Source organism: Lolium rigidum, chromosome 5 (assembly GCF_022539505.1).
Source record: "Lolium rigidum isolate FL_2022 chromosome 5, APGP_CSIRO_Lrig_0.1, whole genome shotgun sequence".
NCBI classification, from domain to species: Eukaryota; Viridiplantae; Streptophyta; class Magnoliopsida; order Poales; family Poaceae; genus Lolium; species Lolium rigidum.
Genome location: NC_061512.1, coordinates 130,289,138 through 130,351,671, shown reverse-complemented (window position 1 = coordinate 130,351,671; position 62,534 = coordinate 130,289,138). Strand labels below are relative to the sequence as shown.

General features: G+C 44.4%; 2 protein-coding genes and 2 long non-coding RNA genes across 7 annotated transcripts; 2 read left to right on the top strand and 2 right to left on the bottom strand.

Annotated features, from left to right (window-relative positions):
* Window positions 1-3,750: 3,750 nt before the first annotated feature.
* LOC124652332 (vacuolar-sorting receptor 1-like) lies at window positions 3,751-8,398 on the top strand. Its single transcript, XM_047191356.1, has 12 exons — window positions 3,751-4,285; window positions 4,800-5,489; window positions 5,571-5,659; window positions 5,739-5,808; window positions 5,893-5,976; window positions 6,099-6,175; window positions 6,276-6,357; window positions 6,596-6,678; window positions 6,778-6,835; window positions 7,131-7,259; window positions 7,776-7,882; window positions 7,975-8,398. The coding sequence occupies exons 1-12, from the start codon at window positions 3,961-3,963 to the stop codon at window positions 8,071-8,073; spliced, it is 1,893 nt and encodes a 630-aa protein (XP_047047312.1). The 5' UTR covers window positions 3,751-3,960; the 3' UTR covers window positions 8,074-8,398.
* A 3,069-nt stretch (window positions 8,399-11,467) lies between these two features.
* On the top strand, window positions 11,468-12,493 carry LOC124652333 (chalcone isomerase-like protein 2). Its single transcript, XM_047191357.1, has 4 exons — window positions 11,468-11,545; window positions 11,670-11,765; window positions 11,847-11,999; window positions 12,083-12,493. Coding segments are annotated over exons 1-4 (648 nt in total). The 5' UTR covers window positions 11,468-11,544; the 3' UTR covers window positions 12,481-12,493.
* Window positions 12,494-17,486: 4,993 nt separating this feature from the next.
* Window positions 17,487-22,551, bottom strand: LOC124653791. Of its 4 annotated transcripts, none has more exons than XR_006988024.1 (9): window positions 21,595-22,551; window positions 21,424-21,479; window positions 21,209-21,265; window positions 20,911-21,097; window positions 20,735-20,785; window positions 20,561-20,610; window positions 19,265-20,379; window positions 19,072-19,148; window positions 17,487-17,724 (listed from the first exon to the last, which is right to left on the bottom strand). It is a non-coding gene; the product is annotated as an uncharacterized LOC124653791 (long non-coding RNA). The 4 variants fall into 4 exon arrangements; XR_006988023.1 differs by having other exon boundaries at window positions 17,487-19,148; window positions 19,265-19,382; window positions 20,246-20,379; XR_006988022.1 differs by having other exon boundaries at window positions 17,487-19,148.
* A 10,187-nt stretch (window positions 22,552-32,738) lies between these two features.
* On the bottom strand, window positions 32,739-34,677 carry LOC124658210. Its single transcript, XR_006989070.1, has 3 exons — window positions 34,514-34,677; window positions 32,924-33,047; window positions 32,739-32,836 (listed from the first exon to the last, which is right to left on the bottom strand). It is a non-coding gene; the product is annotated as an uncharacterized LOC124658210 (long non-coding RNA).
* Between the last annotated feature and the right edge of the window lie 27,857 nt (window positions 34,678-62,534).

Below are 62,534 nucleotides of genomic sequence, written 5' to 3'. Positions count from 1 at the left end.
GTGTGTCTTCCTTGGCTACGATCTTGAGCACAAGGGATATAAGTGTTGGGATCCTATTGGTCGTCGGATACGCATATCTCGGGACGTCACTTTTGATGAGTCCCATCCTTTCTACCCGCGTCCCTCCACCTCTTCCTTTTTGATGGATGATATCTCTTTTATCATGTTTCCGGACTCACCTCCTCCCGTGCTTCAGGTTCCTGCTCTGCCGATTCTCTCCCCACCTTCTACTCCTTTTTCACTCACCATACCCTCTCTCCTCCCTCACCGCCTTCCCCACCCTCCACACCTTCCTCCCCCATATCACCTCCCTCGCCTACAGTGGTTCCTCCCTACCCTTTTCACTACTCACGTCGCCCCCATGAGGATGATGATGCTCCTCCTGACATGCCCTCCACCTCTGGTGTAATGCCCTCTTCGTCCGAGCCGACTCATCATCTTCGTGCTCGTCCTCGTTCTCCTCCTGATCGCTATTCTCCCACTCACTACGGTCTCTCTGTTGTCCTTGAGCCGACCTCTTATCGGGATGCTCTTGCTCATCCCGAATGGCAGCTAGCGATGGCTGAGGAGATTGCTGCTCTAGAGCGTACTGGCACCTGGGATGTTGTCACTCCTACTTCCTTTGTTCGTCCCATCACCTGCAAGTGGGTCTACAAGATCAGGACTCGCTCCGATGGTTCTCTTGAGCGCTACAAGGCTCGTCTTGCCGCTCGCGGTTTTCAGCAGGAGCATGGCCATGACTATGACGAGACCTTTGCTCTAGTGGCTCTTGCCGCTCGCGGCTTTTGTTGCTTCTGTTTGTCACTGGTCTTTCTCTTAGGTTGATGTGCAGAATGCTTTTCTTAATGGTGAGCTACGTGAGGAGGTATACATGCAGCCACCTCCTGGCTACTCTATTCCCGACGGCATGGTCTGTCATCTCTGGCGCTCTCTCTATGGCCTTAATTAAGCAAGCCCCTCGCGCCTGGTTTTAGTGTTTCGCCTCTGTGGTGACCTCTGCCGGTTTTGTCCCTAGCGCACATGATCCTAGGCTCTTTGTCCACACATCTTCTCGTGGTCGGACTCTCCTTCTTCTTTATGTCGATGACAAGATCATCAAAGGTGACGACCCTGAGTACATTGCCTTTGTCAAGGCCCGTCTTCGTGATCAGTTTCTCATGACTGATCTTGGTTCTCTTCGCTACTTTCTTGGGCTTGAGGTTTCCTCTACCTCCGATGATTTCTATATCTCCCAGGAGCAGTATATTCAGGACCTTCTCACTCGTGCCTCTCTTGGTGATGAGCACACTGTCGAGACTCCTATGGAGCTCAATGTCTGTTTCCGTGCCACTGATGGTGATCATGTTCCGGACACGACTCGCTATCATCACTTGGTTGGGAGCCTTGTCTACCTTGTTGTCACCCGTCCTGACATCTCCTACCCGGTCCACATTTCGAGTCAGTTCATGTCTGCTCCCACTAGTGTCCACTATAGTCATCTCCTTCGAGTCCTCCGCTATCTTCGTGGCACTATCTCCCATCATCTTTTCTTTCCTCTCTCCAGCTCCTTACAACTCCAGACCTACTCAGATGCTACCTGGGCTAGTGATCCATCGGATCGCAAATCTCTTTCTACCTACTGTGTCTTTCTTGGTGGTTCTCTCATTGCTTGGAAGACCAAGAAGCAGGTTGCAGTCTCTCGTTCGAGTGTCGAGGCTGAGTTGCGAGCGATGGCTCTCTTGACGGCAGAGGTGACTTGGTTACGCTGGTTACTTGAGGATTTTGGTGTTTCTGTTGACGCACCGACTCCTCTTTTATCGGACAGTATTGGTGCCATCAGCATTGCGCGTGATCCGGTGATGCACGAGCTCACCAAACACATTGGTGTTGATGCCTTCTATGTGCGTAATGCTCTGCAGGATCAGGTTATGGCTCTTCACTATGTGTCTTCCGAGCTACAGCTTGTTGACTTCTTCACGCAGGCCCAGACTAGAGCACAACATGGGTTTTTTTCTCTCCAAACTCAGTGTTGTTGATTCACCATGAGTTTGAGGGGGGAGGGGGTGTTAGTGATGTATAGAACCCTTTACTGTATATTCCCACTGTATGAGATGCTTTCCTGCATATTGTATTACTTGTACATGTACTGGCCTTTGACCCACAGTAAATACTAGTTTCTCATTCACAAAACTAAGCAGCACATAAATGTCAATCGGTCGTTGTCTAATACATGTACCGAAGTAAGTGTGAACAGCAGAAGACACATGTCATGAATTTAAATAACTGTAAAAGCTTCAGTAAAAGAATTACAGTTTCCTCTTATTGAGAATTGTTTCTCAGGGCAGCAAAGTCATTACATTGTACTGAACTAAACTTGGTGGTTAGTGTACATTGGTAACTTGTAAGTTGCTATGTGTAAACGGCTACTGCCCAGTATTTTCATGTAAAACAATACATGTGCTACAATATAGTCTCGAAGTGGTTTATATTAACAAAAAATCTTCCATTTCGTTCACCATGGATTGATAATAATTTCTTAATCTGATAACTCACAAATTACAAATTAACCAAACATTCGTAGGATGCTTTAATGAGTCATGGCCTTTTTTCCTAGTTGTTCCTTATTTATGTACCATCTTCCGGTATGGCCTTCAGATAAAATATGATTATCCTATATTTATGATTTGTCAGTTGCATATTATAGATCTGCGGATGCATGTTCTACCGGTCTGCTTCGAGCTGTAATTTGATTTCAGATCCGCTTCGGGTTTCTATGAGTAATTTTGTAACTCAAGATTCAGACAGCTTCAGAGTTTGTTAGAGGGTGTGGCTTGTCAATTTTAATGTATGCTGAACATCAAGTATGTTGCCATGTTCAGAGTTCAAGTCCAGAATGGTCTATCATTTATTTAAAAACTGTTTATGACTTGATCTAGCTCATGTACTCCTTCATTCCGTACTAGTGTTAATTTTAAGGTATACTGAAACTCAAATATTGTGAGTTTACAGTTGCCATGTGGCCCATGACATAAAAACCGAATTTTTGCCCATGTCTGTTTATTTGATTGCCATTGCCGTTTGCACCAATCCCTATTAACCAAATTCAAATGGCAGTTTTTATGAGTGGGGATTAGGGATGAGGTTTTGTGGGGATTAGTGGGGATTGGGTGAAGGTAGCGGTTTCATCCAATACTTTAGAGTATTATCCCCACCAATTTCCGTAAACACTTTAGTACCAAACAAGCTTTTATTGGGTACTTGGAGTAAACGATGACAAGAGGAAAAGTAGCGGAGGATTTTTCCTATCGTGTTTGGTGCAGTAGTAGTCGTGGGTGCATGGTACAACCGTCCGCGGGGGATTTTTCATACTGGGTTGCTGGTTTGTAACTGTTTCTGTATCGTGCGCATAGGGCAAAACCTCCGACTCGCTGATTCTCGTTCCATGTGTGCGGTGGTAGCTAGGACGGCGTACCATCAGATATCACCTCTGCCATTTAATATACTGCCTCTGTCCCAGAAAAATTATCCAGAATTTGTTAAAATTTAGATGTATTTAGATACTATCTAGTAGATACATCTAGATTTTATCAAACTGAGACAAATTTTATGGGATGAAACAAGTACTACTCCTACACGTTATTTTATTTGCGAGTATTAGTGTCCTACACGTTACATGCCCTAAGAGGCAAAAAGAAACCGTGGCACGCTGCTCATGTGCCGCTATGGGCTAAAAAAGGGTAAACAAAACAAAACGCTTTTCTTTCACAACCTGCGTCTGCGTCTCCGTATGCTTCTTCCCCGCAACCGTCTCCTCCCACAAAATCTCTCCAACTCCTAATCCAAACTCCGACTCCAACTCCTCCGCCAACCCAAAAACCATAAATAAACCACACTCCAATCCAACAACCTCCTACGCTGCCGAAAAACCCGATCTCTCCGCTACATCGCGCCGTCTCCCCGGTTTAATCGCCGGATTGGAGCATGGAGCTCCGATCCACGCCGCCGGCGACGCGGCGGCTGCTGCTGCTTGCGTGGGCGGTTCTCCTGTGCACCTTCTGCTGCTCCTGCGAGGGGAGGTTCGTCGTCGAGAAGAACAGCCTCAAGGTCTCGGCGCCGGACGCGCTCAAGGGCACCTACGAGTGCGCCATTGGCAACTTCGGCGTGCCCCAGTACGGCGGCACCATGGTCGGCGTCGTCGCCTACCCCAAGGCCAACCGGAAGGCCTGCAAGAGCTTCGACGACTTCGACATCTCCTACAAGGCCAAGCCCGGGTCTTTCCCCACCTTCTTGCTCGTCGACAGGGGAGGTCAGCACAATTGATTCCTATTTCTTTGCCTGCACTTTGGTCGATCTCGTCCTTTAGCCTTATACATATGTTTAAATTGGTTTAGTTTTTGATAGATTGCAACTAAAACACCGACTAGAAGTGAACTAGCTTTTATTTAACTGCGTGGTCTTTCATGCACATTGAAAATTAGATCTTGTCATGTGATGATAGTGATTGAGCTGACTGTTAGTTGACCCAATTTCGTACACCGACCGTATCTGCGACTTGATGCGTGGAGCAATCTTAATCTGAAAAGGCTTTACCGTGAAGAGCCCCCTTGCTCAAAGGCACATAGGTCACTGTCTTGTCTTTTGGCCTCTCTATGATGTTCTACTGATTTTGTTTTCAGCCGATTATTTAACTTCTTATTTGCCAGCTCGTCCATGTTGAATTCCACTTGGTTAATTAAAATATCCCCAGTCCTGTTACATTCTACTTGGTTAGTTCATATACGCCGTGCATGGCATAACATGGTTTTTCTTGTTCTATGTAGATTGCTTCTTCGCAAAGAAGGCATGGAACGCGCAGAACGCAGGAGTGGCGGCTATCCTTGTCGCCGATGACAAGGATGAGCCGCTAATTACAATGGACACGCCTGAAGAGAGTGGGAGGCAGGATTATTTAGAGAACATCACCATTGCGTCAGCACTGATCACAAAAAGCTTTGGGGACAGGCTCAGGAAAGCAGTCGAGAAGGGCGACATGGTTAGTGTGAATTTGGATTGGAGGGAATCCCTGCCTCACCCTGATGAGCGTGTCGAGTACGAATTTTGGACTAACAGTAACGACGAGTGTGGTCCAAAATGCGACAGGCAGATTGATTTTGTCAAGAGCTTCAAAGGACCGGCACAGATACTTGAGAAGAAAGGTTACACACAGTTCACTCCTCATTACATTACCTGGTATTGCCCGGAGTCCTTCACGTCAAGCAAGCAGTGCAAGTCCCAGTGTATCAACCACGGGAGGTACTGTGCGCCTGACCCTGAACAGGATTTCAGCAAAGGGTATGATGGGAAAGATGTGGTGGTTCAGAATTTACGACAAGTTTGTGTTTATCAAGTTGCTAAGGACAGTCAGAAACCCTGGTTGTGGTGGGACTATGTGACTGATTTTGCAATTCGCTGCCCAATGAAGGAAAATAAGTACACTAAGGAATGTGCTGATGAAGTGATCAAGTCACTTGGTATGATCATTTTTCCATACGCCTCTTTATCCTTAAAGTGAGGTATAAGTAAGTTGTATTGAACATGTTTGTGATTTGCAGGACTTGATCACAAAGCAATAGATAAGTGCATTGGTGATCCAGATGCTGATAAAGAAAATCCTGTGCTGAAAGCTGAACAGGATGCTCAGGTTAGTACTTAGTACTCCAGTGCGATCTTTTCTCTTTTATTCATCCTCATACTGTAATATTTTGGACGAATTTACGTAGATTGGCAAAGGCGCTCGTGGTGATGTCACTATCTTACCGACACTAGTCATCAATAATAGACAATACAGAGGTGTGTGCTCTATCAAACCATTATAGTTAACATTTGTATTTGTAAGGTTTCGGTTGTGCTTATCCTAGCATTTGTATTTCTCAGGGAAACTTGACAAAGGAGCAGTTCTTAAAGCACTTTGTGCAGGCTTTAAAGAAACTACTGAGCCTGCTGTTTGCTTGACTGAAGGTTAGAGCATTGATTGTCTTAAGCCCTTAACCTTTCCCCCAGTGTTGCTTTGTGATGAATACTCAACAACCTGTTTGGTGCCTTTCTCTTGAGCCTCTTTGATTTCTTTTATCAAACTGTAGATATACAAACAAATGAGTGTTTGGAGAACAATGGTGGCTGTTGGCATGATAAGGCTGCTAACATATCTGCATGCAAGGTACTTTTGGTGGTCACCGCTTTTCTCCTAATTCTAGTTCATGGGACAACACTTTTCTCTGTTTAGCAGATGCATATGATGATATTTGTTTGTTATGCAGGATACTTTCCGTGGAAGAGTTTGCGAATGTCCGGTTGTGAAAGGTGTAAAATTTGTTGGTGATGGCTACACTCATTGTGAAGGTACCTATCCTGTAGCATCTTAGGATAATATTTTTCTTTGTGTCTTCATTTGTTTTTCAGTATTGAAATAATATCATGGACTGTACCTTGCCTTGGATGTCTGATTACTTTTTAGCACTCTAAACCTTATTACTGAAGATAGTAGTTAGAGACTTTTCTGCACAATAATCGGTTTTTTCTGGGACATACAAGTTTTTCCTTATTGCATTTTTTGCTAAACTTGTCCTTGTTATTCTAGCATTAGGATCTGGACGCTGTGAGATTGACAATGGAGGATGCTGGAAAGAGACCAGGAATGGTCTAACACACTCTGCCTGCACTGTATGTTATTAGCTCACTTTTTTGCTAACCTTGATGCTGCCACATATTATATTATTATATGAAATCTAAAGGAAGATTTGCATTGTTTATAACCTGCAGGATGGTGGCTGCAAATGCCCAGATGGATTCAAAGGTGACGGTGTCCACAAGTGTGAAGGTAAGAGTTAGTTCCCAAACTCCATTGTGTTTTCAGAAGTGCCTTGTCTTGCAGAATATGTAGCTTTCAATGGGATAATGTTCATATCCACCAAATAATTTGCTTCCACATTTGAAACTTATTATTTGACTAACTGTTAGGTTGTAGTTTGTTTCAATGAAAAGTTTGTATGTTTCATTGCATAAATGTGAATATTGACCTAGATTTTGCTCCCCAGTCAAAGTACACTGTCCATTATTGGTCAGATTACTGGTACTCCTTTGTTGTCGTGCTGATGTGAAATATTTTATTTTAGATGTTGATGAGTGCAAGGAAAAGACTGCATGCCAGTGCAAAGAATGCAAATGCAAGAACACATGGGGAAGCTATGAGTGCGGCTGCGGTGGTGGCCTGCTGTACATGAAGGAGCATGATACGTGCATAAGTATGTGCATATTTTCTTTAATAGCTTACTATTACTATTGCCTCTGTAGTTTCCCCTATATGCTTGAGCTAATGTGTAATATTTGGATACCGTAAGGTCCCACGATTTGCAGGCTAGTTATAATCTACTACGTCCATCCCAAAGCTTAAGGCTTATATTTTTTTTTGAAAAGTCAAACCAGTAAAGTTTGACCAAACTTTTAGAACAATTTATCAACAAATATAATATTTTGTAGATACCACACGAAAATATATATCATTATCTATTTAATGATATTAGTTTTGTATTTTGCATGTTAATGATTTTTGGTAAAAACTTAGTCAAACTTGACATAGTTTGACCTTCTAAAAATAATATAATCCTAAAGCTTTGGGATGGAGGTAGTATATGACAGATCCCTCATCGTCTTTGCGATTTTTTTTCATTAAATTAGCTGTTGAAAGCTTACCCTAGTAGCATTTAGGTTAGTCTAGTTTTCTGAATTTGGGGATACTGAATCTGACACATTTTATTCAGGCAAAAATGCAGCAGGACAGGTAGGCTGGAATTTCCTATGGGTTATCTTCTTCGGCCTAGCGGCAGCAGGAATTGCAGGATACGCGGTGTACAAGTACAGGATCCGGGTAAGACATACTAGCACAGAATAACTATTATTCATGAATAAGTCTAGGCTGGCGTCTAATACTGTTTTGCGCTGTTTCTTTTTTCTCTACAGAGCTACATGGATTCGGAGATCCGGGCCATCATGGCGCAGTACATGCCCCTGGACAACCAGGGAGATATCTCCAGTCATTCTCACCATATCGAGATGTGAAGAGCAGCAGTAGAGGCAGGTTCTTCCAGGATTACGGAAAAGATGATGAGAGGAACAGATAACCACTTGTGATGCATATGCGTGATGAAACGATCTTCTGTGTAGCGTCTCTGTTGGGCCCTCGTGTAAATTCATAGATCAAGTTAGAATTTTTTTTCTTAAGTTTGAATGATGTAATGATCTCTTTCTTTAATTTTTTCTTATATGGGGAAAGAGATGTCAAACTCATGTCATTTGTGTTTCTTTTTTTCCTCTGTTTTTGTCTGTTTTCCTCCTTTGATCCTACTCTTAGTAAGTCAGAGAATAGCTAAAATGATTGAGAACACGTCTTAGTGTGGTTTGTGTTAAAAGAGAATGCAGATATGGTAGCTTAGCACCTATCAGGAAGGCTGAGAAATTGCAGGCCACTAGTAAAGTAATTGTAGCTGCAGGCCATTTATTGAGAATGGAAAGGAGTGATGTATCTTGTTAGGTAGAGGTAGAGGCCACGTCCGGGTTTGATTGCAGGAAGAGGCGACGTTCTAGCAAATTTGAGAATGCATTACAATAACCTGTCTCTGTACTCACTAACCCTCTCTACCTCACTCTGTCTTCTCATTGTGTGTCCCTTAATTTGTACAAAAAACCAGACAAACAGGTTCAGGTTGGATATCTACAGAATGGAGGGAATAAGTATCTGAACATTATTCTACTTCAGCTGAAAAAGAAGGAAGAAATATCTATTTCACATTTTTCTGAGATTAACAGGAGCATTCGAGTGCTAGGCACCACCTCCAGTTCCAATCTCCGTCCCCCCTGTAGGGGAAGACATCAGTGGCAGTGGAATTGACCATATCTGTTTCCTACTAACAACTTGAGGCTTTGACCTTATCATCGATCTCCAGCCACCACTCTGACCACTCTGGTGCCCTGGGACGGATGGAAGATGATTTATCTGTCATCTGGTGTAGGACTTTTTTTTTGGTTTGGTTTTGGTGTTGCTGCTGCGTCACACAAACAGTGTTGGTTGTGTTGTTTCGACAATACTATCGCGGTGCGCTTGGTTTGGCGTTGCCAAAGAGCTTGGAAGTTTTTGTGGACAAAAGAGCTGATTCTTGTTATAGTCTGTTAGGGCATCTCCGACGGGGCGACCCATCCCGCGCCCGCGCGTCCGGATGGGTCCAGCCGGACAAAAACCCGGCCCAACGCGGGGACGCACCGCAAAAGCGGACGGCCGCGGCGTCCGGAACGACGCAAACCCGGCCCAAATCTGGGCCGGGTTTGCGTGGCCGCGGATGGCACGCGGCGTCCTCGCGTGTCCGTCTAATCCGCGTGGCTGGCCCACCTGTCGGTGCCCCAGTCCTATTAAATGTGGACTGGGGAAGGGGACGCCAGTCCCCACTTTCCACTCCGGCCGCACGCGCGAGCTCGAAGCTTCCGCGCCGCCATGGCCCCGAAGCGCGAGTTCGAGCCTTCCGCCAACGACCACGAGGCCGGCAGCAGCCGGCAAGTCGCGCCGCCGGCGTTCGCAATGGGGCCGCCGGCGCCTCCCGGACGCGAGCGGATCTACGTCACCGTAGCGGTGGCGCGGATGTTCCGGGACGCCGGCGTCCCAATGCCGTGGGGGACGTGCACCTCCCCACGGCCGGCACCCGAGCCCGGATCGGGTTCCGGTGCCGCCCATCCCGGCGTCGGGCCGCGCCCGCTACGCCGAGATCCGGAGGCGCCGCGCTCAGCCTGCCGGCGGACCTCCGGCAGGACCCCGCGTACGGCGACGCAAGTCCCAACCGGGACTTGTGGTTCGAGGTGGAGCACGATGCGCGGCGGCGCACGTGCTTCACATCCGCGACGGCGCGGCCTCGCGCGCAGCCGTGGCACGCCTGCTAGGCGGGCTGGCCGCCGCCCCGGCGGCCTCTACATCAACGAGCCCGCGCCCCGGCCCCGGCCGCAGCCGCAGCCCCGGGAGGAGGAGAACGACCCGGAGGCTGCAGGGCGGCGCTCGCGGCGTCCCGCGAGCGGCAGGACCTCGACGAGCTGGCCAAATGGCCGCTCCTCGCCGAGACGCCGCGCACCTCCGCGCCGGAGGAGGCGGCCAGGAAGGCCCGGGAGGACGCCCGGGCGGACGCGTGGGCCTTCCTCGAGCCGGCGCGCCGTCGGGGAGGAGGCTACGCGTCGGGCGGCGCTCCGGGAGGAGGAGCGCCGGGCCGCGCGCCCGGCGGAGGAGGAGCGCCCGGCCACGCAGGGCGGAGGAGCAGCTCCGACAAGAGTCCGCGCGGAGGGCACGGCTGCGCAGGCCGGCGAGCCCGCCGAACGCGCACTCCGCCCGGGAAAGGGCGCAGCTGGGACCCCGGCCGGAGTCCCCGGTGCCCTCCGGCGTGTCGAGCCGGAACAGCGCGTCGCCGCCGGGCGGCGTCGTCGTCATCGACGCCGACGATGACGAGTACTACCGGGGGTAGTACTGCCGGCGGCCACCGCGTGCTCGCAAACCCTGGCTAGGGTTTGCTTTTTTTTTTTTAGTTTAAAGCCATATATGGCTTTCTTTTGTGTAAAATTTGCCCAAAATAGGGCTAAGTTTAATGACCAACTAGTTTAAATTTATGTTTTGTTCTTTTCCTTTTTTATTTTCATTTATGTTTTATTTTATTACCAATGCGTTGCGTCCGCGCGTTGGGCGCAGCGTGCGACCCAAACGGACACGCGGACGCGGGCCGCTGTCCGGGTGTCCGTTCGGCCACGCAAACGGCCCAAAACGGCCCAGCGCGTCCGTTTGGGTCGCGCGGTTGGAGATGCCCTTAGCGCCCTTCATGGGCATAGTCTGCCACATTGCAATCTTCTACAACCCCTCTTTCGAGCCTTTGTGAGCAACATCGTCAGCCTAGCTGGACAATGCTAGCCCGGCTGAATGGATAGATCAGGTTGGTGCCCGTTGATATGCATGGTGCAATGGTCGACATGCTTGCGGCGATTTAAGGAGATTTGATCCGCTCCTCTACATATCTTTGAAGGTTTTTCAGTGTGTCAGTTTTTTGATATTGTCCATTGCCAGCAACATCTACGAGTTCGGCGGTGGCTTTGACGAGAATTCCCCGCTGTATTTTCAGGTGTTTATTTATAGTTTCTTATGTCTTCGTGGGTTCAAAACTGTATGATCTGGTAATGGATCTACCATAATTTAATTGAAAATTTTGGAAATGAAGAGAATTCTGCTGCACACTTGTTGACCACAAGATGCACCTACCTCTCCCCCTCTCTAAACCCATGTAGTACGTTTGTTTGCACGCTTACTTCAGAGTGGTAGTTGCGTCTAGCAGTCTCAGAACAGCCACATGTCCACTCCCACTGCTCCCACCTAACCTCCTTGTTCCATCGCGTCGCACGGCAGCACGATAAAACACCCACGCTCTTTTGCTCTCCTTCCAATCAAAAGCTGCTGCTTCAGTTCATCCTCCAATCAAAAGGTGCCTCTGCTGACCACTGCCTCTGCAAAGAACAAGTATGTTGCTTAATTATAATCTTCTTGTTTCAAAGAAAATCTTAGTGCTAAACAGTTGTGGCAAACAATTACAAAATGTGGGAAATAAACTCAGTTTTTGATCAAGCTTTGCTTGCGAGTGCAGTGGGATCGGAGCACGAGAAGACCGTGGACGTGGATGGCATACCCTTCCCGCAGGAGATCATCGCCGGCACCAAGACGCTTTCGCTCGTCGGCCATGGCAAGTCTCTCGAGCAGTTTGACATGAGGAAACAAAATCATCTCTGTTTTTTTTTCTGACACAGCTGAGCTCGATGTGCAGGCGTCACGGACATTGAGATCCATTTCCTCCAGATCAAGTTCAACGCCATCGGGGTCTACATCGACACGGACGGCGTCATGGAGCATCTGCAGGGCTGGAAGGGGAAGAACCAGCTGCTGGAAGACGACGCTTTCTTCAACGCCCTCGTCTCCGGTGAGATTACTAGTTCTGATGATGATCGATCGAGGTGGACAGTTGATCACATGTTTCTGATACATCGCCGTGCGTGCATGCAGCTCCGGTGGAGAAGGTGCTGAGGCTGGTGGTGATCAAGGAGATCAAGGGCTCGCAGTACGGCGTGCAGCTGGAGAGCTCCGTCAGGGACCGGCTCGTGGCGACCGACAGCTACGACGACGACGAGGAGGAGGCGCTCGAGAAGGTCGCCGACTTCTTCCAGTCCAAGTACTTCAGGCCAGGGTCCGTAGTCACCTTCCACTTCCCGGCCACCGCCACGGGCGCCGCGGCCGAGATATCGTTCGCGACGGAGGGCAAGGAGGAGACCAAGGTGGCCGTGGAGAATGCCGGCGTTGCGGAGATGATCCAGAGGTGGTACCTCGGCGGCGAGTCGGCGGTGTCGCAGAGCACCGTCAAGAGCCTCGCCGAGCATTTCGCCGCGGTCCTCTCCTCTCCATGATTCGTTCCAAGTCGTCATTAATTGCTTGTGTAATAAAAACACACGTACAGTACTATTCTTCAGATATGTGAAACGCAAGAATGCTACTCTATTTTTTTTTTTGAAGTAAACGATATATATATTAAGCAAGCAAGCCGCCTCATTAAAAACCTTTCAATCCCCTTAGGTACCCTGGTAAGGAAAAGTGTGCGTCAAAAACTTGCTGCCATCTGGTTACATTTGCTACTCTATTATTTTTTAATTATATATGAATTTATTTACTCCATATGAAATAACCTTCCGATTGCTCTCATAAGAATCTAGGTCGTGATTATTTTTTATACAACTTTTACTATGATTGGGGAATTTAGGAGCCGTTCAGGCTAGTTAATCCAACGGTGGAAAAATCAGTAGTACCGAAAAGTAGTGAAAATTAAGTACTGGTAAGTACTGGAATTATCTATTTATTTTAATTTAATAGGAGGGTAGTTACGTAATTTCGCGTTTAGATGTCATCCCACCTCTGACTTCACCATCCCTTCGTCGCGCCATGAAGGCGGCCGCCGTCCTGTCGCCTCCCCTCGTCGCCGCCCTGACGCCGACGCATTCTTACGCCCCCCCCAACACCACCTCTTCTTCGCCGGCATACTGCCTCGCCGCCCGTCTGCGCTCGCTCACCACCGCCATCCCCTAGCCCCTGCAAAAATTCACCTTTCCGGCCGCCACTCCGGCACCGTGTTGGTGGGCATCCGCGACTCATGCCGGGCCGTGCAGATACATACGGGATTCGCCGCCCAGGAAGACGTGCTCTACCCGCGAGACGTGGAGCTCTCCAGCGACCTCCAGTCTCCTCCGGTGGACCGCCGGGGCGAGGCAGAGGAGTTGGAGCCAGCTGTTGCCGTAGATCGCGGCGTAGAAGCTGCAGGTGTACAGGCCCGCCGCAGGACTAGACGCCGGCGCTACACGTCGGAGGCAAAGCGCTCTCAGATGGTGTCCCGGTGCGGCGCCGGCCCAAGGCAAAGGAGCCAGCGGTAGCCTCCAAGCGCGGCGTTGAAGCTGCGGGTGACCGGCACGCCGCGTGACCAGATGCCGGTGCGACGTTTCGGAGGCACTGGTGGCGTTGAACATGACGAACATGCGCAGTAAGAGTGGTTGCTTGGCCAAGGTGAATGGATCCACATCCATTTTTGATTTCTCATGTATCTTGAATTATAAATTCAGTAGGATTTTTGCTGCTTGGGTTAGCCGGCTACATGAACTTACTTGGCAGCCTATTGAATAGCTGTGCGCAGAACTAAAGATAGTAACAAGATTCAACTTGTGCAATTAAATATTTCCATAGTAACTCAGTGTTGAAAATTCAATTTGATTGTCCAGCAGAAGTTGCTGATGCTAGCTCCTGCAGCCACATGCCCCTTCTCAGTTTGAATTATAGAGCTTCGTCACATAGAAGGAAATAGTTAATCAATTTGTTGACCTTAATCATATCTTTGTTGCATGCATCACTTCAAAATATTGCTCACTTATTGCTGCATGACTAAAGCCGTAAGAGCATTCTAGCTGCAATACAGATGTTGTTTCGTCATCTACAGACCCAAGCAAGTTTTTCATGTGCCTGGTGCTAAATTCCTTCTTTTCATGTGTCCTGGATCATTGATTCTTAATATTGAAATTCAGATGATGCTATGATGCTATTTCCAGGTTTTTCATGTGAAAGAAACTATTCTCAAGTTATTAAACTCTTCATGAGTTATTTTGGTGATCACACCCTGTTTGATTTGTCGTCAAATTTGTTAACACTGTGTTTGGATGCACAGAATTAGAACAGAAATTGGGGAATTGGAATTTAGGCCACCAATTCGCTCGTTTGGTTGCGCATGGAATTTATGTTTGGAAACCTGGGGCAAATTCCAGCCGCACCCGGGTGAGGCCTTTTCCTTCGATGGTTAATTCGGAGGGTCACACCTCCGTATTCGCGTGGAATTGACCAGCGAAGCTCCCGAAACGTTACCTCCGATCTTCCCGAGCGAAACAAATGTCCTCGGCAAAGGCGACTCCGCGACTGACCCGAGCTCGACGCCGGCGCCCTCCTCCACTCTCCGCCCTCTGCCCTCCTCCGCGCTCTTCCTTGCGCTGTTCCCCGCCCGCAGCAACGGCGTCCGCTCCGCCCCGCCCTAACCCTGTCCAAACCCTAGGTCGAGCAGGGGATTGGGGGCCGGCGGGATGCGATTAAGCGGCGGTGGATAGCGGTGGTGCTTGCCCAGCCCTCCTTCTTGAACTGCTATGTACTTATTTGTATATTCTATCCAGTATTCCGCTCGCCGCCGCCACTCAGTAGAGCCTGACGCGGCGCCTCCATGGCCGCTCCCAATTCTGCCGGTTGCCGCTTGTGATGAAGTTCGGCTGCAAGGGTCCTCGGCCGCCGCTCGATACTGCCACCAACGCCGGCCGCGTCGCTGGATTCTGCGACCACCTGCCACCGACGCTGGCCGCCGCGCGACCAGCTGCCTTCAAGCCTTCACGACGAGCTGTTCTGCATCTCCTACATGGCCTGATTAATGCGTATTCGATTTTGCTTTTGCTTGCGGTTGGTAGCATGTTTGCAAATTATATTCTATAGTCTGGCCTGATGCTTGCGGCTACATGCCTGAAACAGCTTGATGCTACATGGCTTGATGTTTATTGTTGTTGAATGTTGAATCTAAATTTGTAAGTGTGGAGTCTGTTGGCACAACGAATTGGTGAACCAGTTAAAATAAATTATATTTTATACACATGCTATTTTTTTTTACATATGCACGAGCTTATTTTGTTTATACTCAACAAAATATCAAATTCTATTGTTTATACATCCAAACAGCAATTAGAATTGGATAGATTCTTTGATTCCAACAATAAATTCCAAGTACAACCAAACAATAGAATTTAAATGGAAAGCCAATTCATTTCCATTTTAGATTTGGAATTTCCAGTCCAATTCAATTCTAGATTCAATTCACTGCATCCAAACACAGCCTAAAGGTTTTTCACGTTTCAGATTTCCTTCACTGGCAAGGGAGAAACAAAGTCCATGATACAGTTGTCCGGAGGACAGAAGACAGTGGTGGCATTAAACTGTTATTTTTTCAACGAATAGCTCCATTCTACCTGTTCCAGAAGATAGATATCACTCTGCAGTCTGGATCCTCAGTAGCTATACTTCTTTGTAAGCAATTCTCAGTAGCTAGTTCACTTGGTTCAGTGTTTGGAAGTCAACACCAATGTAAGCAACCTAGGCCTGATGGGGTGCAACGTTCATCATCTGCTCAGCTGTTCTGTAGCTTTTCACATATTGGAATTGCTGATAAAAAACGTGTGTAACTTTTACAAGATACTTGTAGCCTGTTTGTTTAGAGTGTTGAGGGTCAGAAATGTTCAACTCGAAATTATTGAACCTGTGTAGCCTGTCCTATTTGTTCCAAGTGCTCACTTGTGCTTCAGAAGGTTATATTACATCTTTTCACATACAAGTATGCTTCATAATGGTTATGTGTTGTTTTTGAACTAACTGAATGTTGAAAAAGCTAATTAATTATGGGAGATCTGGTGATCACTATGTAGCAGAAAGGGCCCGTTTGATCATGACATACGAGTTGATCTTGAGCTTCATGACTCTTTGAAATTTGAAGATGCATCTGAGGATACTTGAAAGCTCTCAGCCGATGATTTTAAAAAGGGAAGCTGATAGGATGTTGATTTCTCGCAGAACTGTGACATACAATAGTTGATGCTGAATTTTCCATTTGAAAAAGATTCAAATATTATCAATACAATAAAGAATAATCTATGATATTAATTTATTTGAATACTTCATATACTTATTAATACACTCATACATTGTATCTGTTGATTTGCCTTGTCATTGTTGGGTTCATGGCAGTGAACTGCAAGTTAAAGTTGAATGACCAATCAGGATGTGTATCTGCTGCCAATATAAAACTGGTGTTCTTATTCAATGACAATTGGAAGCTAGAAAACATTAATCCTTGCTCACTACAATACTATTACTTCATGAAAAGTTTTTTCAACACACTCATATATACTACGTACATAAGGGATATTTCATTTTCTTTCTTAACTCAAGTCTCATATTTTAAGCTATCAGTTTCAGAACATTGGTGGTTGCAACAGTAAAATGATTGGAAATTGTTTCTTATCATCCAAAGAAAATCTCACACATCCTAAAGTAGATGCTAGGATAAACTTCTTATATGGATGATACTGATGTGCCAATACAAAATCTTTGATATATATTCTATTTACACAGGAGACAAATATTAGATCAAACTGAATTAATTAGCTCATTTAATGAAATCCATATATCCTACACAAATATGTGAAAGCATTGCATCCAAGGCTTGCAGCTATAGTAGGATTACTACCTTTTCCAAGTAGAGAAAACAATCGAAAGTAAAATGACAGATGCAAACTTTGATTAAATGAAGATCAAACATAATAAGTTTGTTCATGGCATAATTTTCTGATGCCACAAGGACGATTTCTCTATGAATGTAATTAGGGAAACTGACAATCAATTATAGAACGATCAATAGAATTTTAAAATCATGGGATGTCTTATCTTATCAGAGAAACAAAAAAAATTACGACAGGAACTGTGTAATACATAGTTGTCTAGGGAGGTATGTATGCACCGGCTCATATAATCAGGTAGGTGTCTATGCACCGGCTAATATAATCTGGAAAACAGGGTAATTTATCCGCATACTTTGAACAGTATCAACACTTTACACACATCATATTTTCATGCTCCAGGTAATAGATAGACGGTAGGAACATCACTCAATCAAAAAAATCGCCTTGAATTTAAAATCACATTGTTATGTTGGCAAGCTGATAAAGAGCCAATAAGTCGGCTTCTTCTCTCACGTTACTAAGTTTCATTTCAGGAAGCTAACGGAGAAATATAATCCTTTCTCAATTCTCGATAATATTTGTAGAATCATACCATATCATTTCAAACGAAAAGTATCTACCTTTATAAATATGTGCATGCTGCAAACACAAAAGGATAGCAACATTAAAAGTTGCTAAGCTGAAGTATTTGTAGAAAAAATGGGAAAGAGGCAAAGGATGCTTGTCATTTAAGTGAGACTATCGACAGAGCCGAGCTTAGGGTGTCGGGTAATGCTGTAGCATATGGCTCAGAAGGCATTGCTCTAGGACACGGGCGACCATGTGGCTAGTCAAAGGGAGAGATGGAGAGACCTACAGACAATCAATAGGAGAAACATACTTCAGATTTTCGCTTAATGTTCCATACACATAGTATCAAGGGGGCAAACAGGAAGGGCATAAAATAATGTATAACTGGTCACGGTGAACATGTGTATGATATGTAGTGTGTCTATTTACTTCAGCCGGTAGCCTAGTAATTTCTTAAATATTTTTAGCTAATAGCCTGAATCAAACCTGAACCTCTGTAGCCACAATTATAGACTCCAGGTTTGTAAGAACTAATTAGATTTTCCAAAGCTCATTATCAGCCTTAGAAAAGAGCAGCTACCTTAACAAATCATGATCTTTGAAAAGGGAGCATCCACTATGACATTATTATTTGTGTGTCATGCTAGTTATGTATCAAATCATATTCAGCTGATATTTGTTGAGATTACATGCTTGGAAAGCAGGTATTAGAATTTGAAAAAAAAACATTATCCATCTATATTGGGAATTTATGAGTATAAACAGATGTTTAATATAGAGATGTATAATATGGAACCAGCAAACAATTAGTTATGTTCTACAAACTGAGAACTATAAGCCAATATTAAGAATTATGGATATATCGATATCATCTGTAATCATTCAAAGAGTGAATACTGCAGACTCGAGAATAGACAGAGACCCAGACAACATGAGGAGAACCACTTCATATCCATGGTATCCTCGAAATAGGCTTTCGCCCCGCTTTATAAATAAAGCAACATATCCATGGTATCTAATTAAAGGAATGCCAAAGAATGGCGAATAAGTTAACCAGCATGTATATATGGATTTCCAGATTTAGATCCCCTCTTTTCTTAGAATACAGTGTAGTTCAGCAATGCCAATCAGAAAAAAAAATAGAGTTGGAGAGAATAAAATATACACCGAGTCTGAAACCTGGAGAGACATGGAGCAAAACTAACACTGTACTAAATATTTCGAACTGCGAACAGTATAGCATGACCACATTTAACATATGCACTTGCCAAACAAAAAGTATTCACATCATATCAATGTATATGACCCATTTACCATCCACAAACTATTTACTAATATCACTATGGATAAACTAAATACAGAGGAAGACCGGCAGATAGTTTTGTACGATAGCTATGAGAATCTAGTTAAACCTTAAATGATCATAACAATACTCATACACACACTGTAATGCTGATATGTAAAAGGCCTCCCATTTATAGTCTTCAAATCTTAAACTTTTAAGGACTAAAGGTGAGTGGATCTACTCAGTTACTACTTCTACTTTTTAGATCGTAACATCAGAATAAAATGGTTTGACTTGTATGCATGATAGATCAGTATTCTGCGATTGTAAAAGCAGGGTCTCACCTTTGAGCTGAACATATTTCAGTCTTTATCAAAATGCCAGGCGCAATGTTGGCCAACCATATCATCTCATTTATTACCTGTAAAGCACGTACGAGGTAGAGATTAGTAGCGATGGATCTGAGTGTGATTATGTAGCAGAAACACATTTTCTATTCACGTCTCCAAAGAACATTGATGACATGCTATCGGCTACCTGGGATGTGAACGACATGGATTTGTACACTTTCCAAGTAACTGTATGTCTGTATCACCATCACCATCAGAGTCATTGCCTACTTGACGCTGGTTCAGAATTGTTTGATGCTCTCCACCTACAACTAAGCCAAAACACACATTATTTAGAACACGCTGCTCAGCTCTGCTCAAGCCAAGGTCTGGCACGCATGCTCACTGTGAGCTGATCCAGCAAACTGAACTCCAAAAACGTTTTATATTTAGGAATGGAGGGAGTGTGTGCTAAAAGGATAGAAGGATCAGTAGCTATGCTGAGACAAAACACGGCCACTTGAAGTCATTCATGCAAAGGAAAAAAAGGTCGACCTCTCGCTAAAGTAGCATGTCCCCAGTCACAACTGGCATCAACTATGGTGGCCAGGTAACAGATATAAATTTGGCGGTGTACTCCATTAGATTAATGATACCGTCCAACAGTCAATATAACAAGTTTTATAGAGCAATGTGGGTTTAAATCACATAGCAATTGGCATTTGGCACTACCAAATAAACCCCTGCATTCAAAACCATGAAATAAGTAAATTAAGAGAGAGAATGGATGCATAAAAAAGATTGCATCAGAAATTGTGTAAACTGACTTCGGAATAAAGCAAAGCTTATTTAAATGTCCTCCAAAATATGGCTATACCCCAATTGCTTATGGCAACCAATATTGTAGACTAAAACCTGGTGGTAACTGAAACAGTCGTCTTATTAGCTACAATAATCATTGCCCATATTTAGCAAACCCTCAAGGCCAACCATGTAGGATTGTATGTATGAACACAAGAAGTTGGTATGCAGAAGTTAATTTCTCCATGGAACACTTGGTAGTCCATGAGCTTAATTCTTGACTAACTTCTGAATTAAATAATTAGGAGACAACACAAACTCATTCAAATAATAAATTTAGATACTTAATAAGTAAGAAAAAATGAAGAAAAAAAACATCTCTACTGACGTTTAAAAGGAGAAGATGTTCATGTAGGTTGGGAAATTTCGATCTTGCTCAACATCCTATCATCTGACTCCTCGCCGCCACCCTGGAGAGCTGCCGCTGTAGCATCGTACCCCTGGTCTCTTACCCATGAACCACTACAGAAAGGAAGGAGGTAGTAAAAAACAACACACAAGAGTATAGCTTGGAGCAGCAACCACAACCATAATAAATCTAGAATAAGTTTTAACAATTCGTAACACATAAGACAGAAGGGAGAAGATGCAAACCCAAGTACAAAGAATCAATTGATCTAACCATGGTCTCAAAATATTTTACCAATTATGTTCTATATCGGATGTAAGCCTCACGTGTTCTTTGCAATTGACCTGTCCAAACACAGTTTTCCAATATATAGTGAGAAACATTGCTGCTATGAAAAAAATGGTGCGACATGGTTCATAATTTAGATTACCAAATAGTAAAATATTGAATTGTTCATCTTGATTGTACCTTACAACCAAATGGCTATAAACAGATATAGTGTACATCTCAGCCCCTACTCTGCATTTTCAATTGTACAAGAAATATGCCTATGGGTTATATCAATTCCAAATACTAATCCACCTATATATGAAATGCACAAAACAAATATTAGAGTTAGAAAGACATGCTAAGAGAGTTGGCACCTCCTTGTTAGATCCAACCCAGACAAGTGTGTCTAACATCCGCTGGTCGCTTTGAGGTGAGACCACAACCAGGGAGATGGCTCTCCCGGTGATCATGGACATAACGACCCCTATAGCAATAAGATGGCATGTCAAATATCAACAGATTCAAGGCATACGGTGCGACCTTGATGGAATGTGATGGCTCCTGCAGAAAAAACACAGCATGGTCAAACATCAAACATATGCATGGAGTACGATGCGCCCTTGATGCGACGCAAAACATGACAAAATTGGCTGGTGAAACCGAGAAGCCAACCGATTAGAAACTCATCGCAACCATGATCGAAACTTGCAGCGTTCAGGTTGCGGTCATCTGCAAGATCCGCCCGAGCTTGTACATCAGACAGAGGAAGGAATGCGGCCGCACAGCAGCATCCCGCGCTCCTCGGGTTGAGCACCGAGGAGAGGAGATGTGAGATGGAGTGCAGAAGCAAAACAACAATGGGTGAGGTGGCCTACGAAGGGACATACCAAATAAAGATACGACGCCAAGCTCGGACAAACACATGATTCTTCCACCCAAAATTCTGCACAAACAAAAATAAGAAGATATTGAGATTAAATTTGGCAAACCACAATAGACGATGTCCAGAGAGTTGCTGAAAAAGTAATAAATGAAAGTTCAGGTTGTATCAAGTATACCTAGGACAGTGTGGAGCTGGCAAGGTCGCCGCCGTCGATGCTTTGTTCCCAGGTGCTGGAAGGACCTGGCCGACTACCATGAACTTCGGCAGTAATTTACCCGGAGATAATTTTCTAGCATCCTAAATGCCCCGCTGGCTGTACTCTTGATCAGCAGAACAACCCTACTCTTGATAGGTAAGAACGATACTGAAATCATCTAATACTTCTCAAATAACCAAGAGATCTGTATATGAGCTTCCAATCTGAGAAATACTATGTGATGGGTGTCTCAAGCAATCTAACACATGTTACTTTCCTAGACATGTACTAAAATATCTCGTTAGTGATTGCTTTCAAATGAAAGTCACAAAATTGAGAAATGCAAATATTATATGTGCAAGTCATCTTAGATTGCAGGCAATTTTCGGTGGATTATTGAGTTGACAACATACATAATACGGAATTAAGTTGTACATGTACACAGCTTGGATTTTCCTCAAACACCCTATATGCATAGATACAGGAACTTCTACACAAACAAAAAACGAAAAATTATGGGGAGGAGAAGAGGGAAGGGAGATCCAAATCAAGACCAGATAAATTATTGAGGAGGCCCCTGGTGCCCTTACCAATCTCTTGGTGGTCGAGGACGACCTTGGTGGTCTCGAGCCAGAGAATGATGGAAAAGGTCTTCTCCTACAACGGCTCTCCCCAACCCAAGCCAAAAGCCAGAATCTAACTGGTCAAGGCAGTTTGCACAATCGATAGATCGAGGGCATCGCCGTTGGTCGAGGAGGAGGACGAGGACGACCTTGGCCGCCTCAAGAAAGAGGATGATGAAAAGGGGCTCGGCCGCGGACTCCACGCCGAGCAGTTCGGGGGAGGCACGAAGTGCCCCGTGCTGCCAAACCTCGCCATCGTCTCCAGCAGCGGCGGCCCATGGAGGGCACCAGCGGCACCATGGAGGGCTTCCTCCTCGACCTCCTCGCTTGTTGTCTCGATGGAGAAGACCACGAAGCACACACGACGGGATGGGGCGCGGTCTGGGTCGACGACCTTCGTCGGCGGCAGCGGCGACGGGAGGATGCGCGGTTGGGATCAACATGGAGGCGGGGGCGGCGGCGACGGGACGAGGTGCGATTGGGAGAGGAGGAGGCCAGCCGATTGGGGAGGAGGAAGCGAGGGGATTGGGCCTTCGGGCTAGGTTTTCGTCTTCTTCGGTTTTGTTCCACAGATGAATGGCCCGGATTGACGCGGGGCTAATTTGCAGATCAAACGGCGCGAGCTAGCCCCCAGCCAAGTTTCTATCGTGGATCGCTGTGAGGTCCCCGTAGGGGGGCATGATATATTCCCCTGGATCCAAAAGTATTCTTAAATTCTCTAAAATTAGTAAGTCGATCGAACCCAAATATCTAGACCTGTAATAGTGAAAGTTACATGACGGTTTGATGTAATTTCATACAATGGCTACCTTGAGTAGCGTCCACTCACATATGGTTGCACGAAAGAACCATCCCCACCGAAAAGTCTGTCTAACATGTGTAAAACTTGTGACTACGGGATGTTTATACCAGCCACGACCATTAAATCTTGTGTTGCTGATAGTGTCTTGGAATCATGGGACAAATCTTCATATCGACATTGACATTGCTTGAAAAGAAAAGTCTCATTGTTACAGTTGACAATGTCAATATCCAATATACTAATTAGATCAGATGATCACAACTGAGCAAAAATCACAGCAGAGTAGTTAAACCAGCACCACTGCATTTGCAGGCTTTTACTTGAGAGTTGAGATATTTCCTATGCTTTAACATGATTAAATTCCAGGTAATTCATGCTGTCATGAGTTCTCACAGTGATATTTCCTAACATCATGACCTAGACCATTGCATGAATAGCACAAGGAAATTTTTAACCTGGTCATCAAAGAAACAATGTCGTACTGATTTACAATCACTATCTCGGAGGTGGCGGTGGAGTGCAGGGACGATGCCGGCCAGATTTTCGGATTGGGAGATCCTGGTTCCTGGGCGGTGCCGGTGCAGTGGGCGAGGCGAGCGAGCTCCTGGGCGAGTAGACGAGGCTCGCGACCTATAAGGCGAGGCGGCCGAGCTCCTTACCAATGCGGCGCGGTGCACGAATGGGGTGCAGAGGCGGAGATCTGATTCGGCTGCGCTTCCGGAGAGTGGAGACTTTGGCTGCGCGTCCAGCGGGCGGCCGCGACGGGGCAGGGGCAGAGGATTGCGGAGGCGCAACACTCAGATCGTGAACTCAGGTAATGCTAGCTAGCGGCCGGTCGTGCGGGGTGGGTTAGCCTCCAAAAATTACCACAGTACCCATGCTTAAGTTAATTAAAAATCTATATTTAACTGCTAGATCGAACGGATCGAATAAATTGGACCACTAGTACTGGGTAGTACTCGAAAGTACTCGCCAATCACAACAACTTTTTTTCTCTTACTCCCTTCGATTCATAAGTATTACTTATCGCTAATATGGATGTATCCAGAACTACTACCTCCGTTTTAAAGAATAAGGCACCCTTGTTTTACGTGTTTTTTGTTTGACCAAGAATTACTTCAAATAAATAAACATTGTTTGTATGAAATTAGTATCATTGAAAAGTTCTTTTCAATAGGAAATCTAACGATACTAATTACATATAATAACAGCTAGCTGTTTTTCAATTCATGCACAGTCACTTTTTTAAGCCAATCAGAACCCTCCTTTGGTTTCATTTTTCATTCCGCCCGAACTCACCGATCAAAACCGGAAACCTGGGCCACGTCAGTTAATGGGCTGTGATTTTTAATCCAGACCGAACCGGAATAAAGCAACCTGCAGTTTTGCATTTCACGGTCCAGACTAAAAGCGCGGAGGAATGGATGGGCGTGGAGGAGGACACGGAGGAAGAAGGGTTAGAGGAGGCGGCGGTGGCCCGTGCGAAGGCGGAGGCGGACGCGAAGGCCAATACCGCCAAGGCCAAGGCGCAGCCGGCGAGCACCGGCGACAACGAGGAGGACTCCGACGCGTCGGCCGACACCGCCTCTTCGGAAGAGGTGACGAGCAGGAAGCGCCACCGTGATGACGACGACGAGACGGGGCCATCATCGAAGAAGAAGAAGTAGTAGTTTAAAATAATTTATATGTAATTTAATTATGTTTTTTCAAAGTTTTATATGTATTTTGTTTATGTTGAACCGATTTGAATATTAGTAAAGAGTTTTATTCTATCTATTTAAATTATTTTTAATGTTTGGGGGCGGCGTTTGGGGGACGCGGCGGGAGATGCTGTAAAGCAACCTGCAGTTTTGCATTTCACGGTCCAGACTAAAAACGAAAAACACAGCATCCCTAAAAAAAAAAACACAGCAAACTGACGGTCTAGTCTACCTCGTGTGATTCTGGGCTCCATCAGCAGTTGGCCGTCTGTGACCACACGCTCCTTTCTTTCTGTTATGGGTGTTCCCAGGCCTTGATCCAAAACCTTTCTCCTTTCTCTTCCACCAGCTAGACCTTGCAAAGACCATGAACAAGACACCAAGATTCAAGAAGATAATTGAGATACAAAGAACATGAAATAAAACACCAAACGAAACACAAAACTGGCATGCACGTACTAAAATGCTATATATTGATTTTTTTTGCCTTGCATAACTGAGATACTAAGTACATGAATATATTTTAAAAAAGTGAACAAAAGAAATTTCTTGGCTAAGAAAGTGAAGCAAACTACAAACTTGTGGACATGGGCACGAGCGCCCTCTCCCGTGCCGGCGGCCACTACGGAACCAACCGCCACCCAACCCACCCCCACCGCCCGCCACTCCAGCGACGACGCCCACCCCATGCGCTATCCGTCCCCCACCCCTTCCCCCCTCCTCGGCGAGAGCCAACGGCAGAGCTGGAGCATTGCGTACCATGGTGCACACATGGTGCCACACCATATAAAAATATTGGTTTCAGGTGCACACATGGTGAAAATCTATAACTATACAAACAAAAATGAACATTGACAAGGACTGAAGTACGAAAAGTAGAACCGAAGAATGACAATAATGATATGACTGAAAACTTATGAAAGACAAGGAACTTAGACTATGAATGAGGACTTGAGAAATAAAATGAGAAGAATGACTAAACCATAAGCTTGCCAGTGAAAGACATGTAAAATAGGGACTGTAAAATATGTCCAGAGAAGCAACGAACCGGAAGCCAAACCCGCAATTGTGACAAGGTCTTAACTCAGTCAAAGACTGAGAGTGACACTCACCATAGGTTAAATAAGTATCGGAATCAAATAAATATGACAAAATGGCACATGCTATGCCCAAAATGACTGAATGAAGAGGAACTAATGAAAAGAAACAGTAGTAATGGCCTAAACGATAGGCTGAACACTGAAAAAGAAAGAGAATGACCAACGAAACTGAATTGAGACTGGATAAAGAGGGACTGATAAAAACATAAATTAAGGACTGAAAATTGATTCATAAGAAAACAAAAACCCATGTAACATGCTTGCCCTAGAGACTAAATAAAATAATAATTTACAGAAAGATAACGAGAACTACTTAAAAGTAGAACTGAAAAATGAAAAGACCAAGAATACTTCGAAAAAATACTGAAGAATTATAGCTAGAGAAGACTGAACCGGCCGAAGAATGACAAAGACAACTAAATAGCTAAAGAAATATTTAACAAATATAATTAAAATAAAAAGTGCGCGAATAAATTGGAATGAAAATAAAAAATCACTAGTGGCAAAATGAAAGAGAATGAAAATAAATAAAAAATACTAAAAATAAAACTGAAAAATGAAAATACAAAGAATACTTAGAAAAAGGACTGAAGAATTATAGCTAGAGAAGACTGAACCGGCTGGAGAATGACAAAGACAATTGAATGACTAAAGAAAGATAAGAAAAAGATAATGAAAATGACTAGGGCACGAATAAATTGGAATGAAAATAAAAAATCACTAGTGGGAAAATAAAAGAGAATTAAAATAAATAAAATACTAAAAATGACAAATGCAAGAAAGCAGGAATCTGAAAATAAATAATCAAAACTTGAAAATTTTAAAAGAATGCAAGTGACCGCATGAAATGTTATCTACCCATCGTCTCTCCCTTGATACTTTAATGATTGCATAAAACATGGAATTATACACACAAGAAATGAGATTCCTCCTCACACGACTTCAACCACAAACACAAACATCAGGTGTGACTGTTAAAACCTCTAAGACGAAGATCTAAAGAACACACATCATCTTTGTTTTGCTATTTCTGTTTCCTACGTCTAGAGGATTGTCCCACGACCACGATTCATAGGCGTGATTCATAGGCAAGTGTCTAAAATCTGAAACATATATATATCTCATACAATATACATGAATATCTGAAGGAAACATCCGAAACAATTGCTGGTAGATAGACGGAACAGAATAGTACAGACACACAAAGTTGACACTATGGGGCAAATGTTTCCTCTCAACTAAATTCAGGTAACTAACATTCAGACAAAAAACAGTAGCCAAAGTTCAGAACAGCATGCATCTTATGCATAGGAACTTATCGATCCACTTGACAAAATGCTAAGAAAATAAAAAAATTGCCCATACTAAACATTGATAAGAACGGCTGATTAATCTGAAGAATCCATGGGCAAAAAACGATGGGTTCCACGAGACAACACCTCCCTCCCGTACCTCTTCTGTTGCAATTTCATTGGTACAAAGCCATCAACATCAAAAACTGCGTGAGAACTAAATGCACATCCGATAGCTCCCACGATCCACCTATCCAGCTTCCCCAATCTTGCATAACCTAGCGCCTCCAGTAAAATCAGATCAAGTGACCCTTGGAATAAAAACAGCGCGCCTCTCCGGAGAAAAAATTTCTGGGAACGGGCCGCACGCTTCCTCTCTTAAGGCCCCTTTTAAGATTATGACACGTCATCATCCGCACGCATCTCAAAGCTGCTTGGAATCTCCTAATTGTCGATACGTATCTGCAGGGACTGGGCGTACCGATCGGAGGAAAAAAAAAGATGATACGTTGTATCCCTACGCGTGGTATATCTGATCTCATCTGTAACCGGACATGAGGCAGATCGTGGTTGATTACAACGAACAAAAGTAGCTAGCTTGCTATTGAAGATAAATACCATTGCATCTGGAAACTACTCGCCGCCGGCAGCCGCCGGCAGCCGCCTCCAACTTCTGGGCGTCCGACGTTGCCGCGGCTGTAGTGGTAATGTCCACCGATCGCGAGGTGATAACACGAGTTGAGACCGCCGATGTCCAGTACAACGCTGCTGACGCCGGACGAGAGGTGATCGCAGGAGCCGATATCGCCGATGTTCCGCACAATGCCGCTACAGCTGGGGGTGAGGTGACCAGAGGAGCCGACGTCTCCAATGTCCAGTACGATGCTGCCGCCGCAGCGCAACCGGTTTCCTCCTTCGCATTTGACTCATCTCAAGATCATGTTGCCATGGCCACCTCCTCGCCCCTTGCTGGTGACAAGACAATGCACACACCAACTGAACAGGCTTCCGCGTTCAGGGCGAAGATTCGGTCAAGCTCAACTCTTTCCGGCGTGAAAGCTTCAGCTACAATAGCAAACTCCAATGAGGTACAAAAGTGATCTATGTATTTGCGCAAACAAAATCATGACTTATTCTTATCAATTAAATTTATATATATTTGAGTGCAGGTGCATGGTACTAGTTCTGAATCACTACTTGTTCCTAAAGTTGGAATGGCTTTCAAGTCGGAAGAAGATGCATACGAATTTTACAACGAGTATGCCGGTAAGATTGGTTTTAGCATCCGAAAGAGCCACTCAAAGTTGAGACCTGATAAATCAGTATACCAGAAACATATAGTTTGTAGTAATGAAGGGGAAAGAGGTAATCATTCGAAACATGACACTCTGAAACCAAATGCTGCCACAAGGTCTCGTTGTGATGCCCGTATTCAGTTTAGCATTACTCGCGAGGGAGTTTGGACGGTGCAAAAGGTTGTACTCGAGCACAATCATTATCTCGCAAGTCCAGATAAGAGACATATGTTGCGGTCACAACGTCGTTTGGTAGAGTCTGATAAACTTGTGATTGGTCATATGAGGGAAGCAGGATTAAAGCCCGCCCAAGTGTTCAACTTTTTCAAGTAGTGGTATGGAGGACCTCAGCATGTACCTTTCTTGCGGGTGGATAGCAATAACTATATTGGCCGCGAACGAAAGAAATATTTGGATGTCAATGATGCGCAAACAATGCTAGAATTGTTGAAAAACAAACAGTTAGAAGATCCTTTTTTTTATGCCATACAATTAGATGAGGAGGATTGCCGGATTGCTAATTTCTTTTGGGCTGATGGTCAAGCTATCATGGACTATGCTTGCTTTGGCGATGCTTTGTCATTTGACACCACTTTTCAAACAAATAAGTTTGAAATGCCCTTTGCACCACTTCTTGGAACTAACCATCATAAACAGACAATTCTTTTTGGAGCCGCACTATTATTTGATGAAACCACCGATTCATTTATATGGCTCTTCAACACATTTTTAACAACAATGTCTGGCAAACGACCTGTTACAATCTTCACAGATCAATGTGCCGCTATGGCCAAGGCAATTGACAAAGTTTTTCCAGGCACGAAGCACCGTCGTCTCTGTCTTTGGCACATTTATCAAAATGCTGCCAAGCATCTTAGCCATGTAATTTCAAATCATCCTCGATTTCTTGCTGACTTTAAGAGAGTTGTATACCTTGAAAATTCAGTGGCATACTTTGAGCAGAAGTGGCAAGAATTATTGATTACTTATGATCTTGTGGAGAACTCATGGATACAAACTCTATATGGTTTGCGTGAGAAGTGGGCTGCGGTGTACCGCAATGATTCATTTTCTGCTGACATGACCTCAACTCAAAGAAGTGAAGGTATGAACAATGTGTTCAAGAAACAATTTCGCAAGAAGCTCTGTGTTTCAGAGCTCTTAGTAGAATATGAGAAGTGTGCTGCTAGCCTTCGTGAAATGAACTAGATGCAGATTTCAAGTCACGAAAGTCTAAACCGGTTCCTTTTGTAAGAAATTTACCTATGTTGAAGATTGCAGCTGAGTCATATACAAGGAGGATTTATAATGATTTTGAGGAGGAGTTCAAACAACAACATTCAGTCAAGTGCGAAAGTATTTCCATAGTTGGAACAATCAGAACATATAAGGTCATGGCGATGCCATTTGAGGATGACGCACTAGTTATCTTTAATCATGAGAATGTGACCATATCATGTTCCTGTAGAAAGTATGAATCCAAAGGTATGCAATCAGATTTTGGCAATTTTTTCGTATATAATAATATACCATAACATGTGTGTATTTATGGCATAGGTCTATTGTGCAAGCATGCTCTGCGAGTGTTGAACATCAATGAAGTTTTCACTTTGCCATCGCAATATATACTACACAGATGGACAAAATATGCAAAAAGAGGTTATTCTTCGAATAACCAGGACAATCCTTAAGACACTTTACAAACACGCGCTGCTCGCATTTCTCGGAAAGCAACCGCTGTTGCACTTAAGTGCTCTGTTTCAGAAGAACTTCTTGTAGAATTGGAGAAAGCTATAGATATACTAGATCTAGAAGCAGATGAATCACTAAGCCAAAGAGGACCAGCCAAACCTGAAAGTGTTCGTATGAATTCGAATGTGTCCAATGAATTCATAACCAATGGAAACATATCATTTAAAGTTCCCCAAGCAATAAAAGGTCCAATGGTAAAAAGAGCAAAAGATGCACTTGAAAAGAAAGGAACAAAGAAGGCAAAGATAGGAACAAAGAAGCCAAAATCTGGAACAAAAAAAGGTACTGCTACACCAATTGTTCGTTCTCTCACAATTGCACAAGCAGTTATTGTCTCCTTATTTATATGGTTCATCAATACCAGGTGCTGCAAACAAAGTAAAGGCGGATACTACGCTCGGAGAAGGCCATCAACCGTTAACCGTAAGACAGATTACTCTCGGTTCTTTAATATGTTTCATGCAATTCAATTGTGCCACAATTTTTTTAAAACATTTTAATACTTATGATGCCACAGGGAACTTTTGACGCAAGTACATGAACTAATATAGCAATTCCACACATCCCAAATAATATGTATCACGGACGAAATCCTCTACAGTTTACAGTAAGAAAGATTCATGGGTTTTTTTTAATTATATTGTACCCGAAGAACTATACTCGATTTCGTAACTTTTCATGACACGTTGATCTTTTCAGGCAGGAATAGGTCCTAATATTACAATGCCGCACTACTCTAATAATATGTTTCATGGACAAGGTCCTCTACAATTTACTGTAAGACAAGCTACTCAAGTTTTTCTTATATTTTTATGTAGCATAATTTTGCAAGAACAACTCTAAACAATTTAGGTTCTTTTCTTGACACATGGATCTTTTCAGGCAGGAACAAGCTCTAATATTACAATGCCGCACTTTTCTAATAATATGTTTCCTGGACAAGGTCCCTTACAATTTTCTGTAAGATAAACTACTCTAGTTTTTCTTATATTTTTATGTAATATAATTGTACAACAAAAAGTCTGAACAGTTTGCTAACTTTTCATGGCACAGGGATCTTTTGAGGCAAGCACAAGTTCTAATAGTACAGTACCACACTTCACAAATACTACTTTTCATGGAGACTAGTACAAATGCCCGTGCGTTGCCACGGGTTTTTAAATTTTATTTCTCAATGCACACGTATAGTTCACACCACACATACAGTTTCTTGAAATGCATGGACTTTTTTTGAAATTGGTGAACCTTTTTGAAAATAGAACATTTTTGTAAAATAATAAAAAAAAAATTAATATCCGTGAATAATTGTTGGACAACATGAACAGTGTTTTTCTAATGCATGGTTTATTTTGTTACGAGTAAGCATTTTTTAGTACGCTGCCTTTTTATTTTCTATTATTTCAAAATTAGTGAACTATTAAAATGTTGAGATTCACCATAACTGGTTATTGAGAGCTAACCATTTTAATTTCTTTCTTTTAGACAAACAAACATAATGCATCAACTTAAACTAATTTTTTTAAACAAACAAACATAATGCATCAACTAAAACCGTGATTGGCCAAAGCGGCTGCCCGGGTGTGGCGGAAATCGAAAGCAGAGTCCCCGCCGCCACAGCAAAGCAGTTACGGAAGGCAGCCATCCCCCCGACCACTCTACCTCCCCGCCCACACTGTTACCATTTTAGATGGTGGTGGTAATTTTGTTCCCGCCTTGGTTTTTAGGCGCCTGATTTTTCGTTATTAAAACCTTCATCTATCTTTAGTTTGTTCGTTCACATGCTGGAGACCTACACAAATAAATTGCAGTATATTAGGTAAAGCAACTTGCCATCGGGTTGTTTACAAAAACATAAGATCTTCCAAAGTGTATTAGATCAGTCTTGTAAGCCATCATTTTAACACAAAAGTTGGAACCACGTGGAGTCCAACGCCACTGATGTTTAACCACACCTTGAATCACCAGCTACATCAGGAATTGTGACGGGTTGCTCTAAATCGCGCCTTGGTGATTTTCTTACCCTCTAGTGCGCCGCCGCCGGGTCGAGATATCCTCCTCCAGCCTATCCCTAACCTGGTGCATTACCCCATCCGCTTTGATATGCTCACAAGCCTCCATGTCCTTCCCAAGGAGCCGCCCACCCTCAGGCACCTCCACCACCATGCCTCAGTCCAGCCGCCACCACCAATGACCGCGTTGTCTTCCTTACGCCCTCTTTGGCTTCGCCGGCCCCTCCTCAGCCTTCCTGCTGAGCATGCGAAGCTATAGACTTGGCCTCTACCACCCCCGCGCCTATCACCAGCCATCATGACCCCTAGAGGTTGCCGCTAAATGTTTTTGAAGCATTAGGAGTCTTGCTGAAGCAATCAGTCAAGATAACTCATGATCCATAATGCAATAGGCCCCAAGAAGAGCACAAATTTCTGCCTCGTGAAATTCTATACAATTATGAGAAATCTTAATGGCTACATTTTATAATAGGAATATGGAATTATATGGTTCTGCTAGCCCCTGGCTATATAATAAAACAAGCATATAAAATTGGTGTTCAGTAAACATAAAATATATAACCATCTAAATTTGTCTTGGAAAATGAAACACCTTTAAGAACACGCTAGACATGTGTTCACCCTTGATCATTCTTCTTGGTTCTACACCTAATCAGGGGCATCCAAAATTTCAAACTTGTAAAGCTTGTAAATAAAAAAACGTCATGAATAATGGAGTGGAGGAGGGTTGTTAACCACTTTGTCTGGGGCGCCACCGATCACTCCATGCTCCTTTTTGCTGTTGCGGGCTCACAACACCTTTTAGCCTCTGGCTTGGATATCTCTCACATTGTCAAATATCCATACTCTTGCTTTTAATCTTGCAAATTAGAAGGAAAAAAATTGAATTCATTCTGCATGCTATGACCAGCAACACATTAGGGATGACAGTATCTTATTGTGCCAAATAAGATAGTCTCATTTGACACATATACAAGCCCCAAGTTATCTGTTAACTTTGTAGCGTTAACAAAGTATATACATGAGTATATTATAACATGTAACTTCCGTACGCAGAAATCAATTAAATGAGCATCAAGAAGCCATAGTTAGCTTATGACCAGTCCCCATCTAGTGAATGTACCACCTGAAGAAAAAGAGTCTAGGTTTTAGACAGTCCAACGGTGAACGAGAGATATGAAAGTATCAAGTATCATTTGACGCACAATAGCTCTGCTAATATGGTGGTTCAATGTAACATGCCAAGATACGAAAACTGAATGCATATTTTGACAAGTACTAATATTTATCATATGAAATCCCAGGCCACGCAGCATGTTCATTATCATTGTTTTCAGCAGGTCCATCATACAGAACGTTTTATAATTTTGTACTGGAATCAGTAATGAGAAAGAAAAGATGCAAAGAGAAAGAATGAAGCTTATGTTAGCTTGTTAAGATCCTCCAGGTGTTCCCTACAATACTACACATAATGCATCTCCACCTCAAGTAATCACATGACCTGCTTCATGTTTTGTGTCACCATCCTTCTTTAACTTTTCTTTTTGTATATCACGTAAAATGATAACTGTAAAAACACAATAATCTATCTCAGTTCTAAAGTATCAATGGCTGTTGACGAGGGGTAACTAATAGAAAATTTTCCACAAGGCTGCAAATTAACTAATTGCATACATTTTGTTCTACTGTCATGCATGATGGCCAATTATGTTAGCTGAATTATGGAACCCTGACAACAAAATGGCTGCATGTCAACAGAGCTCTGCAAAGTAAGCTTTAGTACTTTCACTCATAAATCTTGAACTACTTAGTGGATACATCTTCACAACGAACAGAGGATGGTTAATTCTTCTTCAGGGTTATGAATGTATCACAAAGCACCAGAAAGATAAAGAATCTTTCAGGTGCCAGCATAGTTGAATATATTATGCTGCCCAATATGGAGTACATCATATCTAACACAAGCTAAGGCTAATAGCATTCCTTCTTGGCCATAATGCAGAACCCAGTCAAGTAATCATTCATAGATGCACATTTAAGATGCAAGTGTGTACATATGAATAAGAATGCAAATCACGAACATTCATGTGACATCCGAGATATGAATTGCAAAAGAAATTCAGAGATATGCATGTGAACTTATTCATGTTGAAAGGTAGAGCATCATGAAGGTCGCAGCATACATACAAATATCGAGAAGCATATATCCAGTAGAACGTAAATTCATTCATACATGAACCAACAGAGGATGTGCACAAATGGCCCCCAAAAAAGCAGCAATTTCCCCAAATAATTTGCAGACCACCATAAGAGAAAGCAACAAACCCGTGGTGGTGTGTGATAATGCATGAGCGGATCCATGAGATGTTGGTCGCATATTCATAATGTTTTTGCTGCCATTTCAGTGGGCCTTCTTTCTTCTCGAGGATTCTCTTCTTCTTATGTTCGACCATCTGAATGAACTTCTTAGAGTCCACTCCAGCAAAACTTATGAATACTCAAAACCTGCATGACCATGAAATGATTTAAGGAAGTGCCTCTTATGAAAGAGAGAAAACACTGTTAGTTCATTGAACATCTATGATTATCCAAGTGTCGGCTTAACCATTCAGAACTTACAAACATCAGTTTTGAAACAAACCCATTATTGCGCTTTGTATCACAATCAATTTCAATAGAATCCTCCGTTTATGCCCTTATTAGCACGTACAGTAATCGGTACCAAGAATTGATGGCGACCTCCACCTCCACCTCCAAGGCGATTCCCACGGCGACCACCTCCTCCACAACCATCAATGGCTTCTTCCACTAGGGTGATGCAAGGATGGATCCGCAAGGTCTCTCCTCCTCTCTGGACTTCACCCATGGAGCCAATCTCTCACGTAAGATCTTCTCCATCTTTTCTACCCCGATCCATCCTACCTCTCGTCGATGGTTTTCATCTGGTGGTGTCCTTTGGGAGGGCCACCTTTCGTTTAGATCTGCCGCTTGTTGAGGTTGCCCTCCAATCTTGCCTTGGATCCTTGGGAGCTAGCCTCCGCATCTCATACTTGAGGGATAGAGTTTTCAGATTCACGGTGAACTCCAAGGCTATTGGTTTTTTCATCTATCGTCTACAATCATTTGCATGCCCATCTTTCACATGCTTTTTCCACCTTTGGGGATCTCGGTGGTCCTAATTGGCGTTTTGAACATCATTCTTGGTTAGCTGAACAATCTATGGAGTGGCAGCTGGTTACTCGTCGGAATCCTCTCACCGGTGCAAATTCCGTGCCGATCGGATCTCATCGTTCTTTCATTGACGTGGTCGCTCGCCCATGCCAAGATCCAAGATCCTCGGATCACGCGCTGGATTCCCGCTCGCCTATTATTTTGAATCGGCATGGCTCCACTTCTCCCAGCCCATTTCACGTCTCGCCAACTCCATCCCCTCCATCTCAGCCCATTTGGCAGCCGCCTCCGCAGCCCACCCCACCACTTGTCCATCCATCGGCCCAGTTCCCTCCCCCCTCCCCTCTTCCGCTTTTGGGCTGCTCGAGATGTTTGGACCCTTATCACTTGCGGCCCGTTTGCAAATCCCAGGTGAGATGCCGAGGTTGTTACAATTATGGACATATCAAGAAAAACTGTTTACGGAAAAAAGAAAAACCCTGATTTTTCGCATTAAATCTAAACCACCCGGGAAAGAGACACATTCATCCCCTGCCCCTTCCTCTCGCCGCTCCGCCTCCCAACCCTTTTGCATCTGCTGCACCGCCACCACCGCCACCACCTCCACCACCTCCGCCACCTCCACCAGCTTGCTGCCCTCGCCCCGACGACGGTGGCCTGATGGCGAACTACCCCTGTGACCCTCACCCTCATCTCCCTCCTGGCGCGGACATTGTGCCGCATTGTGTTCATCGTCGACGCAGGGCTTTTCACGTCTTCACCAACACGCCATTGCTCAACTGCGACGACTGGGCAATCGTCGTCCTCGAACCTGAATCCGACCCTGCTCAGTTCACTGGTGATGCTGCTCTCATCCGTGGCTTCCTCAACAATCAGGGATATCATGTCCGTCAGATGACAAGGTCAGCTATGGGTGCGGCTTTAGTCCAGTTCTCTGACACCTGTTCTAGAGATGCTGCGATAGATCGTAGTCCTTTTTTCATTGGTGATAGCATCTTAAGGGTTATTCCCCAGGACCGTGGTTTGAATCATAGAAATTGCACTTTTACTCATGATGTATGGCTTATGATGGTTAATTACCCCCAAGAGGCATGGCATGTTGAAAAGATTAAGGAATCTGTCAGTGAATTTGGCAAATTTTTGGTTTGGAACCGTGATGGATCAAACAGAGCTAGAATCCTTGTTAAGGTTAGAGTCCCTGATCTCCTGGAGGTCCCTATCAGTCTGGTGTTATGTCAGAATACTAGTGATGAAGGTCATGGTCACTCTTGGACTGTGGTCAATTATATTCTGCAAGCCAAGCTCATTGGAGGACTTGGTGGTGATGAAGATCCTCTCGCCACTCGATGGAGGAAACCCTCATCCACTACCAAACATTCCTTTTGGTGGTATTTGGGATGACTTGGTTCATGAGAATAATGAGATGCAGGATAATGTTGCACCAAATCATGAAAATATTACACCTGGTGGTAATGCTTGCTCCAATTGCTGATGGGGAGCCCATGGTGCATACCCCTCCCCAAGCACCTGTGCAGAATAGTCAAAACAGTCATAATCAGGATATTGAGCCTGCTGTGGAGGCAGTTGATGCTCTTGCAGCCTATCATAGCATGCTCACAGATGTTCTCAGTTCTTTCCCAGATGCTTTGGGCAAACTTGGTAATGAAAATGTTACTGGAGCTAGAATCCAGATGATTGATGTTACTGCTGAAGAATACTCAGAGAGAAAATGTGTTGTCACAGTATTCACTGCACAGCGAGCACCGGCTAATAAATCCTCCGTCATCATATCCGAGATCTATGATCAAGCCACTACTTCTGCTGTTCCTCCTTCACAGATTCTTCCTTCTGAAGAAATCCCTGATGTGGCTATGTCTGATGTCATGTATGAAAGCAACAATACTGTTATGGATACACCTATTGGCAAGAGGAAAAATGAGCAAGCCCCTGTGGATGTCAAGGAAGTCAGGCGCAGTAGAAGAATTGCTGTTATCTCTGCTGGTTACAAGGATAAAGAAGCTGCAGAAGTAGCAATGGCAAGGGAACTTGAGAAAGAGCTGCAGAATGAAGCTAGAAAGGGAAAAGACAAGGGAAAGGAAAAAGAGAAGAAAAAGGCATCTCGCAAAGGTTGCTAAGAAAAATCTCAACTCTGAATTTGATGTGGAGATTATTGATAGGACTGCCCCTCCTCCTCCAGAACTACCAATCAAGATTGTTCAGAACATTGCAGTAGAACAGTGCCAGATCCCTCCTAGTGAGGTGACTGATGAAAAGCTTCTTGCCAAGAGTGGCTAAATGTATTGCCACCTTATTCCCGATCGGTGGGGTTGTCCGTCATACAACCTAGTTATCCCTAGTTTATTATCATGCTTCAGTTGTTCTTCATTAATGGAGGACGAGTACTTTTGTTATATGTGACAATTCTTTTGTCACATTTGGTGGTGCTCGTTAGACATTTATGTGGTGACAGATGATGATACTTATTTTGGTCCCGTAATAATGGATATCTATGCTATGGTTATTATTAATATTTCTATGAGTTGCTCTTGTTCCTCGTCATGTCGGTAATGATGATTTTTGGTGTATGATGGAACATAAATACACAGCAATTATGATATGTGTTGGTATTATGGTTAAGACGATCTGGTTTTGCTGTCTATGAATACTATTTGAAAGGGAGTTTATCTGTGAGGAATATGAAGTATGAGTGGTTAGTTATGCTGCCACTGGGCTGTTTGTACCACACAGAAGATTTTATTAAATGAGTATCTCATGGAATATACTAAACTGGAATATTAGAGGGATTAATTCTCAGGAAAGGTGGGATGATATCAAACAAAGAGTGGAGGAATGTAACTGCAATATTATTTGCTTACAAGAAACAAAAAGGGAACATTTTGAATTGTCATATCTGAGGAAATTTTGTCACAAGAAGTTCAACAAATATGCTTTCACTCCCTCAATTGGTAGTTCTGGTGGCATTATTACAATATGGAATGGGAGTCTATTTGAGGGCACAATTATTTCTCAAAGCATTTTTCAAGTTACTGTGAAACTCAAATGTAGAATGTCTGGCAAAATCTGGTATCTAACCAACATCTATGGACCTGCTCACAATGAGAACAGAGAGGATTTCTTTAATTGGATGGCAGATCTTGACTCTTCTGATTACCACTACTGGATGATTATGGGTGACTTTAATTTAATCAGAAATCCAGGTGATAGGAATAGGAGTGGAGGAGACTCAAATAATATGTTACTATTCAACACTGTCATACAAGTTCATGATCTTGAAGAAATACCACTAAAAGGAAGATCTTATACATGGAGCAATATGCAGCAGAATCCACTCTTGGAAAAACTTGATTGGGTGTTTACTTCGCCTCATGGACATCTGAATTCCCCAATACTTTGTCCTATCCACTATCACGTATGGGGTCTGATCATATTCCTATACATGTGCAAATTGGTACTGATATTCCAAAAACAAACCTGTTCAGATTTGAAGACTATTGGATAGAGTTTGAAGGATTTCTAGATATTGTGAAAGTCAATTGGGAAACAGCTGCTTATAGAAATGATTCTGCACTTATGTTAAATGGCAAATTCAAGAAGCTGAGAGTTGGGCTGAAGAAATGGAGCAGAAATTTCTCTAATTTGACTAAAATCATTACCAAGTGTAACTATACTCTAGCTCTTTTGGATGGATTGGAGGATCAAAGAAGATTATCTACTGTGGAGAAGAACTTTCAGAGAATCCTGAATAATCATACAAGAAAATTATTGGAAGCAAAAAGAATTTATTGGAAGAATAGAGCAAAAATCAGATGGGCCACCCTGGGAGATGAAAACACAAGATATTTCCACACTATTGCAACTAAGAGCTATAGAAGAAACTTGATTACCTCCATTAAAGCTGCTGATGGGTCAGTAGTGTACAATCATGATCATAAAGCTGCAATCATTTGGGATTCATACAAGGAAAGATTGGGAGTCAGTGAAAATGCACAAATGCACATCAATCTTGAAAATATTATTCAACCAAGGGACTTGGCACATTTGGATACTCCTTTCACTAGGGAGGAAATTGATGAGGTTATAAAAGAGTTTCCTCTCGATAAAGCCCCAGGGCCTGATGGTTTTAATGGAAAATTCATGAAGAAGTGTTGGCAAATTATTAAAGAGGACTTCTATAAACCGATAGATGATTTCTATAATGAGAAAATCAACCTGGAAAGTATCAACACTCGCCTTTATTACTCTTATACCTAAGGTAGCAGACCACGAGAATATGAATGATTTTAGACCAATATCCTTGGTTAGTCTTCCTCTCAAAATTATTACAAAGCTTATGGCTAATAGAATGCGAAGGAGATTATTTCTTTAGTTCATCGGAACCAGTATGGTTTTATTAAAGGGAGGAATATTCGGCGATTGTCTTGGTTGGACTTTTGAGTATCTACATATATGTCATTTATCCAAGAGACCCATCATTATACTCAAAATTGACTTTGAGAAGGCATTTGATAAGGTGGATTATAATGCAGTTATTAGCATGTTGAGAGCAAGAGGATTTGGACAAAAGTGGGTAAAACTTGTATCCAACATTTTGCACTCAGCATCTACATCAGTATTGTTAAATGGGGTACCAGGGAAGAAAATTATTTGCAAAAGAGGTGTGAGACAGGGGGATCCCCTATCACCTATTTTATTTGTCAACACTGCGGATTTGTTACAAAGTGCAATCAATGATGCATGGCAGAATGGAATTATTAGTCTCCCACTGGCTGATGATTTTGGACAGAAATTTCCTATAGTTCAATATGCAGATGATACACTTATGATTATGCCAGCTGATAATAACCAACTAATCCACCTGAAGAATATTCTGCAAATATTCAGTGCATCCACTGGACTACATGTGAATTATCACAAGACTACCCTTGTGCCTATCAATATTGATAATGAAAGAGCTACTGAACTGGCAAATATATTTGGATGCAAGGTTGAAAGCTTGCCATTTACATATTTGGGATTACCTCTTGGCACAACAAGGCCATCAGTATCTGACCTAATGCCTATGGTTTCAAGAATTGATAAGAAGCTATCTGGTATTTCATCTCTGATGTCTTATACTGGGAAGCTTACATTATTAAACTCAGTGATTCAGTCTTTACCTATGTATGCAATGTGCTCATTTAAAGTACCAGTCACAATATTTGTTCACTTTGAAAAGAGTGGAAGGCAGTTTCTTTGGTCCGACGGAGAAAATAAAATTCAAGGAAAATGCTTAGCAAGCTGGGACATGATGTGCAAACCAAAAGATCAAGGAGGGCTAGGAATCTTGAACCTCAGAATACAGAATCAGGTCCTTCTCATGAAAAACCTGCACAAGTTCTATAACAATGCAGACATCCCTTGGGTCAAATTGATATGGCATGCTTATTATGAAAACAGAGGTACCCCACAATCAATCAGCACAAAGGCCTCCTTTTGGTGGAGAGACTGTTTGACTTTTCAGGATAAATACAAGGAGATGGCAAATGTGGATATAAATAATGGAAAATCGGTGATCCTATGGAAGGACAGTTGGAATAGTGATATCGAGGCGGGACATATATCCCCATCTACACTCATTTGCTAAGAACCAAAAGATCACAATCCAAAAGGCGAGTTGAAGTTTCTAATGAGAATATATATGATATGTTCCATCTTCCCCTCAAGCATCGTTGCTCATGAAGAACTACACAATCTGGAACATGAATTACTTGGACTTAAACATTTCAGCAATGGATGATATTTGGTCTTTCAATTGGGGCAGTAATTTTTCTACAAAGAAGGTTTACAAGGAACTTATTGGTAATCACTCACCACCAGATTGCATCACTTCAATATGGAAAACTTGTAACATTCCAAGGCATAAATTCTTTGCCTGGCTCTTACTCAATGGTAGACTCAACACAAAGGAAATGATGAAGCACAAGCACTTTTATGTGGAGTTCTCTGATTGCATCTTATGTGAGGCTTGCCCTGAGGAAACAAATATGCACTTATTCTTTGAATGTACTTTCAGTCAAAGCTTCGGTGGGCTCTTGGTATAGAATGGAATGTTGATATGGATCTCTATCGGATGATGAATGATGCCAAAAGAAGGATGTCCTTGGATTTCTTCATGGAAATAATGATCATAGGATGTTGGAGTATTTGGGACCAACGGAATGATGCTATATTCAATGGGAATCCGCCAAATATTCAGAGATGTATTAGCAAATTTAGAGCCACATTCACTCTAACTATGCATAGAGCTAAGCCTAGTCTTAAGGAAGGGATGCAATCATGGATTGACACCCTATGAACATGTAATAAGTGTTTCACCATTGTAAATATTCACCCCATTATTTAATAGAAAATGACACAGTAGGGAGCCTTTCCCTACTGTATTTGTGTCAAAAAAGCACGTACAGTGATGGAAAAAGCGTCCTCTATTTAGCAGATCTATAAGCATTTTCTAAAATAATTGAATGATATGTAGAGACAGAGTCTTTGTTTCATGGTTCATTAGCAAGGAGGAGGGTTGTATGGTGGCCGCGCTTCGTGCAGCCGTGGAAGCAGGCGGCGGCCACGCACATATCCTTCCATATGCAAATAATCAACAACAATCAACAAAAAATAGGCAACACAAACAGACATATATAAAGAAATATAAGTCTCATTATTACCCCACCTGTAGAAAATATATTTGTAGCAATTATCTCTATCTCTTTCATTTTCTCTAGTTAAATTTGGGGTTATAAAGTCTCATTATTACCCCAAATCAGTTGATGCAAGCAATCAGTAGGAAATCAGTTGATCTCACTGTAGAAGCTATGTCATAGCCAAATCGCAGCATTTCCTTTCTCTTTTCTTCTTTTCTTCTCCATTAAACATGATTAGTTAGGCTGTCATTCCTGTTTATAAAAGAGCAGGTCAAGGAATCATCTAACAAATTTTAGGACAAGCAATGGTGTAACAAAATTCAGTATAAGCAATCCTCTAAAAAAATTCAGTCAAAATTTATGTATATCTAGCAGCAGCAGCTAGCTATCGTCTAGCAAATATCAGCCAGAATTTGTCTCATCTCTAGCACGTACGGACCAGCATATAATGATGACACGATCAGCTTGCATCTACTCAATCTGTAATTGGTAGTATTTATTTGTTGGATACAAAAACAACACCAACCTTTTTCATGACAATACAGAAAAAATGCTCACCTTTCCATGAACCGATCTGGATGAAAAATCATACAACAATTTCATCAAAGAGTCAGTAAGCACATACCACACGCTCAACAGTGGACGAACAGCCTGCGGCCAAGATATTTGCACCAAACAGACCAAGGAGGCGGCCTCATCGGCGTTACAGAAAAAATGCTCACCTTTCCATGAACCGATCTGGATGAAAAATCATACAACAATTTCATCAAAGATTCAGTAAGCACATACCACACGCTCAACAGTGGACGAACAGCCTGCGGCCAAGATATTTGCACCAAACAGACCAAGGAGGCAGCCTCATCGGCGTCCTTGCAGCCAACACCGTCTTCAGCACCATAGAAAGATGCATCAAGCTGACGGGAGGCTAGCTAGGAGATCCCCAGATTTGTGATCAAATATACGTAGCGCATCAATAGAGAGTGGAATAGCAACAGAAGATTTAGAAAATAGGGGGCATCAGTGGTGCTGTTTTGCCGTTCTTCTCTCTCAATCTATCTATTCCCAGATTATCTCTTTCGATCTCCCAATTTTTTACAGGAACCACTTCATCCTTTGCCTCCCACGAGCAGTGGTGGCTTTCCCTTCTAGCGCCACCACCACCTGGCTATCCGTCCCCTTCCGTGATCGGAATTCAGCCACCATGCGCTCCAGCACCTCCCCATCCTTTGCTAGCCACGTTTAGTGGTGGCTTTCCCCTCTCTGATTCTTTGCCGGGCGTCATCCTGGCTGGATTGAGGGAGGTGGCCTCATCATCCGCCATCTCTAATCATGAGATCTAGAATTCTCTCCCTCGAAAATGATTAGGGGAGTGGAAGTCAACCCTACTGCCCTCTCTCACCACACGAGAAAAAGATCTATCGAAGCGGCAGCAGGGAGCTGCCTCGCTGGAGGTGGATCGGCTTCTTCGTCGGTATCGTACCGGCACGCGGCTGAGAAACTTCCAAGGCGGATCGATTAATAATATGATCAGTATCGCGCATATACATGTGCCAATTATTTATAGATTTCGTTGAACTTCACTACATAGATGGAAACAAGATCAAGAAAAATCAAGATGGACAAGACTAATTAGATCATGACCTGGACGCATCTGCGGATCGGTCGCGGCGGCGCTCATCTTAGTGCCGCCGGCCAGCACCATCTAGAAAGCGCCCCAAGAGGAGGATCGATGGAGACGTCGGCGGCTTGTGTTCTGCTCGATTTCAGCCACGCGAGGAAGACATAAAGAACCGGTACTGCTTCAAGTGTAATTAGCCCCAATCGTGGAAATGCATCCATTTTCTCCCTGCGGGAAGTTTTCTTCTCAGATTATTGATAAAAGATCCAAGGTTCATGGAAATCTATAAGAAATATTCATTTGCAGCTGCCTTGCTTCTTCAAGTGTAATTATCCCCAATCCTGGAAATGCATCCATTTTCTGCCTACGAGAAGTTTTCAACTCAGAATATTAATAAAGATCCAAGGTTAGTGGAAATGTATAAGAAATATTCATGTGCAGCCAAGGATCATTCGGTAATCAAGAACAAAAGAAAAGAGCCACTCGACTTGAAATTAAGATGCGGGAGCAGGCAATGACAGGAAAAATATAGAGGCAAATTAAAGAAATAAAGAGATGCACGGGAACGCAATTTGTTGACCATGGCGCCAATCTTCACTGGAGAATTTTGGGCCGGAGTTTACAGGGAGATCGGTCCGTGGGAGATCTCGGTGGCTTGGATGGGGCAACCTCCGGTGGGGACAGACGGAGCGAAGACTAATTAGATCATTACCTGGACGCATCTGCGGATCGATCGCGGCGGCCATCGGAAGACGTGGGCCTGCTGCCATGGCGTCTGGTGCCAGGCGACCTTCCCGTCGCTGCCGGCGCTCATCTTAGTGCCCCCAGCCAGCACCATCTAGGAAGCGCCCCAAGAGGAGGAGGATGGACGGAGACGTCGGCGGCTTGTGTTCTGCTCGATTTCGGCCACGCGAGGAAGACGTAAAGGAACCGGTACCGTGGCATCTGCGTGTTATGTGAATTAGTGGGAGGGTAGAATGGTCTAAAAAATATGCTTGACGAAACTTTGACCGGAGGAAACAGAACCAGTTCCTCCTTTTTATATAGTAGAGATAAAGATAGAGATAGAGATTCTTCGACCATGTTTCGTCCATTCATCCAAGGAGGATACACTGAACTTCTACTTCAAACTGATCAAGCTTCGGAGGTGTTGCACCCTTCGCGAAGATTGGATTTTGATGAACCGAATCCTGGAGGACGGAAGGAGTAGGCATAGTAGTAATTTTTTTCCTTCATGTGGTCAATGGCCTATGTATAAATGTTAGTTCTGCAAGTAAAATATACATAATGTTGCACTGGATCATTAGAGTGAGTACTTCTTACCAAATGATCTTATACTTGAGGGGAAAAAACATATGTTCACTCATTCATCAAACTGAACATAGACATGTACACATAACAATTGTTCCTTTTTGCGGATTTTTTTTTCATTGATCGGTAATTGACAAAGTTTACAGACTCGACAAATAGGTCAGGTAAACTGTTTGGGACAGACCCCAACCAGAAACTTTTTTGCCTTGAACTTCTAGCTAAAGCAGCTACAAAGTAAGCTGCTCAATTACATCCTTCCTATTTTTCTATACTCGAAACAAGCAAACTCTGTTTTTGGATTGCATCAATCACACCTGTATTGTCAAACTCCAAGATGACAGATCATGTAAAGGGATCATGGATGCTCTGGAACCCCAGCCGACAAGCTTTATATGCATCTTCAAAGATGTTTGGAACCGAGGGAACCTTGCTAGCATTCTAGCACTCTACTGGCAAGCTTTCTATACATGGAAGATCAAAGCTTTGCTAGCTGAATGTGAGGGAGTCTAAAATTACTGAACAAGTTCACTGCCTGCACACAGAACACCAAAGTTCAGTTAAAAATTATAGGAGCAAATACAAGTGGGGAAGAAAGTTGTGGAATCGCATGGGCTGAGTTTGGTTTTTCTGACCTTGGATTCGGGCACACGATGGCGCCGTCGCTTCCGCGAGAAGCAACACAGCCGCGGCGGGGCGGGGCGGCTTGTCAGCAGAAGGCGGCGGTGAGGAATCAGGCGCCCAGTGGTCCATCGCTTCCGCGACACGGAGATACCAAGCTGGGGCAGGTAGTCAGCGGAAAATCACGGCGATGAGGCGGACGGTCGCCGGCGCCGGCGTGTCCGTGAGATGCAGATGGACTAGGGCGCTGTTGATGCTTTCTTTTCATGGAAGTGTACGAGTACAAAGACTATACTATACACAGCACTACGCCCAGCTGCAGATACGTATCTCCTGATTAGGGGATTCCAAGAAGCTTTGAGATGCGTGCGGATGATGACGTGTCATAATCTAAAGAGGGGCCTTAAGAGAGGAAGTGTGCGGCCCGTTCCCAGAAAATTTTCTTCCTCCGTGGGAGGCGGCGAGGCACCAGTCTGCTCTTCCTGTGCCTGCATCACTCCCGGCGGACACCGCTCTGAGAGCATGTCTAACAGGCCCCGTATAACCTGTTCACCCCGTAAAATTTCGGCGGGATACGGGACCGGCGCGATTTTGGGCGTCTAGCAGGCCCCGTATTCGGGCCGGCCCGTTTCGGCGGAATACGGGGCCCAGGAAATCGGCCCCGTCGCCCCGTACTTATAGTGGGCGCAGTTAACCCCTCACTCGCAACCCTAGCTCCGCCGTGCGCCGCCGCCTCCTCCTCCTGCTCCGGCGAGCAATTAGTCGCTCCCCCGCGCCGCATTCCACCCGCCGCCACCTGCATAGACTCCCGCCGCCGTAGTAGCGCCTCGCCGGCGAGCGGATCGAAGCGATCCCGCTCGCCGGACACCGTGGAGGACGCGTGGCGCTTGAAATGCAAGCGCTCCGTCGCGGGGAGCCGCCGTGCGGCCTGCAAGTACGGCGGCGCGTATTACATGCCGGACTCGCTCCGGGAGTTCGCCGCCGGTGGGCGGTGGTACCGCCAAGATCCGCCGCTCAAGCCGATGAGCGGCGCCGCCTTCGAGAAGTGGCGCGCTGAGTGGGAGCGTGAGCGTGCGACGAAGGCGGCATGGGCGGCGCGCATCGGCAGCACCAGCGGCGGAGGAGGCGGAGGCGAGGAGGAAACGGAGGCCGGCGAGGAGGAAGCGGAGGAGGCAGAGGAGGACGCGGCATACTTGCTGGCGGTGGCCGAATCCGAGGCGGAGGCCGCCGAGAAGGCGCGGGTGGAAGCAGACGAACAGGCGGCGGCCATCGCCGCCGTGGCGGAATTCTAGGCGAAGGAGGCTGCCGCCATGGCGGAGGAGGAGGCTGCCGCCAGGGCAGAGGAGGAGGCTGCCGCCAGGGGACCTTTCGTGCCATTCATCATCCTCGAGTAGCTAGGATCGCAGTAGATCGCTATGTATATGTATGATCCAGTGTATGATCAATGAAGATGAACTATGGTTTAATTTTCCCGGGGTTTTAATTTTTAAAAATACAGGGCGAAATACGGGGTCTGCTAGACGGAATGGTTCAGCAAGACGCACTTTTGGGATACGGGGCGAAAAACTCGCGTTATACGGGGCAGAGAAATAAGGGGCCTGTTAGACATGCTCTGAGTCCTCCTCGTCTAGACACGCGGCACAACTCTATTTTTTGTAAAAATTACGACCAACGGAAAAGACTAACAATCGCAGATGACTAAACGTGAATCTCAAAGACAGCGACGTACGGTCAGAAAAAGGAGCGTGCACGAAATTGAAAAACAGCTAGATGTTGTTTAGGAGATATCTATAATTAAGATTATTTTGTTACTCAATTTTTATGGTCAAAGTTCATCTTAAAATACGCGTACGTCTTATTTCTTAAAACGGAGGTAGTATGTCTAGATAATCCAATCCATATTAGAGCATCTCCAGTCGCGTCCCCAAACCGTCCCCCAAAGCGATTTGGGGCGCGCCGGACAAAAAAACGTTCCCAGCCGCGCGCCCCAAAGGCCTTTTTTGTCCGGCGCGGCCCGATACGGTGTCCGGCGTCCCGAGCCCGTCCCCGTCCCACAGGGGACGCACCGGACACGCCGGACACAACGAAATGAGAGGCGAGGAGGCGCGGGCCCGACCCGTCAGCGGCTCGGACGCTCAACCGCCACATAAGTAGCGACGGTGCAGTTGCCAGGAAGTGGAACCGTCGCATTGGCAACCGCGTCGACGACGCGCCAACCCCGCCGGAATGGAGCGCCGACTCCTCGGAAGAGCAACCGCTGCTCTCTTCGACTTCTGCGCCGCCGTTCATCCGCGCTCAATAAGACCCGTACGTACGCCGTACGCACGCCACCATTCATCCAAGCCTCCATCCGACACCTCCAGCAACGATGAGCTACATCTCCCAGCTCCCGTCCGACACCTCCCGGCGAGGGAAAGCCCGTGCGGCTGGCGCCATTGGTGGGAGAGAGCCGGGACGCCGAGCAGCGGCGACGATTCCCCGCCGCCAGTTGACAGCGAGGAGGAATGGCTGGGCTGGGAGGAGGACGCGGAGGAAGAAGAGAGCGAGGACGCGGCGGCGGCGGTGGCCCGTGCGAAGGCGAAGGCGGCCAAGGCCAAGGCCGCCAAGGCCAAGGCCAAGGCAAAGGCAAAGGCGCAGCCGACGAGCACCGCCGACGACCTGGAGGACTCCAACGCGTCGGGCGCCGACACCGCCTCTTCGGAAGAGGTGACGAACAGGAAGCGCCACCGCGATGACGACGACGAGGCGGGGCCATCAGCGAAGAAGAAGAAGTAGATAGTTTATATGTATTTTATTATATTTTTTCGAAGTTTTATATATAATTTGTTTATATTCAACCGATTTGAATATTAGTAAATAGTTTTTTCTAGCCAAAAAAAGTACTTTTAATGTTTGGGGGCGGCGTTTGGGGGACGCGGCTGGGGAGCGACGTCCCCCAAAGGCGGCACGAACAAAACACGTCCCCAAACGCTCGATCCGGCGCGCTTTAGGGGACGGTTTGGGGGACGCGGCTGGAGATGCTCTTATAGATAATTAATATGAATCTATACTGGTGATAAGTAATATGAATCGGAGGGAGTATTCAATTCTACCCCATATGAAATTTATAAAATAACAAGACCGAGAGAGATTCCACCCCCGCTTTGTCATTAAGGTACAGGTGAGCATTCAATTCAGGGTATTGGCGCTTTCGCATCCCGACCATTACACCACGGTAGTCTCCAAACCCATGTAGAATTTACAAACAAAATGCGAAGGTTATTTCTCATGTGAACGATTTGTACTTCGAATAAATTATAAGCACACAAATATAACTAAGACTATTCATCGGGCGCTTGCCTGGTTGGGCTTGTTTACATGCCTGCTTACGATTAAAAGCAAGCCTATACACGGAAGACCTACTTTGTCCTTAGGGCATCTCCAGCGGCGCGACGCAAATGGTCGCTGAGCGACCGTTTTCGTCCGCCGTGACCGGAAATGCGTTTGGGCCCTGCTCCAGCGGAGCGACGCAAAGTGATCGGTCCGTCCGCGGAGACGCAAACCTGGCCTAAATATGCGCCAGGTTTGCGTCTCCGCGGACGCTTGGCGGACGCGCCGAGCGCCCTCCATTTTTTACCCGGTCCCGCAAGTCAGTGAGAGCAAAATCGACCGCTTCGACCTGATTTCTTTTTTCACCCTCGTTGGTGCCCTAGTGCGACGCCCCCGCCCCAATCCCCGCCGTCCGCCGCAGCGCCGCAGTACTCACCGCCGGCACCGTTGTCGCCGCGCGGGAGAGCAGGATCGTACTCGGGGTTGGCTCCGGCGCGAACCTGCCGGCTGTTTTCGGGCGAAACATTGCCGGTTGCGCCGCCCTTCCGCGCCGCCCACGACCTGTTCGACCTATTGCGCCGGTAGGTTCCTTCTCGTTTTTTCTGCGCGATTTGTGCGCGGCCATTGATCAACAGTTCGTATCGACGCAGATGGACGCGTGGCATATGGTGGAGAAGTTGAGAACGAGCGTCCTGATGGCCGCAATGAGAACCAGTGGAAATTCCAACGTGAGTTGGTTGCGCCAATTCCTGGAGCTTCTATTTGGGAGGACTATCTACATATGAATGTAGAAGTCACAAACGATACCATCTCCAAACAGCTGCAGACGGATCTGATTGAGCATCAATGGACCATGGCTGGCCATGAAGATCATGCCTAGAGGACTAGTATCTTATTTTCATGTAGACTTTTCAAAATTTAAATGTAATAACTATGACTTCGTTGAAATCCTATTTGTTGTTTCAAAACTTCATATTTGATGCAAACGCGGAAATGCGTCGCGCCGCTGGAGCCACCCCAGAGTGCAAACGGACGCGCGGATAAAAACGATCTGTCTCGCGTCCGCCGCGCGACGCAAACGGACATTTCGGACGTCCGAAATGCGTCGCGCCGCTGGAGATGCCCTGATAACGTGAGGTCACATGTCCTCCTACCGACATTTAAAGGGCAACCTATACACCAACCACATCGGTCTATACACCACGCGTCCGTGCCGCACACTCTAGCGGTGGCATGGACCTGGCTCATAAATTGCGAGTCCCTTCTTTCGTCCAGTATTTTCCGGTTTCCGTCTGGCTTTTCTGTTCCCTTTTTCCTATTGTTACATTTTTTGTCTGGTCTTTTGGTTTATAAAAATATTTAAATTTTTAAAAAGTTCAGATTGAAAAACTATTGAAATTTAAAAACATCAGATTAAAAAAATGGTTTACATTCTCAAAAAGTTTAGATATTAGATATTTATTGAATTTCAAAAATCATTCAAAATACTAAGGTTTGAAAATTTGATGAAATTGGAAAATGTTCAGATTTAAAAGTTGTTCAAATATTTAGATTCCAACAAATTGTTGAAATTTAGGAAAAAAATCAGATTCTAAAATTGTTAAATTTTGAAAATTTTAGATTCAAAATTAGATTCAAAAACTGTTCATAATATTTAGATTCTGAAAAAAATAGAAAATGAAAAAAGAAACATAAAAAATGGAGATAGAGGATATTTGTTTGGGCCCAACACAAACGCCGCTTTGGGCGGTGAAAGGGTACCTTGCCCCTACCTTTGTTTTTTGTAATTGATGAAAATTCATGTGGACTGATGTTTTTAATATTGAGTTTTTGTTGGAAGGAATACTACATAGGTTTTGCTTGAAGTTCATATGTTGGATTCAAGATATGTGATGTCAAGAGACAAGCTTTGGCTCGAAGTCAGTGTCACAATCCTCCAAGGCTTATGAGTTGAGCTATTGGTGACCAAGACCTAGAGCATGCAATCAACTGAAGTGTTCTGGCTTGAATAAAGCATGAGCGCCGTCATCAAGGTCAAGCGGGACGCGGTTAATTCTCTCGCTCTCTTATGGTGTCGGGTCACGAGGTAAAAAGAGAGAGGAAGAGCTCGAGACAAAGTTCGAAGGAGCACTCGAAGATGAAGCTCGGAAAAGCGCGACAAGGTAGTTTTTTCTTGAGTATAGGACCCCGCACTTTTAAGAGGGGGTCGGAGTCGCTATTTGGTTCTTTGGCTCAAATCATCTTTCTCTTTCATCCCATTCGCTTGGCACCCTTCATCAATTTTATCTTCGCCACCATATGGCGTCTTTGATTCCCTCTATATCTCAAAAAGTGGGTCGAATTTGGTTTGGCGTTTGCTATAATTTCTAGCACTTTTGTTCGCCACAGAAATATTTCGTCTCTTGGTTTCATCTTTATTCTCCATAATATTTCGCTCTTGCTCGCTCCAATATTTTGATAGAAATTTGCTCAGAACTTATCCAATAGAAATTTCTTTTGGCAAAAAACGGAGCAAACTTTGAGTCCTGGCCCACGCTGTCACCCGCACGCTGCATCGCCACGTGCCCGCTTGGCCGCACCAAACAACGCCCCGCTCGCCTCCTTCTCGCAAGCGCGATCTGCCACCAATCGCCACGCCGCCTCTTCTCCCGCACGGGCTGCTGCTGCCTCTGGCCCGCGCGCGCTGCTGCCGCCGCTGGCCCGTGCTGTCATCTGCCCTGCAGCCGCTTGCGTTCACCGTCGATTTTGACAAAATTAATCTTAATCTGGAAAGATCTCACAAAATAAACTGGTTTTGAAAATATTTCACAAAATAATATTTTGCTTGGCTCCGCACTGGAGAGAGCCAAAATCAATAGCACGGCTCCGTTCTACGTGGAGCCAAACTCAATAGCACGGCTCCGTTTCGGGTGGAGCCATGGTCAGAAGTACAACGCCGTCCCTGGCGGAGCCAAACTCAGTAGCACGGCTCCGTCCTAGGCGGAACCAAGTTTAGTAGCACGACTCCATCCCAGGTGGAGCCAAGATCCTTAGCAATTTTCCAACAATAATTGGGAGTACATGGTTCATGCAACTAATGAGGACCAAGGTTATTGAGCCCAACGGAGAGGTTTGCATCATTTCTGACCGTCGCCAAAAGATACTCAACATAATTATTTTCTATTTTATGTTTATTTTCATTTAGGTGGTTATGTGTGCAAAATTAGAAGATGTACCATATCAAGTTTGTATTCTTCTCAATTTGTTATTAATTGTTCCTTGACATTACTCTTTTGAACCGGGGTGACACGTCAACATAGAGTGCGATCTCGGTGTGGTTCTTACCTTCGGCGTCGTCGCCATACATGTCCTCTCTATCACCATTATGGTGATAAAGTAGAGTGATGGAAGACATAGTATATGTATTTTATATGTTTTTATCAGTTTGTTAACATATAAATTATTTTTTATGATGAAATATAACTTGTCATAGATTTTGTCATATATCCTTGATATATATTCTATTTATTATTGCAATGTGCTTCCTCGACAGCTTGAGATATTTTTTTTATCATGAAATATAATTTGGCATAGATTTTGTCATCCATCCTTGGTATATACTCTATTTATCTTTGCAATATGCTTCCTCCGCAGCTTGAGATGCTTTTTATCATGAAGTATAACTTGTTATAGATTTTTTCATCTATCTTTGTTATATTATTCTATTTATCTTTGCAATGTGCTTCCTCAACAGCTTGACATGTTTTTTTTATCACGAAGTCTAACATATCATAGATTTTACTAGTATCACCTATCCTTTAGTCTACTTCTCTTTGCAATGTGCTTCCTCAATAGTTTGGGTTCTTGGGTGCTATCTAGTACCAACAAGCATCAGATTATAGCTCACAACCTCGAACCGAAAGACGTCTAGAAAATCAGAACAAACTGAGGGAGACGCTTATTAACCAACCGACAACATAATAACCCGGGACCGTTCGGCGTGAGGATCTTCGTCGGCGGACCGTGTCGAGCTAGTTTTTTCCCTTTTCCACCTTATGTTATCCCGTGAGTCGGACTAGTTCGCTGTGCATTTTCGAGAGGTCTCGTTGGGGCGACTCCTTTCGTTGATGCTATGGATGCTTTGCTCGGTTAGGAGCATGTATGGATTGTTCGTGTTGTCTGTCTGTCTTGTGTACTCTGCCGTTGTGGCTTCATTAATTTAAAGCCGGGCTCACCTTGAGCATTCCGTCTAAAAAAAGTATAATAACTCGGAGAGTATCCGAAGGCACCACAAAATTTCTCACATGCGCCTAATAAGTACTGCCAACAGAGCGCCTTACTTCTGACGAGTTTCCCGCGCATCACTGACTCAGTCTTTTCTAACAAGGTAAGGTTGTAGGGCGACTTTCTGTCGCAGCAGGGGTTTAAGCGCCCGCCGGTGACAATTTTGCACAAATAACCATTTAAATGGAAACAAGCACAAAATAGAAAATAACTTTCTTGAGTATCCCTTGGTAGTGGTCTGAGATGATGCAAACCTCGCTGTTGGGATCAATAAAATTGGTCCTCACTAGGTGCATGAACCACTCTCAGTTGTTGTGAGAAAACGGCTAAGGACCTTGGCTCCACCTGGGACGGAGCCGTACTACTGAGCTTGACTCCACCTGGAACGGAGCTGTGCTACTGAGCTTGGCTCTGCCTGGGACGGCGTTGTGCTTAGGAGCTTGGCTCCACCCTGGACGGAGCCGTGCTACTGAGTTTGGCTCCACCTACAACATCGTCGTGCATCTCAGCTTGGCTCCACATGGGACGGAGCCGTGCTACTGAGCTCCAAGGTTGGAGATGCCGCCGTCACCGCCACCGTCTCCTCGAGGAGGACCACCGCAATGGCAGCCGAGGAGGACGACGTACTCTTCCTCCTCGAACTCTTCTTCCTCAAGACAGGCCCGATCGACACCGTTCTCGTCGTACCGCTCGACGCCCTACATCGTCCCCAAACGCGTGGTGAAGGAGGAGCCGGCGACGCCCGTCAACACGAGGCGTGGCGGCGGCGGAAGCCGGCAGCAGCAAGAGAGGCGTGGCGGCGCCCTCCTCATCCCGAAGCCGGAGGTGAAGGAGGAGCCGGAGGAAGCGTCGCAGGCGACGCTGATGTCTACGGGAGCTTCTATTCTTGTAGACAGTGTTGGGCCTCTAAGATCAGAGGTTTGTAGAACAGCAGCAAGTTTCCCTTAAGTGGATACCCAAGGTTTATCAAACTCAGGGAGGAAGAGGTCAAAGATATCCCTCTCATGCAACCCTGCAACCACAAAGCAAGAAGTCTCTTGTGTCCCCAACACACCTAATAGGTGCACTAGTTCGGCGAAGAGATAGTGAAATACGAGGTGGTATAAATAAGCGATAGCAATGGCACCAGAAAAGTGCTTTGCCCAGGACGAGTAAACAAGCAGTAGTAACGCAGTAAAACGAGTAAACAAGCAGCGATAGCGATATTTAGGAACAAGGCCTAGGGATTAGACTTTCACTAGTGGACACTCTCAACATTGATCACATAACAGAACGGCTAAATGCATACTCTACACTCTTGTTGGATGATGAACACATTGCGTAGGATTACACGAACCCTCAATGCCGGAGTTAACAAGCTCCACAATAATGCTCATATTTTAGTAACCTTTAGTGTAAGATAGATCAAAAGACTAAACCAAGTACTAGCATAGCATGCACACTCGTCACCTTCATGCATATGTAGGAGGAATAGATCACATCAATATTATCATAGCAATAGTTAACTTCGCAATCTACAAGAGATCATGATCATAGCATAAACCAAGTACTAACACGGTGCACACATCTGTCACCTTTGCACACGTGCAGGAGGAATAAAACTACTTTAATAACACATCACTAGAGTAGCACATAGATAAATTGTGATACAAAACATATTGCAATCATAAAGAGATATAAATAAGCACTTCACCATGCTCTTCAACAGGTGAATAAGTATTCTGTGAAATATAGCCTAAGAGACCCACACGATGCACACACTCGTCACCTTTACACACGTGGGACAAGGAGTCTCCGGAGATCACATAAGTAAAACTCACTTGACTAGCACAATGACATCTAGATTACAAGCATCATCATATGAATCTCAATCATGTAAGGCAGCTCATGAGATTATTGTATTGAAGTACATAGGAGAGAGATGAACCACATAACTACCGGTACAGCCCCGAGCCTCGATGGAGAACTAGTCCCTCCTCACGGGAGCAGCAGCGGTGATGAAGATGGCGGTGGAGATGGCAGCGGTGTCGATGGAGAAGCCTTCCGGGGGCACTTCCCCGCTCCGGCAGGGGTGCCGGAACGGAGACTCCTGTCCCCCGGATCTTGGCTTCGCGATGGCGGCGGCTCCGGAAGGTTTTCCGTATCGTGGTTCTTCGTATCAGGGTTTTCGCGACGGAGGCTTTATATAGGCGAAGAGGCGGCGCAGGAGGGTCGAAGGGGTGGCCACACCATATGGCGGCGCGGCCAGGGCCTGGGCCGCGCCGGCCTATGGTCTGGGGGCCCAGTGCCCCCCTCTGGTCCTTCCCGGGTGTTCCGGATGCTTCCGGTGAAAATAGGAACCTGGGTCTTGATTTCGTCCGATTCCGAGAATATTTCGTTACTAGGATTTCGAAACCAAAAACAGCGAGAAAACAAAGAATCGGCACTTGGGCATCTTGTTAATAGGTTAGTTCCGGAAAATGCACGAATATGACATAAAGTGTGCATAAAACATGTAGGTATCATCAATAATATGGCATAGAACATAAGAAATTATCGATACGTCGGAGACGTATCAGCATCCCCAAGCTTAGTTCTGCTCGTCCCGAGCAGGTAAAACGATAACAAAGATAATTTCTGAAGTGACATGCCATCATAAACTTGATCATATTGTAAACATATGTAATGAATGCAGCGTTCAAAACAATGGTAATGACATGAGTAAACAAGTGAATCATAAAGCAAAGACTTTTCATGAATAGTACTTTCAAGACAAGCATCAATAAGTCTTGCATAAGAGTTAACTCATAAAGCAATAATTCAAAGTAGAGGCATTGAAGCAACACAAAGGAAGATGAAGTTTCAGCGGTTGCTTTCAACTTATAACATATATATCTCATGGATAATTGTCAATGCAAAGCAATATAACAAATGCAATAAGCAAGTATGTAAGAATCAATGCATAGTTCACACAAATGTTTGCTTCTTGAGGTGGAGAGAGATAGGTGAACTGACTCAATATAAAAGTAAAAAGAATGGTCCTTCAAAGAGGAAAGCATCGATTGCTATATTTGTGCTAGAGCTTTGATTTTGAAAACATAAAGAGAGCATAAAAATAAAGTTTTGAGAGGTGTATGTTGTTGTCAACGAATGGTAGCGGGTACTCTAACCCCCTTGCCAGACAAACCTTCAAAGAGCGGCTCCCATTTTATTTTATTTTTGGATGGCACTGATGGCGTGTATTTCACACGTTCGTTGGGCAACCCCAAGAGGAAGGTATGATGCGCACAGCAGCAAGTTTTCCCTCAGAAAGAAACAAAGGTTTATCGAACCAGGAGGAGCCAAGAAGCACGTTGAAGGTTGATGGCGGCGGGATGTAGTGCGGCGCAACACCAGGGATTCCGGCGCCAACGTGGAACCTGCACAACACAACCAAAGTACTTTGCCCCAACGAAACAGGTGAGGTTGTCAATCTCACCGGCTTGTCTGTAACAAAGGATTAACCGTATTGTGTGGAAGATGATTGTTTGCAGAGAGAATAGTAAAACAAGTATTGCAAGCAGATTTGTATTTCAGTATTAAAGAATGGACCGGGGTCCACAGTTCACTAGAGGTGTCTCTCCCATAAGATAAAAGCATGTTGGGTGAACAAATTACAGTCGGGCAATTGACAAATAGAGAGTGCATAACAATGCACATACATGACATGATAAGTATAGTGAGATTTAATTGGGCATTACGACAAAGTACATAGACCGCCATCCAACTTCATCTATGCCTAAAAATTCCACCTTCAGGTTATCATCCGAACCCCTCCGAGCATTAAGTTGCAAAGCAACGGACAATTGCATTAAGTATGGTGCGTAATGTAATCAACAACTACATCCTCGGACATAGCGCCAATGTTTTATCCCTAGTGGCAACAAGCACAACACAACCTTAGAACTTTCTGTCACTGTCCCGAGTGTCAATGCAGGCATGAACCCACTATCGAGCATAAATACTCCCTCTTGGAGTTAAAAGTAAAAACTTGGCCACAGCCTCTACTAGTAACGGAGAGCATGCAAGATCATAAACAACACATATGTAATAACTTGATAATTAACATGACATGGTATTCTCTATCCATCGGATCCCGACAAACACAACATATAGAATTACGGATAGATGATCTTGATCATGTTAGGCAGCTCACAAGATCCAACAATGAAGCACAATGAGGAGAAGACAACCATCTAGCTACTGCTATGGACCCATAGTCCAGGGGTGAACTACTCACTCATCACTCCGGAGGCGACCATGGCGGTGTAGAGTCCTCCGGGAGATGAATCCCCTCTCCGGCGAGGTGCCGGAGGAGATCTCCGTAATCCCCCGAGATGGGATCGGCGGCGGCGGCGTCTCCGGAAGGTTTTCCGTATCGTGGTTTTTCGCATCGTGGGTTTCGCGACGGAGGCTTTAAGTAGGCGGAAGGGCAGAGTCGGGGCCGCAGAGGGGGCCACACCATAGGGCGGCGCGGGCCCCCGGGCCGCGCCGCCTTGTGGTGTCGCCACCTCGTGGCCCCACTTCGTATGTTCTTCGGTCTTCCGGAAGCTCCGTGGAAAAATAGGCCCCTGGGTCTTTGTTTCGTCCAATTCGAGAATATTTCGTTACTAGGATTTCTGAAACCAAAAACAGCGAGAAAACGAGAACCGGCACTTCGGCATCTTGTTAATAGGTTAGTTCCAGAAAATGCACGAATATGACATAAAGTGTGCATAAAACATGTAGGTATCATCAATAATATGGCATAGAACATAAGAAATTATCGATACGTCGGAGACGTATCAGGCACTCCTTCCAACCTTTCTTTCACAAGCCATGGCTAACCGAATCCTTCGGGTGCCGTCGAACAATCACATACCATGGAGGAGTGTCTATTTTTGTTAATTAATTTGGGACTGGGAATCCCATTGCCAGCTCTTTTTGCAAAATTATTGGATAAGCGGATGAAGCCACTAGTCCATTGGTGAAAGTTTCCCAACAAGATTGAAAGATAAACACCACATACTTCCTCATGAGCTATAAAACATTGACACAAATCAGAGGTGATAAATTTTGAATTGTTTAAAGGTAGCACTCAAGCAATTTACTTTGGAATGGCAGGAAATACCATGTAGTAGGTAGGTATGGTGGACACAAATGGCATAGTGGTTGGCTCAAGTATTTGGATGCATGAGAAGTATTCCCTCTCGATACAAGGTTTAGGCTAGCAAGTTTATTTGAAACAAACACAAGGATGAACGGTACAGCAAAACTCACATAAAAGACATATTGTAAACATTATAAGACTCCATACCGTCTTCCTTGTTGTTCAAAACTCAATACTAGATGTTATCTAGACTCTAGAGAAACCAAATATGCAAACCAAATTAGCAAGCTCTAAGTATTTATTCATTAATGGGTGCAAAGTATATGATGCAAGAGCTTAAACATGAGCACAACAATTGCCAAGTATCAAATTATCCAAGACATTTTAGAGTTACTACATGTAGCATTTTCCAATTCCAACCAAATAACAATTTAACGAAGATGAAACTTCGCCATGAATACTATGAATAGAGCCTAAGGACATATTTGTCCATATGCTACAGCGGAGCGTGTCTCTCTCCCATAAAGTGAATGCTAGGATCCATTTTATTCAAACAAAACAAAAACAAAAACAAACCGACGCTCCAAGCAAAGTACATAAGATGTGACGGAATAAAAATATAGTTTCAGGGGAGGAACCTGATAATGTTGTCGATGAAGAAGGGGATGCCTTGGGCATCCCCAAGCTTAGACGCTTGAGTCTTCTTATAATATGCAGGGGTGAACTACCGGGGCATCCCCAAGCTTAGAGCTTTCACTCTCCTTGATCATAGTATATCATCCTCCTCTCTTGACCCTTGAAAACTTCCTCCACACCAAACTCGAAACAACTCATTAGAGGGTTAGTGGACAATAAAAATTAGCATGTTCAGAGGTGACACAATCATTCTTAACACTTCTGGACATTGCATAAAGCTACTGGACATTAATGGATCGAAGAAATTCATCCAACATAGCAAAAGAGGCAATGCGAAATAAAAGGCAGAATCTGTCAAAACAGAACAGTCCGTAAAGATGGATTTTATTAGGCCACCAGACTTGCTCAAATGAAAATGCCCAAATTTAATGAAAGTTGCGTACATATCTGAGGATCACTCACGTAAATTGGCATAATTTTCTGAGTTATCTACAGAGAATTAGACCCAGATTCGTGACAGCAAAGAAATCTGGAACTGCGCAGTAATCCAAATCTAGTACTTACTTTACTATCAAAGACTTTACTTGGCACAACAAAACATAAAACTAAGATAAGGAGAGGTTGCTACAGTAGTAAACAACTTCCAAGACACAAATATAAAACAAAATACTGTAGCAAAATAACACATGGGTTATCTCCCAAGAAGTTCTTTCTTTTTAGCCATTAAGATGGGCTCAGCAGTTTTAATGATGCACTCGCAAGAAATAGTAGTTGAAGCAAAAGAGAGCATCAAAAGGCAAATTCAAAACACATTTAAGTCTAACATGCTTCCTATGCATAGGAATCTTGTAAATAAACAAGTTCATGAAGAGCAAAGTAACAAGCATAGGAAGATAAAACAAGTGTAGCTTCAAAAATTTCAGCACATAGAGAGGTGTTTTAGTAACATGAAAATTTCTACAACCATATTTTCCTCTCTCATAATAACTTTCAGTAGCAACATGAGCAAACTCAACAATATAACTATCACATAAAGCATTCTTATCATGAGTCTCATGCATAAAATTATTACTCTCCACATAAGCATAATCAATTTTATTAGTAATAGCGGGAGCAAATTCAACAAAGTAGCTATCATTATTATTCTCATCAAGTGTAGGAGGCATAGTATAATCACAATAAAATTTACTCTCCATAGTAGGTTGTACCAAAAGACCACTATCATTATAATCATCAGAAATAGGAGGCAAAGTTTCGTCAAAGAAAATATTCTCCTCAATGCTTGGGGGACTAAAAAGATCATGAAAACCAGCTTCCCCAAGCTTAGAACTTTCTATATCATTATCAACAATGGTGTTCAAAGCGTTCATACTATTACTACCACTATGCAAATAAGATTTCATAGGTTTTTTAATTTTCGCATCAAACAATCCATGTTTTAAATCAGGAAATAGAATAAGAAGCTCATTGTTGTCCATTATGCCAAACTAGTGTAAACAAGAAACAAAAAGATGCAATTGCAGGATCTAAAGGAAATAGCTTCGAGCACAAACACAATGGCGCCAGAAAAGTACTGTTAGCTGGAACAAGAGTATGAGTGCCTTTTTACCTTTCCTCCCTGGCAACGGCGCCAGAAAAGTGCTTGATGTCTACGGGAGCTTCTATTCTTGTAGACAGTGTTGGGCCTCCAAGAGCAGAGGTTTGTAGAACAGCAAGCAAGTTTCCCTTAAGTGGATACCCAAGGTTTATCGAACTCGGGGAGGAAGAGGTCAAAGATATCCCTCTCATGCAACCCTGCAACCACAAAGCAAGAAGTCTCTTGTGTCCCCAACACACCTAATAGGTGCACTAGTTCGGCGAAGAGATAGTGAAATACAGGTGGTATAAATAAGCAGTAGCAATGGCACCAGAAAAGTGCTTTGCCCGAGACGAGTAAACAAGCAGTAGTAACGCAGCAGTAGTAACGCAAGTAAAACAAGTAAACAAGCAGCGATAGCAGATATTTAGGAACAAGGCCTAGGGATTAGACTTTCACTAGTGGACACTCTCAACATTGATCACATAACGTAACGGATAAATGCATACTCTACACTCTTGTTGGATGATGAACACATTGCGTAGGATTACACGAACCCTCAATGCCGGAGTTAACAAGCTCCACAATAATGCTCATATTTTAGTAACCTTTAGTGTAAGATAGATCAAAAGACTAAACCAAGTACTAGCATAGCATGCACACTGTCACCTTCATGCATATGTAGGAGGAATAGATCACATCAATATTATCATAGCAATAGTTAACTTCGCAATCTACAAGAGATCATGATCATAGCATAAACCAAGTACTAACACGGTGCACACATTGTCACCTTTGCACATGTGCAGGAGGAATAAAACTACTTTAATAACACATCACTAGAGTAGCACATAGATAAATTGTGATACAAAACATATTGCAATCATAAAGAGATATAAATAAGCACTTCACCATGCTCTTCAACAGTGAATAAGTATTCTGTGAAATATAGCCTAAGAGACCCACACGGTGCACACACCGTCACCTTTACACACGTGGGACAAGGAGTCTCCTGGAGATCACATAAGTAAAACTCACTTGACTAGCACAATGACATCTAGATTACAAGCATCATCATATGAATCTCAATCATGTAAGGCAGCTCATGAGATTATTGTATTGAAGTACATAGGAGAGAGATGAACCACATAGCTACCGGTACAGCCCCGAGCCTCGATGGAGAACTACTCCCTCCTCATGGGAGCAGCATCGGTGATGAAGATGGCGGTGGAGATGGCAGCGGTGTCGATGGAGAAGCCTTTCGGGGGACTTCCCCGCTCCGGCAGGGTGCCGGAACGGAGACTCCTATCCCCCGCATCTTGGCTTCGCGATGGCGGCGGCTCCGGAAGGTTTTCCGTATCGTGGTTCTTCGTATCGTGGTTTTCGCGACGGAGGCTTTATATAGGCAAAGAGGCGGCGCAGAGGGTCGAAGGGGTGGCCACACCATATGGCGGCGCGGCCAGTGGCCCGGGCCGCGCCGGCCTATGGTCCGGGGGCCCAGTGCCCCCCTCCGGTCCTTCCCGGTGTTCCGGATGCTTCCGGTGAAAATAGGAACCCGGGTCTTGATTTCGTCCGATTCCGAGAATATTTCGTTACTAGGATTTCGAAACCAAAAACAGCGAGAAAACAAGAATCGGCACTTCGGCATCTTGTTAATAGGTTAGTTCCAGAAAATGCACGAATATGACATAAAGTGTGCATAAAACATGTAGGTATCATCAATAATATGGCATAGAACATAAGAAATTATCGATACGTCGGAGACGTATCAGACGCTGCTGGCGGAGTACGAGCGGCAGCAGCGGCTCATCGCCAACAGCGACGACCCCGAGGACTGCCCAGGGCTGCGGGCGGCGTGCTAGGCGTCGATGAACGACAAGTACGCCTGGAGGGGCGACCTGGACATGGCGATCGCCATGTCCATCCGCGACTCCGGCAAGCCGCTCGTGGACCTCACCGACGACGGTGAGGCGGGACAAAGCGGCTTGGTGAAGGACGAGCCCGTCGACGAGCGCGTCAAGCAGGAGGTCGTTATCGACGGC

Excerpts from the sequence above, each read along its gene's own strand:
- LOC124652332 (XM_047191356.1), top strand. The coding sequence starts at position 3,961 with ATGGAGCTCCGATCCACGCCGCCGGCGACGCGGCGGCTGCTGCTGCTT. Across the intron at positions 6,176-6,275 it reads CTAACATATCTGCATGCAAG|GATACTTTCCGTGGAAGAGT; the intron begins GTACTTTTGGTG and ends TTTGTTATGCAG. Across the intron at positions 6,679-6,777 it reads TAACACACTCTGCCTGCACT|GATGGTGGCTGCAAATGCCC; the intron begins GTATGTTATTAG and ends TATAACCTGCAG.
- LOC124652333 (XM_047191357.1), top strand. Across the intron at positions 11,766-11,846 it reads GCTTTCGCTCGTCGGCCATG|GCGTCACGGACATTGAGATC; the intron begins GCAAGTCTCTCG and ends CTCGATGTGCAG. Across the intron at positions 12,000-12,082 it reads CTTCAACGCCCTCGTCTCCG|CTCCGGTGGAGAAGGTGCTG; the intron begins GTGAGATTACTA and ends GCGTGCATGCAG.